We start from the raw sequence: 71,409 nt of genomic DNA, 5'->3' as shown, positions 1-71,409 counted from the left end.
GGCACAATCTTGGCTTACTCCAGCCTCCACCTCCCGGGTTTAAGTGATTCTCCTATCTCAGCCTCCCTAGTAGCTGGGATTACAGGTGCGTGTCACCATGCCCAGCTAATTTTTGTATTTTTTGTAGAGATGGGGTTTCACCATGTTGGCCAAGCTGGTCTTAAACACCTGACCTCAGGTGATCCACCCACCTTGGCCTCCCAAAGTCCTGGGATTACAGGTGTGAACCACCACGCCCGGCCTTCGGATAACTTTTAAAGATTAGTAGGAGTTAGTCATGCAGGCTGATAAGGGAGGGTAGCAAAGGCCAAGGAGGAGAGGAAGTGATCTGTGATGTGGCTGAAGGAATGCCAGAATCCATAGAATCCCTACTGATGTGGCCCCTTGTCCCACAGCCTGTGACCTGACCTGCCCAATGGGCCAGGTGAATGCTGACTGTGATGCCTGCATGTGCCAGGACTTCATGCTTCATGGGGCTGTCTCCCTTCCTGGAGGTGCCCCAGCCTCAGGGGCCACTGTCTACCTGCTGACCAAGACACCTAAGCTGCTGACCCAGACAGACAGTGATGGGAGATTCCGAATCCCTGGCTTGTGCCCTGATGGCAAAAGCATCCTGAAGATCACAAAGGTCAAGTTTGCCCCCATTTTACTCACAATGCCCAAGACAAGCCTGAAGGCAGCCACCATCAATGCAGAGTTTGTGAGGGCAGGTAACTAAATTCTCTGGGGTAGGGCTGGTGAGAAGGTCCAGATTTTTAAATAAAGGGATTATAGTGATAAAAGCTGGCTTCCCAGCTAACTCGGAGTAAAACCCTGAATCCTTACCATGATCTGCATGACCCTATATTATCTGGCCCTCCATTTCTTCTCTGCTCTCCTCTCCTGTTACTTTCTCCACACCAAATTACTCTACTCCAACTGCAGTGGGCTCCTATCTGTTCCTGAAACACACAGGCACGCTCCTGCCTCAGGGCCTTTGTGCTTGCTGCATGTATTCTGTTTAGAATGTTCTTCCTGTAGATATTGGCATGGCTTGCTCCCTCAAATGTATGAAGTCTTCCCTGGCCACCTTATCTAACGGTCAATACAATATAGTGTGAGGTTTGAAGGTCACAGAGAGAAAGGCTTGGGAAGTTCAGAAATGGTGCCGGATGGCCAGAAAATTCTGCCAGGGGCAGCAGAACATGAATATTGCACTATTCAAAATGGTCAGTTCTGTCCCAATGGTAGTGCTTAGGAATCTTGGCTGACACAAGGTCCCCTTGTTTCTCCACTGACCCACCCAGATGCTGCTTGACAGGCCATGGGAGAGGTTCCAGGATGGGGTGTGTGGAAGGATAGACTCCACTGTGAACCAATTCCCTTAGGACCAATGGAGATGGGCTGGGGGTAGGGGTGAAGCCATACAATTTTCACACCACCAAAGACCCTGAGGGAGCAAGGCTCAGTAGAACCTGTCACACACACACAAACCCAAAATGCTATTTCTCATCTTCTGTCCCAGAGATTCCATACATGGTGATGAACCCTGAGACAAAAGCACGGAGAGCTGGGCAGAGCGTGTCCCTGTGCTGCAAGGCCAAAGGGAAGCCCAGTCCGGACAAGTATTTTTGGTGCGTATTCTGCTAGCTACCCTGCCCAATTCTCCTCTTGGAAACCAGAACTTCTTGCATTGGGTCTGGACTTATTAATAAGAACAATAACCAACAGAATAAAGTTACAAGTAAGGCAGTGGTACAGAGCCCGGATGTTGGGACTTACAAATGGGAGCCATGGGGTTGGGAGCCAGACAACCAGCAAGCTCTCTCATTGTACCCTCAAAGCTAGGAGAACCCTTTGGCCGGGCACAGAGGCTCATGCCTGTAATCCCAGCACTTTGGGAAGCTGTGGCAGGTGGATTGCTTGAGCCCAGGAGCTCAAGACCAGCCTGGACAACATAGTAAAGCCCTGTCTCTATAAAAATTTTTAAAAATTAGCCAGGTGTGCAGGCTTGTGTTTCTAGTACCAGCTACTTGGGAGGATGAGGTAGGAGGATCACTTGAGTCCAGGAGGCAGAGGTTGCAGTGAGCTGTGATCATGCCATTGCTCTCCAGCCTGGAGACAGAGCAAGACTCCATGTTTAAAAAAAAAAAAAAAAAAAAAAAAAGCAAACAAGAGCAGGATCCCTTATGGCTGTGAGTCCTTTATCCTTCACAAACATTTTATAGTCACTCTCTTATTTGACCCATCCAACAATCCTGTGAAGTCAGCTGGAAGTCATTGCTGACATTATATAGACCAGAAGGCTGAAGCACAGATTGGTGAGATGGGGCGGGGGAGGTTGTCCAAGCATCCCCAGCCAGGTATGTGGTAGGGCTGGGGCTTAGAACCAAACTCCTTGTTTCCCAGGCCAATTAGTACTCTTGGATGAGCCAAGTCAAAGGTGATATTGACATTAGTGGGAACCCATTCACCATCTGTCTCCTTGGCTGCCTGCTCCTGGCACTTTTCCAGGAATGCCTGCCCTCCCACTGCCCATTCAGGGTCCACCTCTCCATCCCTTGCAGGTATCATAATGACACATTGCTGGATCCTTCCCACTACAAGCATGAGAGCAAGCTGGTGCTGAGGAACCTGCAGCAGGACCAGGCGGGGGAGTACTTTTGCAAGGCCCAGAGTGATGCTGGGGCTGTGAAGTCCAAGGTTGCCCAGCTGATTGTCATAGGTAAGCCTGTCTGGGTCCCCGGGGCCCCTGGGTCTGCAACAGGGCTGGCTGAGCACGCTGGTGCGCATAACTATGCAGTAAAAGCTAAGGCTTTTTCTTTTTTCTTTTCTTTTCTTTTTTTTTGAGATGGAGTCTCGCTCTGTCACCCAGGCTGGAGTGCAGTGGCACCATCTCAGCTCACTGCAACCTCTACCTCCTGGGTTCAAGTGATTCTCCTGCCTTAGCCTCCTGAATAGCTAGGATTACAGGCGTGTACCACCACACCTGGCTAATTTTTGTATTTTTAGTAGAGACGGTGTTTCGCCATGTTGGCCAGGCTGGTCTCAAACTCCTGACCTCCAGTGATCCACCTGTTTCGGCCTCCCGAAGTGCTGGGATTACATGCGTGAACCACCGTGCCTGGCCAAGCTCAGGCTTTTCTGTACTGTGCACAGTGCCAGGACCTCTAGGACACAACGATGGTACAGATCTGAATCCTACCACCATGGAGCCATCATTTGAGGGGGAGTGAAGACATGTAAATAAGAGACAAACAAGATAGAAAAATGCAGCTAAGTCCGGGTGCAGTGGCTCACACCTGTAATCCCAGCACTTTGGGAGGCCAAAGTGGATGGATCACCTGAGGTTAGGAATTCGAGACCAGCCTGGACAACATGGTGAAACCCTGTGTCTACTAAAAATACAAAAATTAGCCAGGCGTGGTGGCGTGCACCTGTAATCCCAGCTACTCAGGAGGCTGAGGTAGTAGAATAGCTTGAACCCAGGAGGGAGAAGTTGCAGTGAGCCAACTTCATGCCACTGCACTCCAGCCTGGGAAACAGAGCAAGACTCTGTCTCCAAAAAAAGAAGAAAAGAAACATGCAGCTAAAATAGGAGATAAGGGGCTGTGGACTCTAATAGATGGTAGATACCTCCCAGGTGGGAGTGACCATGGATGGCTACTTGAGGGAGCAGCTTTCCAGCGGGGGCTTAAATAATGGTTCTCAGCTTTGGCTGCCCATTGGTATGACCTGATTGGGTTTTAAAAAATACTGATGCCTCAGTCTTACCTCCAGAGAGTCTGACTTAATTGGTCTGAGATATGGCCTGGGCATACATAGTTTAAAACCTCCCCATGTGATTCCAATTTTCAACCAAGGTTAGAACCCCTGGTCTTAAAGAATGGGCAGGGATTGTGTATGTGGAGGTGAGGATGTTACAGATTGAGGGGCCCGCATGGGTAAAGATACAGAAGTGGGAACTGAGGGGGCTTTATAAGAAAGGGTGATCTAGAGCTGGCTTCAAGAAGAGAACTGGATGGGGAGAGGTTAGAGGCCAAAGACCAATAAGGGGCCTGTCTTTGGAAAATGAGTAGGAAGGAAGATAGCTTAGTAATTGGTCTAAACAAAACAAAAGGCAAAGAAGGACAGAATGTATTGGAAGGATCCTGGACTACTTCAGACTCTTAAAAAGTTGAGCAACAGGCCGGGTGCGGTGGCTCACGCCTGTAATCCCAGCACTTTGGGAGGCCAAGGAGGGCAGATCACGAGGTGAGGAGATCGAGACCATCCTGGCTAACACGGTGAAACCCCGTCTCTACTAAATATACAAAAAATTAGCTGGGCGAGGTGGTGGGCACCTGTAGTCCCAGCTACTTGGGAGGCTGACCCAGGAGAATGGCGTGAACCTGGGAGGCAGAGCTTGCAGTGAGCCGAGATCGTGCCACTGCACTCCAGCCTGGGCGACAGAGCAAGACTCCATCTCAAAAAAACAAAACACCACCAACAACAACAAATGTTGAGCAACAGACCTCAGGGCAGACACGACACAGGGTACTCTGGATGTTGGCAGAGATGTGGAGCCCTCAGCAGTGGTCCCAACCCATCACACCAAGTTTCCCTGTTTGCTACAGTAATTCTTAATACTACTTTATTATTCTGAAGTTAAATTTATAGATAACTACATATAATTTCCAAATGTATATATGCACGGTCCTAACTATACAACAAAGGATAAATTTTTAAAATTTTAATACAAAATAGTGTGTATTCCCATATCTAAATGCTTTGGCACATTGACACGAGAAGACAAATCAAGAAGTTAGCCACTAGCACTTAAATCCAAGGTCACCATAAACACAACCGCTACAAATGCCGATGGGTACAGAGGTATCATTCTGGCATTCACAGTCCTTAGGTAATGGTGTTGTAGAAACTTAATTTTCCTGAGATGAGGAACAATCCTTGGTATTGTTCTGAGCTAAACAAAGTACAATCTTAGCTCAATTTATATGGTAGTTGCATTCTTGAAAAATTCAGTATATGGTTAAAGCCATGTAAAAGATACTAGGCTCTGACCTTTTGTTTTAGACAGGGTCTTGCTCTGTCGCCCAGGCTGGAGGGTAGTGGCACTCTCACAGCTAACTGCAGCGTTGACCTCCCAGGCTCAAGCAATCCTCCCACCTCAGCCTCCCGAGTAGCTGGGACTACAGGCGTGTGCCACCACGTCCAGCTGGTTTTTGTATTTTTTGTGGAGACAGGGTTTCATCATATTGCCCTGGCTGGTCTCGAACTCCTGGGCTCAAGCAATCCACCCACCTTGGCCTTCCAAAGTGTTGGGATAACAGCTGTGAACCACTGCATCCGTTCAAAGCTTTGATCACTTTAAACAGGTTTTCTACCTACATGAGTGTCTGGTGGAATATGTGAAAGTCGTTCAGAACACAGAAAGATTCTTTATGCAGAATGGTACTATGCATTGCAGGACATAGAACCTCAATGGCCCCTACCCACAATATGCCAGTAACATCCCCAATTTTGGTGATAACCCAAAACACCTTCACAAATTTTCAAGACCCCTCCATTGAGACAAACTGCCACTATAGTGGTCTCATCAACCAACTCTGTTTCCCCACATATAAAACGGGATCAGTAATAGCTGTTCCATCTCCCTCCAGAGAGTTCTGTGAGAATGAGAGTCATGGATACACAAGTCCTTTGAAAACCACAGAACACTGTAGAGAGGTGAGGTTGAGGTACTCTTTGTGTAGGATGTAAACTTACATCTTAATTTCCACAACATTTCCCTCCACAGCACCTGATGAGACTCCTTGCAACCCAGTTCCTGAGAGCTATCTTATCCGGCTGCCCCATGATTGCTTTCAGAATGCCACCAACTCCTTCTACTATGACGTGGGACGCTGCCCTGTCAAGACTTGTGCAGGGCAGCAGGATAATGGGATCAGGTGTCGTGATGCTGTGCAGAACTGCTGTGGCATCTCCAAAACAGAGGAGAGGGAGATCCAGTGCAGTGGCTACACGCTACCCACAAAGGTGGCCAAGGAGTGCAGCTGCCAGCGGTGTACAGAAACTCGGAGCATCGTGCGGGGCCGTGTCAGTGCTGCTGACAATGGGGAGCCCATGCGCTTTGGCCATGTGTACATGGGGAACAGCCGTGTAAGCATGACTGGCTACAAGGGTACTTTCACCCTCCATGTCCCCCAGGACACCGAGAGGCTGGTGCTCACATTTGTGGACAGGCTGCAGAAGTTCGTCAACACCACCAAAGTGCTACCTTTCAACAAGAAGGGGAGTGCCGTGTTCCATGAAATTAAGATGCTTCGTCGAAAAGAGCCCATCACTTTGGAAGCCATGGAGACCAACATCATTCCTCTGGGGGAAATGGTTGGTGAAGACCCCATGGCTGAACTGGAGATTCCATCCAAGAGTTTCTACAGGCAGAATGGGGAGCCCTACACAGGAAAAGTGAAGGCCAGTGTGACCTTCCTGGATCCCCGGAATATTTCCACAGCCACAGCTGCCCAGAGTGACCTGAACTTCATCAATGACGAAGGAGACACTTTCCCCCTTCGGACATATGGCATGTTCTCTGTGGACTTCAGAGATGAGGTCACCTCAGAGCCACTTAATGCTGGCAAAGTGAAGGTCCACCTGGACTCGACCCAGGTCAAGATGCCAGAGCACATATCCACAGTGAAACTCTGGTCACTCAATCCAGACACAGGGCTGTGGGAGGAGGAAAGTGATTTCAAATTTGAAAATCAAAGGAGGAACAAAAGGGAAGACAGAACCTTCCTGGTGGGCAACATGGAGATCCGTGAGAGAAGGCTCTTTAACCTGGATGTTCCTGAAAGCAGGCGGTGTTTTGTTAAGGTGAGGGCCTACCGGAGTGAGAGGTTCTTGCCTAGTGAGCAGATCCAGGGGGTTGTGATCTCCGTGATTAATCTGGAGCCTAGAACTGGCTTCTCGTCCAACCCTAGGGCCTGGGGCCGCTTTGACAGTGTCATCACAGGCCCCAATGGGGCCTGTGTGCCTGCCTTCTGTGATGACCAGTCCCCTGATGCCTATTCTGCCTATGTCTTGGCAAGCCTGGCTGGGGAGGAACTGCAAGCAGTGGAGTCTTTTCCTAAATTCAACCCAAATGCAATTGGCGTCCCTCAGCCCTATCTCAACAAGCTCAATTACCGTCGGACGGACCATGAGGATCCACGGGTTAAAAAGACAGCCTTCCAGATTAGCATGGCCAAGCCAAGGCCCAACTCAGCTGAGGAGAGCAACGGGCCCATCTATGCCTTTGAGAACCTCCGGGCATGTGAAGAGGCACCACCCAGTGCAGCCCACTTCCGGTTCTACCAGATTGAGGGGGATCGATATGACTACAATACAGTCCCCTTCAATGAAGATGATCCTATGAGCTGGACTGAAGACTATCTGGCATGGTGGCCAAAGCCGATGGAATTCAGGGCCTGCTATATCAAGGTGAAGATTGTGGGGCCACTGGAAGTCAATGTGCGATCCCGCAACATGGGGGGCACTCATCGGCGGACAGTGGGGAAGCTGTATGGAATCCGAGATGTGAGGAGCACTCGGGACAGGGACCAGCCCAATGTCTCAGCTGCCTGTCTGGAGTTCAAGTGCAGTGGGATGCTCTATGACCAGGACCGTGTGGACCGCACCCTGGTGAAGGTCATTCCCCAGGGCAGCTGCCGTCGAGCCAGTGTGAACCCCATGTTGCATGAGTACCTGGTCAACCACTTGCCACTTGCAGTCAACAACGACACCAGTGAGTACACCATGCTGGCACCCTTGGACCCACTAGGCCACAACTATGGCATCTACACTGTCACTGACCAGGACCCTCGAACAGCCAAGGAGATTGCGCTTGGCCGGTGCTTTGATGGCACATCCGATGGCTCCTCCAGAATCATGAAGAGCAATGTGGGAGTAGCCCTCACCTTCAACTGCGTAGAGAGGCAGGTAGGCCGCCAGAGTGCCTTCCAATACCTCCAAAGCACCCCAGCCCGGTCTCCTGCTGCAGGCACTGTCCAAGGAAGAGTGCCCTTAAGGAGGCAGCAGCGAGCGAGCAGGAGTGGCCAGCGCCAGCGGGGAGTGGTGGCCTCTCTGAGATTTCCTAGAGTTGCTCAACAGCCCCTGATCAACTGAGTTTTGTGGTACTTCACCCTCTTCTCCCCTCATTTCATGTGATAGCCATTGTGAGACTGATGCACAAACTGTCACTTGGTTAATTTAAGCACATCTGTTTTGGTGCAATTTGCTTGTTTCTTCATGCCTTTACTTACTTTGTCCCATGATACTGATTGGCATGTGGCCCCCAAAATGGCACAATAAAGCCCCTTTGTGAAACTGTTCTTTAAAAGAAACACAAGAAATTGGCCACTGGTAAAACTCTGCAGCTTCAACTGTTCTTCATTTAATGCCATTAATGCAAATATACTTCCTCTTCTTTTTGCATGGTTTTGCCCACCTCTGCAATAGTGATAATCTGATGCTGAAGATCAAATAACCAATAAAAAACATATTTCTTGGCCTTGCTCCACAGGATATAAGCAAGCCTTGATCATAGTTCATACATATAAATGGTGGTGAAATAAAGAAATAAAATGCAATATTTTTACTTGAAATGTAAATAACTTATTTATTTCTTTGCTAAATTTGGAATTCTAGTGCACATTCAAAGTTAAGCTATTAAATATAGGGTAATCATAGTTCCTCTACTAAGTCTGGAAAGAACATCTCCTGGTATCCACAATTACACCAGGTTGCTAATTGTATTTGTACATTTCCCTTTGCATTTGCTTTTGTTCTTGCTAGAAACCCAGTGTAGCCCAGGGCAGATGTCAATAAATGCATATTCTGTATTTTGATTCTGAGGCCACTGTCCTGTCTTTTAACTATTAAAGTGAGCCAGCTGCTCAGAGGGGTACAGCGGACTCTGGAAAGCAGTCACAGGTGGTGTAGGTCCTGGCCCCCTAAGTTACAGGGCAGGGCAACATAGGCACACACTCCAGCAGTCAAGTTTGTTCTCATGGATCACATTTTCCGTTTGCAGAAAAGAGCAGATTCCTGGAGTTGTGAGCATGTTCTGGGCTCCTGAGCAAAACTAAAAATATGTCCTGATTTTTTTTCTTTCCTTCTTTCCAATACTTTGGAGCTTATACAATGGCTTGGCCCAGGGTCTGACAAGCTGGCCAAGTGGTCCTTTGGCTCCCCCAAAAGCCTGTTGCCTTCTCCAGCTGGCCTGGCCAGCCTCACTCAGAAATGATGGGCTTTTTCTTTTTTCTTTACGCTCTTCTAAAGATGTTCAGCTTTTCCAGACACCAGATCTCTGTTGTGTGTTACAGACCCTGTCCCTGGAGCAAAACAACTGGTCCAAATGGGCACAGTTTTGGTTTTGGAAAAGGTATTTGGTTTACAATAGTAAATCAGAGGCCCGCAGGTGGTGCCAGAGCAATCTCAGTGGCATTACAGTCAGAGTAGTGTGGTGTGGGGTTGGCTAGGATGCACTCACTGCCCCTATCCCAACCCCTCCAGAATCTGTCAGGCTAGAGGCCAAAGGGTTTGGGAGAAGACAGGGCACTGTTTACAATCAGGACAAAAAGCTTTCCCTGATGCCCCGGTCAGCCTAGGGCAGCTCCTTTACCTATCTCTGGCCTGGGCTGGATTTGCACTCTTGGATCAAACCAAGCTCCTGGGAATTCAGTTTGTAATCAATTAGAAATTTCTCTAGCTGAGCACATCCCAATAACCACAGAAAAAGCAAGCATCTGCAGGAGTGAGGACTAGTGGCCTTGTGATTGCAACTTGACCCACTTCCAGACTCCACATCTGTCCCACTGCTCCCAGGAAGCAGCTCTCACTGACTGCTTGGGGAGGCTTGACTGCCCTTGTTGAGGGGTCAGTGTATAGCTATCTGCAGCACCGTCGCCCCAGCCACTTCAGGAGCCAGAGTGCATGCTGCTTCAACCTGACCACCAGTTCCTTTCAAACTCACAGGGAGGAGGTGCTGGGGAAGGTGAGCTGACTGGTTCCTCACTCTAGGGCACTTTCCTTGCTGTTCTCAATTGACGGCCTAAATAAATGGACTCCAGCACACAGCATCTGATGCCTGACTCCTTCACTCACCAAACATTTATTGAGTGCCAAACCACGTATGCAAGTAGACAAGCTTTTATGAGATAGTACTAAATATACTACATGTCGTGGCATCAGACTTTGAGGAAGTGGTGGTCTTCTTAGAAAAGGCGACATCTAATTTGAGGTCTGAATGATAGCTAGGAGCTGGCCTGATGATGGTGTGGCTGTCAGGAACAAGAGGCACAAGCAGAAACAGATGTGGGGTTGGCAGGTAGATACCTCTCTTTCAGACAAGGAAACACTTCTTCTTTTTTTTTTTGAGACGCAGTTTTGCTCTTTCGCCTAGGCTGGAGTGAAGTGGTAAGATCTTGGCTCACTGCAACCTCCGCTCCCGGGATTCAAGCGATTCTCCTGCCTCAGCCTCCCGAGTAACTGGGATTACAGGTGCCTACCACCATGCCCAGCTAATTTTTGTATTTTTAGTAGAGACAGGGTTTCACCATGTTGGCCAGGCTGGTCTCAAACCCCTGGCCTCAGGTGATCCACCCACCTCAGCCTCCCAAAGTGCTGGGATTACAGGTGTGAACCACTGTGCCCGGCCTAGCAAACATTCTTGAGTTGAACTCATGATACTTAATTCCTAAGAGTCTTGCCTCCAAAATCAAATGTGCTCCTTGCTAGCTGTGTGAATTTCCCCTGGACCTCAATTTACTCGCCTATAAATGAAGGATTTCTAAAGCCTTTTTCATGATTTTCAGTGAGGCTAATAGCACCATTCCCAGCATGCTTTCAGTTCATCAAACCACTGCTGATTCATTGGTTTTTCCCCTGTGGAGACTGCACACTGGATAGACAAAACGCTCATCTCAGAAAAGCCCTAGCGTTTCAGTCGCAGCCTACTGAAAACTCAGTTACTGAGTGCGAATTCTATGAAGGTGGGTACCGTATGGCAAGGAGGAGGGGAACAGGCAGGTAGACGGGCAGATCAGGTTGTTTCTGCTTACAAACAAGGGAGTTTTCAAACAATGTTCTCTCAAGTTCAAAGAGTTCTAGCAGGTGGGGGGATAACAGAAAAATGTCACCAAGATGATGGGACAAGAACAGAGTCTGGAAGGATTGAGAGGATTTACGCAAAATTAGAGGTAGTGCAGGGAGGGTGGGGTTTCAGGTAAAGGTGTTGGCTAGAGCCAAAGAATAGAGGTGGGACTGTACACTGAGAGTCTTTTGATTACAAGTAACAGGTGTGCCAGGTAACCCTGGGAAGGACTGGAACCAAGAATTGCAGAGCCATCAGAATCCAAGTAATCACTCTCTCTGGTTTCCATTCTCTTATTTTGTCTCATGCTTAGTGGTTTTTGCTCTCTCAATTTCTAATTCAATCTTGGGTTACATGCTCTGTTTTTCAAACTGTCTCTGAATTTTTTTTTTTTTTTTTTTTTTTTTTTTGAGACGGAGTTGTGCTCTTGTTGCCCAGGCTGGAGTACAATGGCGCGATCTCGGCTCACTGCAACCTCTGCCCCTTGGGTTCAAGCAATTCACCCGCCTCAGCCTCCCGAGTAGCTGAGATTAAAGGCGCCCGCCACCATGGGAGGCTAATTTTTTTTGTTTTGTTTTTTGTTTTTTTGAGACGGAGTCTCGCTCTGTTGCCCAGGCTGGAGTGCAGTGGCGTGATCTCGGCTCACTGCAAGCTCCGCCTTCCGAGTTCAACCGATTCTCCTGCCTCAGCCTCCCAAGAAGCTGGGATTACAGGCAGGTGCCACCACGCCCGGCTAATTTTTTGTATTTTTAGTAGAGACGGGGTTTCACCGTGTTAGCCCGGATGGTCTCCATCTCCTGACCTCGTGACCCGCCCGCTTCGGCCTCCCAAAGTGCTGGGATTAAAATCAGGCGTGAGCCACCGCGCCCGGCCAATTTCTCTCTCTTCTTAGTCTCTCTCTCTGTTCAGTCTACCTTGCAGTCTCTCCCTCTCACTGCCTGGTCTTTCCTTTCTGCAGGAACCCTTGATTCCGCTTGCAGATATGCTTTCTCTTTTCCTCTGGGCTCACAGAAGAAGCTGGCCACCCTATTTACATCTCAAGTCAATGAAGAGCCCTCTCTTGAAGACCGAATTTGATTGGCCCAGTTTGAATTGGGGCTCCACCTCTAGTCCAATCAACCATGGCAGGGGTGGGAAATAGAGGGAAATCTTGCTATCCAATCAAATTCCTTGGAGAGGCAATCTGCTTGGCCCAGTTGGAGTTTGCCTCTAGTCCAATCAACTGTGGCCATCGTGGGGGTGCGGCATAAAGGGCAGTCCTAAGGCCGGGCACCATGGCTCTTGCCTACAATTCCAGCACTTTGGGAGGTGGAGGCTAGCAGATCACCTGAGGTCAGGAGTTCAAGACCTGCCTGGCCAACATGGCTAAAAATACAAAAATTAGCCAGGCGTGGTGGCACGGGCCTGTAATCCCAACTACTTGGGAGGCTGAGGCAGGAGAATCGATTGAACCTGTGAGGCGGAGGTTGCAGTGAGCCGAAATCGTGCCACACTGCACTCCAGCTTGGGTGACAGAGCGAGACTCCGTCTCAAAAAAGAAAAGAGAAAAGTGTCTATTCTTTAATCGTGGGGATGCAATGCTCTATATAAGGCCATTAACTCAAGCTTCATTGTTATGTTCAGTAAATATACAGTTTGTTGAAATCTTCTACTCGGCAATTTTTCCCTATGAGTCTTCAGTTTGGTTTTATACATTTAGAGATTATTGTAATGGGTGCATATTTATTATTGAATTTTCACACCTTCTTGTGAGTTGAATCGACATTATATAGTTATGTTCTTTGTTCCTATAATGCTTTGTCTGACAGCCTATTTGTCTAATTACATAGCTTCCAACTTTTAGTATTTGCTCAGTACACCTTTTTACTTTTCATCTTGTGTCTGTTTAAAGATCTGTTTCTTGTAAATAGCATTATGGCTAGATTTTAGTTTATTTTATCCAACCTGACAATTTTAACTACTGAAGCTAGTAAATTCATATGGTGATTACAGATATATTTGGACTTGTTTTTACCATCTTAATTGGTGTTTTCTATTTTTATCACTTTTTTTTTTTTTTTTTTTTTGAGACTGAGTCTCACTCTGTTGCCCAGGCTGGAGTGCAGTGGCACAATCTCGGCTCACTGCAACCTCTGCCTCCCAAGTACAAGTGATTCTCATGCCTCAGCCTCCTGAGTAGCTGGGAATACAGGCGTGCACCACCACACCCAGCTAATTTTTGTATTTTTAGTAGAGATGGGGTTTTATCATGTTGACCAGGCTGGTCTTGAATTCTTGACTTCAGGTGATCCATCCGCCTTGGCCTCCCAAAGTGCTGGCATTATCAGCATGAGTCACTGCACCTGGCCACTTTTTCTCTTTTCCTGTCAGCTTTTGGATTAATACTTTTCTTATTCCAGTTTTCCTCGGTCTATCAACTTAAAAGTTTTACATTATTTCTATTATTTTAGTGCTTTATCTTGACTTATTATACATAACAGCATTTTTAACTCCAAACACTATTTTAAGTTTTTTCACTCTTCAAAGTAAATTTATTATTATTTTATACAATATTTCTTTAGATTTTATGTTTATCATCTCAGATCTTGCTTTGAAGGTCATTTTTCTTCTCCCCTCAGAATATCTTTTTTTTTTTTTTTTTGGCGGAGTCTCCTCTGTCACCCAGGCTAGAGTGCAGTGGCACGATCTCAGCTCACTGCACCCTCCATCTCCCGGGTTGAAGTGATTCTCCTGCCTCAGCCTCCCAAGTAGCTGGGACTACAGGTGTGTGCCACTACGCCGGGCTAATTTTTCTGTATTTTTTTTTTTTTTTTTTTTAGTAGAGAAGGGGATTCACCATGTTAGCCAGGCTGGTCTTGAACTCTTGACCTCAAGCAATCCGCCTGCCTCGGCCTCCCAAAGTACTGAGATTACAGGCGTGAGCCTCCATGCCCGTACCCCTCAGAATATAATTTAGAAATTACTTTAGTGAAAGTCTGTTGTTAGTAGAACCATCGGGTTTTTTAAACTGAGATATAATTCACATCACATAATACTCACAATTTATTTACTTATTATATATATTTATAGGTGGGGACTCGCTCTGTCATGCAGGATGGAGTGCAGTGGCACCTTGTAGCTCACTTGCAGCCTCGAACTCCTGGGCTTAAGCTATTCTCCCACCTCAGCTCAGCCTCCTGAGTAGCTAGGACTATAGGTGTGTACCACAGTAACTGCCAAAGGGGTTCACCTTGTCTGCTGCCTAGACAGAGCCAATTCATCAAGACAGGAGAATTGCAACAGAGAAAGAGTAATTCACACAAAGCCAGCTGTGAGTGGGGAGACTAGAGTTTTATTATTACTCAAATCAGTCTCCCCAAGCATTCAGAGATCAGAGTTTTTAAGGACAACTTGGTGGGTGGGGGGAAGCCAGTAAGCCAGGAGGGCTGACTGGTCAGGGATGAAATCATAGGGAGTCGAAGCTGTCTGCTTGCACTGAGTCAGTTCCTGGGTGGGGGGGGTCACAAGATCAGATGAGCCAGTTAATTGATCTGGCTGGTGCCAGTTGATCCCTCAAGTGCAGGGTCTGCAAAATACCTCAAGTACTGATCTTAGGGGCAGTTTAGGGAGGGTCAGAATCTTGCAGCCTCCAGCTGCATGACTCCTAAACCATCATTTCTAATCTTGTGGCTAATGTCAGTCCTACAGAGGCAATCTAGCCCCCAGGCAAGAAGGAGGTCTGCTTTGGGAAAGCAGTTAGATCTCTTTCACTGTCTCAGTCATAATTTTACAAAAGTGGTTTCACCACTACACTTTTTTTTTTTTTTTTTTTTTTTTTTAAGAGATGGCATCTTGCTATGTTGCCCAGGCTGGTCTTGAACTCCTGGCCTCAAGCGATCTTCCAACCCTGGCCTCCCAAAGTGCTGGGATTACAGGTGTGAGTCACTGCACTCAGCCAAAATTCACCATTTTAAAATGTACAGTTCAGTAGTTTTTAGTATATTCACAAGGTTGTGCAACCATCATCACTTTCTAATTCCAGATATTTTAATCCCAGAAAGAAACCAGGTACCCATTAGCAGTCACTCCCTATCCCTCGTGCCCCCAGCCCCTGCCAGCTACTTTCTTTTTTTTTTTTTTTGAGACGGAGTCGCCCAGGCTGGAGTGCAGTGGCACTATCTCGGCTCACTGCAAACTCCGCCTCCCGGGTTTACGCCATTCTCCTGCCTCAGCCTCCCGAGTAGCTGGGACTACAGGCGCCCGCCACCTCGCCCGGCTAATTTTTTTGTATTTTTAGTAGAGACGGGGTTTCATTGTGTTAGCCAGGATGGTCTCGATCTCCTGACCTCGTGATCCGCCCGTCTCGGCCTCCCAAAGTGCTGGGATTACAGGCTTGAGCCACCGCGCCCGGCCCAAGCTACTTTCTTTATAGACTTGCCTATTCTGAATATTTCATATAAATGGAATCATATAATATGTAGTCTTTTATGTTTGGCTTCTTTCACTTAGCATGTTTTCAAGGTTCATTCATGTTGGAGTATGTATTACTACTCCTTTTCTTTTTTTTTTTTTTTTTTTTGAGGCGGAGTCTCGCTCTGTCGCCCAGGCTGGAGTGCAGTGGCGCAATCTTGGCTCACTGCAAGCTCTGCCTCCCTGGTTCACACCATTCTCCTGCCTCAGCCTCCTGAGTAGCTGGGAGACGCCCACCACCACGCCTGGCTAATTTTTTTTGTATTTTTAGTAGAGATGGGGTTTCACCATGTTTGCCAGGATGGTCTCGATCTCCTGACCTCGTGATCCACCCACCTCAGCCTCCCAAAGTGCTGGGATTGCAGGCATGAGCCACCGCACCCGGCCTACTCCATTCCTTTTTTATGGCTGAATAATATTCCAGAGTATGACCATTCCACATTTAATCTACTAACTAGTTGAACATGTGAGTTGTATTCACCTTTTGCTTATTACGAATAATGCTGGTATGAACATTCATGCACACATTTTTGTTTGAACGTATGTTTTCAATTATCTTAGGTATATATGCAGGAGTGGAATTCCTGGGTCACACAGTAATTCTGTTTAACTTCTGAGGAACTGCCAAATTGTTTTCTACAGCAGCTGCACCATTTTATGTTCCTGGCAGCAATGTAAGAGGGTTCTAATTTCTCCACATACTTGCCAACATTTGGTAACTTCTGCTTTTTAAAAAAGTATAGCTATCCTAATGATTGTGGTGTCTCATTGTGGTTTTGATTTGCATTTCCCTAATGGTTAGTGACCTTAAGCACCTTTTCTTTTTCTTTTTTCTTTTTTTTTGAGACAGAGTCTCGCTCTGTCGCCCAGGCTGGAGTGCAATGGCACGATCTTGGTTCACTGTGACCTCCGCTTCCCAGGCTCAAGAGATTCTCCTGCCTCAGCCTCCCAAGTAGCTGGGATTACAGGTGCCCACCACCATGCCTGGCTAATTCTTTTCCTTTTTTTGTATTTTTAGTAGAAACAGGGTTTCACCATGTTGGCCAGGCTGGTCTTGAACTCCTGACCTCAGGTAAACCGCCCACCTCGGCTTCCCAAGGTGCTGGGATTACAGGCATGACCAACCGTGCCTGGCCTCGAGCACTTTTGCATATGCTCATTGATCATGTGTAAATCTTCTTTGGAGAAATGTGTATTCAAATCCTTTGCCCATTTGAAAAATTGGGTTGTCTTTTTATTGTTGAGTTGTAAGAGTTCTCCATACATTTTGAATACTAGGACTTTATCAGTACATGATTTGCAGAGTTCCCCCCCATTCTGCGGTTGCCTTTTAACTTTCTTGATAGATTTATTTGAAGCACAAAAATTTCTAAATTTGATGAAGTCTAATATATTTTTTCTTTGGTTGCTTATACTTCTAGTGTCTAAGAAACTTGTTGCTTAATCTAAGATCATGAAGATTTAGCCCTATATTTTCTTCTAAGAGTTTTAGCTCTTACATTTATTCTTTGATCCATTTTGAGTTAATTTTTGTATATGGTATGAGGTAAGGATCCAGCTTCATTCTTTTGCATATGGATACCCAGTTGACCTGCCACGGTTTAGTAAAAAGCCTCTTCTTTTCCCATTGAATAATCTTGGAACTTCTGATAAAAAGCAATTGACTGTAAACGTGAGGGCTTATTTCTGGACTCTCAATTATTTTCTCTTGCTCTATATGTCTATTCTTATGAAGTACCACTCTGTTTTGATTATTGTAGCTCTGTAATAAGTTGAAATTAGGACATGTGAGTCCTCCAACTTTGTTCTGTTTTTAGTTATCTGAAAATGTCCTTTATTTTGTCCTCATGCTTGGAAATAGTTTTGCCACTACACAGCTCTAGGTTGACAGTTATCTTCTAGTTTCCACTGTTAGTGTTAAGTAACATTACATCCACTTTGCTGTCCATTTGCCATTTCCTTGTTAAGTGACCTCTTTTATTCTTTTGACAGTTTTTAAAGATATTTTGTCTTTGGTATTGTGAAATCAATCTGAGTATATTTATTTCATTTTAATTATTTTGCTTAGTAAACATTGCACTTTCTGTATTATGAATTCACATATTACAAGTAGGTATATGTCTTTCATCAGTTCTGGAAAATTCTTAGACTCTTTAAATATTGCCTGTTCTCTTACTTTCTCTGCTCTTCTCTCAGAAACTATAATTAGACATGTCTTAGACCTTTTCATTCTATTCTCCACATCTCTTATCATTACATATACTCCATCTTGTTTCTGGATATGTCTTTAGATCTGTTGTTTAATCCATGAACTCTCTTTTCAGCTGGGTAAAATACTAATTCAATGTATCCATGTAATTTTAACAGTTAGGTTATTCATTTTCAAGAGTTTTTTTTTAGGTGGGGAAGATGATTATTTTTCAAAATCATCTTGTCACTTTTTTTTTTTTTTTTGAGGCAGAATCTTGCTCTGACACCCACGCTGGAATGCAGTGGCGTGATCACAGCTTACTGCAGCCTCAACCTCTTGGGCTCAAGCAATCCTTCTACCTCAGCCTTTCAAATAGCTGGGACCACAGGCATGCACCACCATACTTGGCAAACTTTTTTTGTGTGTGTGTGACAGGGTCTCACTATATTGCTTAGGTTGGTCTCAAGCAATCGGCCTGCCTTGGCCTCCCAAAGTGCTGGGATCACACTTGTGAGCCACCACACCCAGCCTATCTGGTCACTTTTGATAGTTTCCAATTGTTTAATCGCTTGCTCATGTAAAACCACTTCCTGCTGGGTGTGGTGGCTCACGCCTGTAATCCTAGCACTTTGGGAGGCCAAGGCCAGCGGATCACAAGGTCAGGAGATTGAGATCATCCTGGCTAACACGGTGAAACCCCGTCTCCACTAAAAAAAAATACAAAAAATTAGCCAGGCATGGTGGCGGGGGGCTGTTGTACCAGCTACTCGGGAGGCTGAGGCAGGAGAATGGCATGAACCCGGGAGGCGGAGCTTGCAGTGAGCGGAGATGCACCACTGCACTCCAGCCTGGGCAACAGAGCGAGACTCCGTCTCAAAAAAAAAAAAAAAAAAATTAACTGGGCATGATGGCACATGCCTGTAGTCCCAGCTACTTGGGAGGCTGAGGCAAGAGAATTGGTTGAACCTGGGAGGCAGAGGCTGCAGTGAGCCGAGATCAGGCCACTGCACTCCAGCCTGGGCGACAGAGCAAGACTCCATATCAAAAAACAAAAAGCAGACAGACAAAAAAACTCAAAAAACAAAAAACAAACAAACAAAAAGAATAACAAAACAAAAAAAATTCCAGGGGCCGGGCAAAGTGACCGTAATCCTAGCACTTTGGGAGGCCAAGACAGGTGGATCACCTGAGGTCAGGAGTTCAAGACCAGCCTGGCCAACATGGCGTAACCCCGTCTCTACTAAAAATACAAAGATTAGTCAGGTGTGATGGTGCATGCCTGTAATTCCAGCTACTCAGGAGGCTGAGGCAGGAGAATAGCTTAAACCAGGGAGGTAGAGGTTGCAATGAACCAAGATCATGCCACTGTACTCCAGCTTGGGTGACAGAGCAAGACTCCATCTCAGGAAACAACAACAACAAACCTCAATTCCTGAGTTTACTTTTGACTGCTTAAAACACTTATACAATAAATGTTAATTCCATGTAGTAACGTAAGAGTTTGCATGCATGTTCTTAGAGAATTTTATTACTTTTTGTGGGCCCAACAATGCAATAAAAAGTGTGTTTCATCCAGGAGGATCAAATAGTGAGTCCTACAGAGCATAGTGCAGTAGTTAAACGCATGACTCTAGAACCACACTACCTGGTTCTTTTATCTACTGACAGTGAAATACTGGATAAGTTATTTAACTTTTATACGCTTTTGTTTCCTCAACTATATAGACTTAAAATGTACCTCATGAGGCTGTTGTGAGGATCAATTGAACATATCTATGAGTATAGTATATATTAGTCACTGGTACATAGTAACCATGACATAAGAATGTGTTGACTGGGGCTGGGCACGGTGGCTCACGCCTGTAATTCCAGCACTTTGGGAGGCGAAGGCAGGCGGATCATGAGGTCAGGAGATCAAGACCATCCTGGTTAACACGGTGAAACCCCGTCTCTACTAAAAATACAAAAAATTAGCCAGGCGTGGTGGCAGACACCTGTAGTCCCAGCTACTCAGGAGGCTGAGGCAGGAGAATGGCGCGAACCCAGGAGGTGGAGGTTGCAGTGAGGCAAGACTGTGCCACTGTATCCCAGCCTGGGCGATGGAGTGAGACTCTGTCTCAAAAAAAAAAAAAAAAAAAAAAAAATTTGCTGGCTAGGTGTGGCGGCTCACGCCTGTAATCCCAGCACTTTAGGAGGCTGAGGTAGGTGGATCACTTGAGCCCAAGAGTTCGAGACCATCCTGGGCAACATGGTGACACCCTATCTCTAAAAAAATACAAAAATTAGCCAGGCATGGTGGCACATACCTGTAGTCCCAGCTACTTGGGAGGCTGAGGTGGGAGGAGCGCTTGATCCTGCGAGGTAGAGGCGACAGTGAGCTGTGATTATGCTATCGTATTCCATTCTGGGCAACAGAATGAGACCCTGTCCCCTTATTAAAAAAAAAAAAAGAATTTGCTGTATACTGCACTGCTAGAAATGGAAGAGATTTAAAATTGTGTAGATTTAACAAGGTGATGTTTCATTTCTGTAGCACAAGAGGAAACTGAGTTATTTTACAGAAGCAGTTTTCCAGAAAATTCAAACTTTTCCTCTTTATTTAAGCCATTTTTTTTTTTTTTTTTTGAGACAGTGTTTTTGTTGCTCAGGCTGGAGTGCGATGGCACTATCACAGCTCACTGCAGCCTTGACCTCCCAGGTTCAAGCAATCCTCCCACCTTGGCCTCCCAAGGAGCTAGGACTACAGGCATGAGTCGCCATACCAGGCTAAATTTTATTTTTTGTACAGACTGAGTCTCACTATGTTGCCCAGGGTGGTTTCAAACTCCTGGACTCAAGTGATACTTCTGCCCTGGCCTCTCAAAGTGCTGGGATTACAAAAATGAGCTACTGCACCAGGCCTCTAAAACTTTTTAACTTTTGATTGTTTTGGGATAGAAATATAAAAGTATATAGTCTACTTTTATAAAAACAGAGACAACATAATTCAGTCTTTTCTTGATGTATTATGAATACCATTATTGTGGAAGTATAATATTAATAAAATAGCAACCAGGGCTGATACGATATATAAAAAATTTTATCTAATCCCAAATGACGCCAGACTATATACCCTTCTTGTTGAGTTCACACATCTGTTTTTGTATTTCCTTTTTTGTCAGGCTATTAGACAATCCTTTGGCTATGGTTCTAGCACCTATTCCCCCTTTCTAATTTACTCACTCATGCAATGGGGATCCATATGACCAAATTAGTATTTAAAATGAGTAAAGAGACTTACAGAATGAATTCTGAAGGCCTAGGTATGAGTAAAGTACATGAACTTTGATATGCCAACTTTGTAATATCTACTTTGATGGCTCAGAAGCCTTTTCTCTTCATAACCTTGTTATCGATTAATTTACCCATGAGTACTACTTTACATACATAGCCAGTAGGTGCTTCTGTATATTTAACAATTGCTTACAGGTAATACATGATTATAATTGTTAATCACTTGTATTATCTAATGTTATGGTTAATGCACATGAATTGGAAATTGGAAAGGACTTATAAACCAAGAGTTCATATTCTCTCTTTCATCTCTTTTTAAGTGTTTTTTTTTAAATCAAGCAAGTTCCTCACAATGCTAAAGTATTGTGAATAGGGTAAGATCCTCAACTAACTGGCTAAAAAGCGTGACCAAAAAAGGAATTTTTTATTTTTATTTTTTTGATTTTTTATTTATTTTGTGTGAAACTCATTGTTTACTTTTATTTTTGATTTTTTATTTAAAGGAATTTTTAAAGGCATAACAGGAAAGCCATAATTCACAACATTGCACAGGAAAATATCTTTATTACTTAGTAGGCACCTACTCACTATAACAAGTGCCAAGGGGTCATTTATTCCTCACACTGAATTCTAGGAGGTCAAGAGCACCCCAATTTATAGTTGAAAAAACAGGCTTATGGAATTAACTTACCAGAGGTCACGTGGCTGGTAAGGGATTCAGCTGGGATTCACACATCAGTCCTTCTACTCCTGACATCTGTGCCCTTTAGTAAATACAAACAAGAATTCCCTAGCACTCTCTTCAAGATTTGATACACTGCAAGTTCCACTGGATTAGTTTTAAGAATGCCCCCACAGGATTCAAAGAGGGAAGGGTGGAAAGTTAGCACCATCTGCTGACCATCTCCCTGAACATCAGGATGAGACAAGAGGGAGTCTAATTGAAGACAAGGGGGACCTCATGCTATCTAAGGTTACCTCCAGCCCCCAAGGACAGGCCCAGGAAGATGATGAGCGCGTTGCTATAGTCATCTTGGTCACCCCACAATACCAAGGTTAGGTAGTGACTCCCTGAGGAAGGAAGTAGTAGAATTTGGAGGGAGCCTAAAAGACCTTGAGAAAAAAAGGCCCAGACTTCTATCAGCACAGTGGAAACATACCATTTCTGCAAATAAATCTTAGCATCTCCTGATTCTAGCATTCCAGCAATAAAAATAGATTCCTGAGCCCTCCCCCAGACTATTTTATCAAAACCTTTAGGAGAGGGGCCTAATGTATTTTAACAAACAATCAAAGTAATTCTTTTTTTTTTTTTGAGCCAGAGTCTCACTTTGTCACCCAGGCTGGAGTGCAGTGGCTTGATCTCGGCTCACTGCAACCTCTGCTTCCCAGGTTCAAGCGATTCTCCTGCCTCAGCTTTCTGAAGAGTAGCTGGGACTACAGGCATGCATCACTGCGCCCAGCAAATTTTTGTATTTTTAGAGATGGGGTTCACCAGGTTGGCCAGGCTGGTCTTGAACTCCTGACCTCGTGATCCACAAGCCTCAGCCTCCAAAGTGCTGGGGTTACAGGCCTGAGCCACCGCACCCGGCCACAACCAAAGTAATTCTTAAGAAAAGGAAGGATGGTGGGTCACTTCCTTAATAGAAGGCCAGATTTTTATTCCTTGACGTGAGATGTTCCTGGATAGGGGGTAGAGATTCTGAAGACCCCTAAAATCTCATCAGCTTTTGGAAGAAGATATAGAGAAGTAATGGAAACCCATATGGTGATTTGGATTTAAGTCTTGGTTCTGCTGTGACCGTTGGCAAGTCACTTAAACCCTCTGTGTCTTGATTTTCTCAGCTGCAAAACTGGAATGCTGATAATAACTATCTCATTTGGTTGTTGTGACAATCAAATGAGGAAGTGGATGTGAAAACCCTTTGTAAGTTATAAAGTTCAATACAATATGTTAATATTACCTTGAGCTTGCACCACCTACAGAGGCAGGTCCTTATCTTTTAAAATATTGAGTTCCTCAATATTTATATTTCTATCCTTCCAGGGACAATCAATATCTGCTGATATGAAGGAGCAGTGTCTGGCCATGAAAAAAAAAATGTTTTTATTCAGAGGATACAAAGATTCCCAAAAGAATGATGACTCTCTGAGAGGATATGCCAGAATTTCTGGTGGAGGAGAGAAGTGAGGTTTTTTTGTTTGTTTGTTTTGTTTTTGGGGATGGAGACTCGCTCTGTCACCCAGGCTGGAGTTCACGGTTGCAATCTCAGCTCACTGCAACCTCTGCCTCCCAGGTTCCAGCGATTCTCCTGCCTCAGCCTCCCGAGTAGCTGGGATCACAGGGGTGCACCACCACATCCGGCTAATTTTTGTATTTTCAGTAGAGACAGGGTTTCACCATGTTGGCCAGGCTGGTCTCGAACTCCTGACCTCAGGTGATCCACCTGCCTTGGCCTCCCAAAGTGCTGGGATTACAGGCGTGAGCCACTGTGCCTGGTCGAGAAGTGAGATTTTTATATTTATCAAAAGAAGTCTTGGTTTAAAAAAGAAAAGCCTGAGAAACATAGTTTTAAAACCAGAAGACTCCAGATTCTCTCTTTCACTTGTTATGTGACCCTGGTCAAGTCTCTGCCTTTTTAATAGGCCTGTTTCCTCATCTAAAAAATTCAGGGCTAATATTGAGTGAGTTAGACTCACAGACTCTAATTTGTTAAAATATTTCTTGTAGCAACTCATAATGCTGGGAGGTAAAATCAAGTATAAAAGAAAAAGGGGGGCAGGCATGGTGGCTCATGCCTGTAATCCCAGCACTTTGGGAGGCCAAAGCGGGCAGATCATGAGGTCAATAGATCGAGACCATCCTGGCCAACATGATGAAACCCCGTCTCTACTAAAAAGACAAAAATTAGCTAGACGTGGTGGCGCACGCTTGTAGTCCCAGCTACTCAGGAGGCTGAGGCAGGAGAATCGCTTAAACCAAGGAGGCAGAGGTTGCAGTGAGGTAGGATCACACCACTGCACTCCAGCCTGACCACAGAGTGAGACTCCATCTCAAAAAAAAAAAAAAAAAAAAAAAAGAAAAGAAAAAAAAAAGAAAAAACAAAAGAAAAAGAGTTGTACATAAAATGAAGACATAAAAAGTTATGTGCCTGACTGGGCGCAATGGCTCACGCCTGTAATCCCAGCACTTTGGGAGGCCGAGGCAGGCAGATCACTTGAGGTTAGGGGTTTGAAACTAGCCCGGCCAACATGGTGAAACCCCGCCTCCACTAAAAATACAAAAATTAACCAGGCATGGTGCCACTGCACTTCAGCCTGGGTGACAGAGGGAGACTCTCTCTCAAAAAAAAAAAAAAAAAACTTATGTGCCTTCAGCTATGTAGTTCACGAAAAGTAAATAACTCAAGGAGTTAACTCCTCCAGTGAAAACTATTTGAGCTGGAAAACTGCACTTGACTTTCTTTTTAAAGCATCATTAACCTGTCAGAAAACAGCTGAAAGTAGGTGTGATGTGGAAGGGCTGAGGTGACCACAAGTATTTGCCATCACTTTCCTGGTGAAGGATCCATTTTCTCACAGGTATAATCTCAGATGGCTCTGGGTTTTTTGTTTGTTTGTTTTTGAGATGGAGTCTTGCTCTGTTGCCCAGGCTGGAGTGCAATGGCGTGATATCGGCTCACTGCAACCTCCACCTCCTGGGTTCAAGCAATTCTCCCACCTCAGCCTCCTGAGTAGCTGGGATTACAGGAGTACGCCACCACGCCCAGCTAATTTTTGTATTTTTAGTAGAGATGGGGTTTCACCATGTTGGTCAGGCTGGTCTCAAACTCCTGACCTTGTGATCCACCCACCTTGGCCTCCCAAAGTGCTGGGATTACAGGTGTGAGCCACCGCGCCCAGCCGACTCTGTGCTTTTGAACTCATAACTTGAGAGGATGGCCTGATAGGAACCTGACCAGAGGGTATCTATGCAGTGCCAAGTGAGAGAGAAGTCCATTGAGCTTCTGGAGCCCCAGCACTGTTTGCTCAGACCCCAAGTTCTGCTCCATCTCATAGCTAGTCTGCCACACCATGCAGCAAGGACACTGTTCCAACTTGTGAAATTCAGGTCAGAGAACATACACTTGTAAAACAGAACATGCTCCTTTGCCACACAGCCAAGTGGTTCCTAAAGAATGATCTTTGCCGGGCGCGGTGGCTCAAGCCTGTAATCCCAGCACTTTGGGAGGCCGAGACGGGCGGATCACGAGGTCAGGAGATCGAGACCATCCTGGCTAACACGGTGAAACCCCGTCTCTACTTAAAAAAATACAAAAAACTAGCCGGGCGAGGCGGCAGGCGCCTGTAGTCCCAGCTACTTGGGAGGCTGAGGCAGGAGAATGGCGTGAACCCAGGAGGCGGAGCTTGCAGTGAGCCCAGATCGTGCCACAGCACTCCAGCCTGGGTGACAGAGCGAGACTGTCTCAAAAAAAAAAAAAAAAAAAAAAAGAATGATCTTTAACATCTGAACCATTTCTAACATGGATGTTATTTTATTTAAACTTGACCCCCCCCATGCTCAAATACCACTTGGGAAGTCTTGGTTTATCTCCATGGTACAAGTTCTCTGGTCTAAATACCACTACAAGATTTACAACATCAAAGAGCCTAGCACAAAGTTAGTGTCATGCTTATTGGGTGCTGATCCCAATATTTTATCGGTAAATTCTGACCTGCAGAGCATAGTTTTAGAGGAATGCATTGAAACTACCAAATTTCTGCTGCCTGTGTGATAAAACCATCACCAGCCTCATACCAAAGCTACATAACCTTTGTTCACATTGCTGAGGAAAAGTTAAACTAAGTTGTGTACAGCTCCCTCTGTTTTGTACTTTCTAGGGCAAAGTCTATACTCTGCTCATCAGGCAACCTCTGGGAATTCTTTTTGGGACACTCAAAAAGTTGAATTAATCATTGTTTACATTTGTAGAACTTATGTCTATTAACAATCACTTCTTTGTCCATTGTAATTTGCTTGCTTATGTATTGGATTTTATTTTATTTATTTTTTGAGACAAGAGTCTCACTTTGTCACCCAGGCTGGAGTACAGTGGTGTAATCTCGACTCACTGCAACCTCCGCCTCCTGGGTTCAAGCGATTCTCCTGCCTTAGCCTCCCAAGTAGCTGGGATTACAGGCACACACCACCATGCTCTGCTAATTTTTGTATTTTTAGTAGAGACAGGGTTTCACCATGTTGGCCAGGCTGGTGGGCCAACTCCTGACCTTAGATTACTTGCCCACCTCAGCCTCCGAAAGTGCTGGGATTACAGACGTGAGCCACCACACCCGGCCATGTGTTGTATTTCATGAAGACACCATCCCATGATTCTGCTAAGCAAACGTATTGCTGGAAGATAAGTACTTAATCAAGTATTTACTGAATTTCTACTATGGATTCTGCCCGTGTGTGTGTGTGTGTGTGTGTGTGTGTGTGTGTGTGTATTGTTTTATTTATTATTTTTTTTGGAGACAGAGTCTCCCTTTGTCGCCCAGGCTGGAGTGCAGTGGCGCAATCTCGGATCACTGCAACCTCCGCCTCCCGGGTTCAAGTGATTCTCCTGCCTCAACCTCCTGAGTAGCTGGGATTACAGGCACCCACCGCCACGCCCAGCTAATTTTTGTATTTTTAGTAGAGGCAAGCTGGTCTCAAACTGCCTGACCTCAAGTGATCTACCCACTTCGGCCTCCCAAAGTGCTAGGATTACAGGCGTGAGCCACTGTGCCTGGCCCCAAGTATGTAATTAAGTACCTGCGTCAAAGAGCTCATAGTCCAATTGGGAATACAAGGCTAAACACACATCAACCTGTAAATAAAATTAAATATTCAATGATTCTGGAAATAACATAAGGATATGCTACACAACAACATAAGGATATTCCCATGTCATCATACTACCAGTATATTTTACTTACTATCTTATCTTTCTCCACTAGAATGGAAGCTCCACGAGAGGAGGAAAATTTTTTTTTTTTTTGAGACGGAGTCTCGCTCTGTCCCCCAGGCTGGAGTGCAGTAGCCGGATCTCAGCTCACTGCAAGCTCCGCCTCCCAGGTTTACGCCATTCTCCTGCCTCAGCCTCCTGAGTAGCTGGGACTACAGGCACCCGCCACTTCGCCCGGCTAGTTTTTTGTATTTTTTAGTAGAGACGGGGTTTCACCAGATTAGGCAGGATGGTCTCGATCTCCTGACCTCGTGATCCACCCGTCTCAGCCTCCCAAAGTGCTAGGATTACAGGCTTGAGCCACCGCGCCCGGCCCCCAAATTCATTTCTTTGCATATGAATATCCAGTTGTCTCAGCACCATTTGTTAAAAAGACTATTCTTTCTCTACTGAATTGTCTTGGCACCCTTGTCAAAAACCAATTGACTATAAATTTGAGAGTTTATTTCTGGACTCTTGGTGCTATTTTATTGATATATATGTTTACCCAGATGTCAGTACTACACTTTTTAATTATTGTAGCTTTGTAGTAAACCAAGAAAGTATGAGTCCTCCAACTTTGTTCTTTGTTTTCAAGATTGTTGGAACAGGATGGTCTCGATCTTCTGACCTTGTGATCCACCCGTCTCGGCCTCCCAAAGTGCTGGGATTACAGGCTTGAGCCACCGCGCCGGCCTGAGGAGGAAAATTTTTTAAACTTCAGTACTATTTCCCCAGGGTCTGGCATGTAACTAGTAGTTAATAAATATTTGTTGACTGAATGAATGCGAAGTCAATTATCTAGAATAGATTGGGAAAAGGAAGTCTTACTGGAGTGGTTCCCCTAGCCTGAGCCTTGATTTAGCAACACTCTTACTCAGCTTGCTTATAGCAATCTATAGGTTTTGGCGAACAATCTCTTCATTTTTATAATGAGAAGAAAATGCGACACAATTGAAAAAGAAGGTAGGGGCGGGATGAAAAGAATTTAAATTGGGTGTCAGAGGCCCTCAGTTCATTTATAAAAGGAAAGGTTTGTCCTTGACTCAATGAATTTCATACATTGTCTTAATGCAGAACTGTTTTCAAAAAAACCCCCAGTAATTAAATAGTTCAAGGCAGAGCTGCTCTGGTTGATTTTGGGGTGGCATGGTGGAGTTGGCAGGGAAGGTCCATCTACTTGGTTCCTTCACCTCTACTACAAAGCTATAGCTTCTGAGAAATTTTGCGAATATAGTTTGAAACACTGGATTGAGGGAATACTGGAGACTCTCCTCTCTCGGAATTCTATTAATGGACTCAGGGGAGGAAGACCAAAGTCTTGGTGAGGGAAGACGTGGGCTCTCTTCTAGTCTCTGCAACTATGGTGGCTCAAGACCATAGTGGTACTCCCTCACTATGCTGAGGGAGTACCAGGAGTCACCTATCCAAAGAGAGAGAAAAAATTGTGGCCTGGGCCAAGGCCAATGACCCTTCTCACAGCTAGACACAGGGACCTAGAAGCCACATTTCTCTGGACTGGATGGAGATTGATGAGGGCTCACTGACTTGTGTGACCTGGTCTTGCCTCTCCCTTTGCTGCCTCCCCATCCCCACCCGCAAAGCTCAGCAATAAAGGCACCTAAGCTCACTTGGCAATTTCTCTGGGGTTCAGAGTTAATAAGAATCTCATACACAATGTAAATACTCAGTCTGGCACCAACCCAGATGGGACAAGGGCGTGACTCACTTGTCACCAACCTCCATCCTGTGCAGCTGGTCCATCTGTTTAGCTGTGCAGAAGCAAGCCCTGCAAGAGGGCTCCAACAAAGTGTTGGGGTCCGCGTGTTTCCTAAACAAAGGAACCAAGACACAAGACAAGACAAACATGGCGGCCGCCTCGAATGGCGCACTCTGCTTTATTTTATACAGTCGTTTGTGGAATGTTGCCAAGTTACAAGACACATTGTTGTTTTTCTGACCTTTCCCAGACTTTCTGGATTTTCAAGATGTTTACACATAAACAAGCCCCCAGGGTCTGCTGTTTGCAGCTGGCTCCTTTGTCCTCCCTGTTTACAGGGAAGGAACGCCCTGCTTCATTTGCAAGAGCAGGACTTAGCAGGAACACCCTGCTTCGTTTGCAAGAGCAGGACTTATTGGCAACGTCTGGTTTGCACATAGTCCCCTACACAAAGCCTAACAGAAAAGGGTTTAATGAAGGGAGTATTTACTAGCGTGTGTTCAGGTTTAAGAAAATCAGTCGGGCGTGGTGGTTTACGTCTGTAATCCCAGCACTTTGGGAGGGCAATGGGAGAGGATGACTTGAGCCCAGGAGTTCGAGACCAGCCTGGGCAACATAGGGAGACCTCATCTTTACTAAATAAGGAGGGAGGGAGGGAGGCAGGGAGGGAGACAACCCTCAAGACTGTAAAACACCCATGGACTACCAACAGCTGGAAGCTTTATCACCACGAGGCCTGAAAGAACAAGGAGAGGGAGCTGTTACCACCTAACAGTTGTTGCTTAGGTAACTAACTGACAATACCACCTCCACCTTACAAGTGATGAAACTAAGGAGAATGATAAGACGAGGAACACAGGATGTGGAATCCCGGGGGAAGAAACTTAGTCAATCTGAAGCATCTAGCGGCTACCAAGGTACTTTAGAGACTTCCCCCGTGGATGGTTAAGCTACCATCCTCACCTTGACCTTCCCTGCCGCCCACCGAAAGTGACCGGAAGAAGAGCTTGACTATGACGACTAGGGACTACAAGTCCCGGCATGCATCTCTCCGCGTCTATCTCAAAACCGTTCAACTTTAGGATAAAAGGGCTTTTGGCAACAATGCGCGTCGGGACCTGTAGTCGCCGCCGTTGGGTCTAGGCGCTTGCCGTAGGGCACTAATTGGCGCGCCCACGGTACCGCCCCCTCGCCTTCGCCTCACGTAGCTTCTCCAGCGCGCATACGCGGCGCGTACCCACGCCCTCCGCCCCCTCCCCGGGCCTACGGCGCAGGCGCGCGCAAGCTCCGCGGGCCCGGTAGGCTGGGGGTGGGGGGAGAAGGAGGGGAAGGGAAGGGGGGTTGGGTGTCTAGTCTGGTGAGTAGACGGCTGTGGGGCACAGAAGCGCGAAGGCCTGGCAGTCGGGCAGGTGAACTCTGCACGGGGTCTAGGGCCCGCGGAAGGGTTCGGAACCGAGTCAGCGCGCCTTGCGAGCAGGATTCGCGCAGCTGAGACCCGGAGGTCCTCAGGGGGCGAAGCCCCGGCCTAGGCCTCGCGGAAATGCCCAGCTGCGGTGCTTGTACTTGCGGCGCAGCTGCCGCCCGGCTCATCACGTCCTCACTCGCCTCCGCGCAGAGAGGTAACGAAATAGTGCCACTCCTGAGCTCTCAGCCAAGGGGGAGGGGGTGGACTGGCTGGTGGGTAGGGGTCCTGGGGAGGGCACGAGGCCTGCTGCACCCGGGGAGTGTGAGGGAATGGGCGGCACTTCGCCCGGCACCCACTGCTTTCCCCGTGGAATGGGGCTCTGCCGACCTCTGGAGCAGCCGTTGCTCAAATTGGAAGTAAACTCCTTCCCACGCGTCTTCTTGCGCGCTTTCAGGCCCGCTGACTTTGGGGCCGGAATGCGGCCACTTCGTAGAAACCCTGAAAGAGGCACAAAATGTTCCTCTTATTAAAAAATGCCTCCAGATCCCACTCAGCCCTGCCGGGGACCGCCGCCTGCCCCGGCCGCGGCTCTTCTTCCGCAGCCTGGCCGGGATCCCTCTCGGGCCCGTTGGGGGCTCCAGGAGGGGCTGTCCCTGCTAGGGTCCCCTAGGACTCAGGGCACCCAGCTGACCGTCCCGGACGCAAGCCGCGCGATACCAGAGATGTTACTATCACTGTGCGGCCCAGACACTGGGACATAAACAAGGTTCACAATATTTCCCGGCGTCAGGCAAGCCCCGGGGCACGCAGGACAGCGGCGGGGGAGATGGGGAGAGGTCCCGCAGGAGTTGGTTCGGAAGTCCTTGGGTGTTTCAGCAGTCCTTTGCTGGCTTTCCCAACTTGACCGGGAGGTTGTTTCCTAAGAGTGGCGCATGTTGTTTACCTTTCCTTTCTGTTTATCTGAAGCTGTGAAAGAATGGCGCCCCAGCCAAGAGAGTCTGGAAAATAAACTTTTTTTCTCTTCCTCAAATCTATGGATGTCAGATCACGAGGCTAGATCCTGTTATAATCACTGACTTCTAGACAAATTCTTTTTATTTGGACTTACCGGTTCATGACCCTTGGATGGATTTTTAAAAAGGTCCCTTTTATCTAACTTTTAAACCAATTATAAAATCCCTATTGTTTACTAAATGTATCTTCTAGTTTCTTTACTACACAAGGAGGGATTGAATGAGGTAATGTGGGCAGAAGCATTTTGTAAAATGATACATAAATGTAAGAGAGTGAATTTAATCCTAAATCATTGTTAAGCCTCAACCAGTAGATGTCCCAATTCCAGGAATTCGATTTGCAAACACTTTAAAGTGTTTTTTTAATCCATTTATGTGACATACATTAATATTTGTCGAGGGCCCACTATGTGCCAGGTCTTTTAGTGCTGGAGGTAAGAGTGGAGAATAAGTCCTCACCCTCATGTTTAAATCTAGTGGAGTAGACAATAATACAGTTTACAGTGGTTGGATGAAGTATGTGTGTGTTCTCTTTGGGCAGGGACGGCTTCTTTGAAAGTGTTCTTGATCTGTTCTAGCCAAGAGTCCGTGAACACTTTTGAATCATAGGAGATAAGCAGTTATTTTTTTTTATTTTCAAAACGACTGGTTTCTTTCTTTTCTTCTTTTCTTTTCCTTCCCTCCTTCCTGTCTTTCTTTCCTTTCTTTTCGTCTTCTTTTTTTTTTTTTTTTTGAGACAGAGTCTCGCTCTGTCGCCCAGGCTGGAGTGCAGTGGCGCAATCTTGGCTCACTGCAAGCTCCACCTCCCGGGTTCACGCCATTCTCCTGCCTCAGCCTCCCGAGTAGCTGGGACTACAGGCGCCGGCCACCACGTCCGGCTAATTTTTTGTATTTTTAGTAGAGACGGGGTTTCACCGTGTTAGCCAGGATGGTCTCGATCTCCTGACCTTGTGATCTGCCCGCCTCTGCCTCCCAAAGTGCTGGGATTACAGGCGTGAGCCACCGCCCCTGGCCTCTGTCTGTCTTGATGGAATCTGCTCTGTTACCCAGGCTGGAGTGCAGTAGCGTGATCTGGGCTCACTACAACCCTCGCCTCCTGGGTTCAAGTGGTTCTCCTGCCTCAGCCTCCCGAGTAAGCTGGGATTACAGGCGTGCACTACCACGCCCAACTAATTTTTATATTTTTAGTAGAGACGGGGTTTTGCCATGTTTGTCAGGCTGATCTCCAACTCCTGGACCGCAGGTGATCCACCTGCCTCGGCCTCCCAAAGTGCTGGGATTACAGGCGTGAGCCACTGCACCTGGACTAGTATTTCTTTTTAAAAACAGTTGTTCTGAAATTTAGAAAGCTTTGTCTGTATGATAAAGTTCTGTAAACAGTGAAACTTAAATTGTGTTTTCTGGTTGCTGCCAGGTAATCTGGTGAAATATACTTTACAGAAATACTTCTCTTTTTTGGCTTTCAGAGCTTCTTCACCTGAGGTTTACAGGCCCCCAAAGGGTCTTTGCATAGAATTCAGAGGTTCTGTGAACTTTATTTTCACTAAGCTCTAGCTGAAACATAAGATTTCCTTGGCCTATTAATGTTCACAACACATCCACAGTAGTCTTAGAAGTGTCTGTGGATTTGTCATCAATCAAAATCAGAAATATTTTCATATCACATTATAGTTGTTGATATTTCAGAATATTGTTCATACTTTTTGCTACTTTGAAATCATAGTAATTATTTTAAAAACTGTTAGATCTTATTTAATTTTGCTTGTTAATAAAGAGGAATATTTTTTAAATTTTTTTGATAACTACTTCTTTATAATTTGTTTTCTTTGTTATGTATTTTTTTTATACATTTAAAAATATTCTGAGAAGAGATCTATTCGGAGGCTTCACCAGACTGCTCAAGGGGTTCATGTCACAAAAAGTGTTGGAAACCCCAATTAGTTTGCTACAGAGCTTTATCATTTTTATGAGAATTTTATGATTGGTCAATGGTCATTTTGATTGCATCTGTCACTCTCCGTCAATTTTTTTTTTTTTTTTTTTTGAGACGGAGTCTCACGCTGTTGCTCAGGCTGGAGTGCAGTGGTGCCATCTCTGCTTGCTGCAACCTCCGCTTCCTGGGTTCAAGCGATTCTCCTGCTTCAGCCTCTCGGGTAGCTGGGACTACAGGCGCGTGCCACCATGCCCAGCTAATTTTTTGTATTTTTAGTAGAGATGAGATTTCACCATATTAGCCAGGATGGTCTCGATCTCCTGACCTCGTGATCCTCCCGCCTTGGCCTCCCAAAGTGCTGGGATTACAGGCATGAGCCACTGCACCTGGCCCCCTCAATTACTTTTTCTAAGCCAACTTTTGAGATTGATACTTTATTTATTTATTTATTTATTTATTTTGAGACGGAGCCTTGCTCTGTTGCCCAGGCTGGCGTACGGTGGCACAATCTCCGCTCACTGCAACCTCTGTCTCGTTCAAGCGATTCTCCTGCCTCAGCTTCCCGAATAGCTGGGATTACACGTGCCTGTCACCACGCCTGGCTACTTTTTGCATTTTTACTAGAAACGGGGTTTCACCATGTTGACCAGGCTGGTCTTAAACTCCTGACCTCAAGTGATCCACCCACCTCAACCTCCCAAAGTGCTGGGTGGGATTACAGGTGTGAAGCACTGCACCTGGCTCCTTCAGTTTTTTTTATTGTGGCAAGATACATGTAAGATTTACACGACTTAACTATTTTTAGTGTATAGTTCGGTAGTATTAGGTACATTGATATTGTGCAACCATTGCCATCACCTTGTAAAACTAAAGCTCTGTACCCATTAAAACAATAACTCTCCATTTTCCCCAACGCCCAGGAACCGCCATTCTACTCACTGTCTCTATGATTTTGCCTTCTAAGTACCACATATAAGTGGAATAACACAATTTTTTTTTTTTTTTTTTTTTTTTTTTTTTGAGACGGAGTCTCACGCTGTTGCCCAGGCTGGAGTGCAGTGGCGCGATCTCGGCTCACTGCAAGCTCTGCCTCCCGGGTTCCCGCCATTCTCCTGCCTCAGCCTCCTGAGTAGCTGGGACTACAGGCGCCCGCCACCGCGCCCGGCTAATTTTTTGTATTTTTAGTAGAGACGGGGTTTCACTGTGGTCTCGATCTCCTGACCTTGTGATCCGCCCGTCTCGGCCTCCCAAAGTGCTGGGATTACAGGCTTGAGCCACCGCGCCCGGTGAATAACACAATTTTTAAATAACTTTTTTTTTTTTTGAGACGGAGTCTTCCTTTGTTGCCCAGGCTGGAGTGCAGTGGCACGATCTTGGCTCACTGCAACCTCCACCTCCTGGGTTCAAGCAATTCGCCTGCCTCAGCCTCCTGAGTAGGTGGAATTACAGACACCTGCCAGCACACCCAGCTAATTTTTGTGTTTTTAGTAGACAGGGTTTCACCATGTTGGCTAGCCAGGCTGGTCTCGAACTCTGGGATTATAGGCATGAGCCACCGCACCTTGCCTTAAAGAACATTTGAAGTTTGTTTCCACTGTTATAGATGTTTTTTTTTTTTTTTGAGATGGAGTCTTGCTCTGTCACCTAGGCTGGAGTGTGGTGGCACAACCTCAGTTTGCTGCAACCTTTGCCTCCTGGGTTCAAGCGATTCTCCTGCCTCAACCTCCGGAGTAGCTGGGATTACAGGAACCTACCACCACGCCTGGCTAATTTTTTTTTTTATTTTTAGTAGAGATGGGGTTTCACCATGTTGGCCAGGCTGGTTTTGAACTCCTGACCTCAAGTGATCCGCACACCTCGGCCTCCCAAAATGCCAGGATTACAGCGGTGAGCCACCACACCTGGCCCAGATAGTATTCTTATATAATAACAGACGAGTTGCTGTCAGATGTTTATTCTCATTGGTAGAAATAATAAGAATATAGGGCATAAATGACCTTTTAAAAAATCTTACAGGTGAGGCAGGTGTTGAACTCCCTTCAAACTTTGAAAAAGCCACATATTGTTATGATGTGGTTGATCTTACCTTACTTCTAAAGGACACATACTGAAAGAAACAACTTTATTTATCTAGAATCTTTCAGAGGCTCAGACCTGGCCTGTTTTCGAAAGGACTTTGCCTCTGTTGGTGTCATTATTTTCTCTCAGTTTATACTACTGCTGTGAAAATGATAGCTTTTTCTCAACCTCCTTTATGCTCAAGGAATTTTTGTTTCCAGGGGATTTATTGAGGCATATCTATATTTGATGTAGATTTCCTTTTATTTTCAGGTATTTCTGGTGGTCGCGTTCATATATCAGTTTTAGGAAGGCTTGGGACATTTGAAACTCAGATTCTGCGAAGAGCTCCTCTTAGATCCTTTACAGAAACGCCAGCATACTTTGCTTCAAAAGATGGGATAAGTAAAGATGGTTCTGGAGATGGAAATAAGGTAATTATTTTATCTTATTGGCACCTGTACACATTGTGAGTTCCTTCCTTTAAAAAAATATAATAGTACTGTCTGTTACTGGCTTATGTTTTCTGTAGGCAATATGAGATAGCTAAAATGATCTGAAGAATTTTATGTAATTAGATGTTTCATTTTGAACCTTAAAATACTTCTATAAGCATTGCACATAGTAAGCAGTAATTAAAATTTCTAACACCCCAAAGTAGTAAAGAAGTGTCATTAAATGACTGTTGGTCAGTAGGATTGAATTAGGAATAGCCATCATTTCCTGCTTTCATATAACTCTTACAACTTGTGACAGTATAAACCTCACTTTATCCTCTACCTAAAAATTTCAGATTCGTGGTATAACTTAATGTTGGGCTACTCTGGTAGCCTAAAAATTTCAGATTTCTGGTACAACTTTATGTTGTAGCTAGCAAGTAGATGATTGGTAGTTGTATTGAGTGAGTCAGTGACTTACCAGTTTTTTTCATGATGTGAATTTGACTAACACTTGAGTTAATCTTATATGTTAGACAAAATGTGAGGCACTTACATATCCATACTTAATCTTAACAGTGACTCTCTGATGTGGGTAAAATTATTCCCATTTTAGAGATGAGAAAAGTTAGATCTAAGAATAATCAGAGTCACTACCTACCATGATAATAACTCCTGATTCAATTTCATTGAAATGTAGTTTTTTTTCCCTTAGTAAATTTCTAGTGCCTGAGTCATTGAATGAAAACTCTTTATTATATATGTTGGCACATGTTGTATAAAAGAAGACTACAGATATACATGCATTTACTAGAACTGATTTGATTTTTGAAGTAAATAGATCTTCTGACATCAGAAATAGTAGAATTATATTAATAATTTCATCCTAGAAATTTAGAAAATTATAAAATTAATTACAAACAGTATTGTTTATATTTAAGTTGGTTGCCTGAAACTAATAATTGACACTTTTTCTTTTTTCTCCTTCATAAACATTAGAAATCAGCAAGTGAGGGAAGTAGTAAGAAATCAGGCTCTGGGAATTCTGGGAAAGGTGGAAATCAGCTGCGCTGTCCTAAATGTGGCGACTTGTGCACACATGTAGAGACCTTTGTGTGTAAGTATTACATCTTCTTCTGCTCTTTTTTCCCTACATTTTCTATGAATTATTAAATGTATAAAAATATGTAAATTATGTAAAATTTATAAATACAGGCCAGGCACAAATGGCTCATGCCTGTAATCCCAGCACTTTGGAAGGTGGAGATGGGAGGATCCCTTGAGCCTAGGAGTTCGAGACCTGCCTGGGCAACATGTTGAGACACCTGTCTTTACAAGAAAAAAAAAAAAGGCCAGATATCTGGTGGTGCATACCTGTAGTCATAATCATGCCACTGTACCCCATCCTGGGTGACAGAGACCTTGTCTCCAAAAATATATATATATATGTATGTATATATATAAAATATATATAAATTGTATTAAATGTGTAGAAATATGGATTATATGAAATAGATAAATAAATGTGACTTTGTATGTTATATGAATTATATATAAATTGTATGAGCTCACCTGATTCTCTCTCATGTTCACCGTATACTAGAAAATTCTCAGGACTGGTAATACTTTGCACTGTTGTGTAAGAGATAATTTAAGAAAAATATTTGCTTCTTTATTTTGCTTAATTGTGTTTATTTCAGATTGGATTTTGTGAATTTCTGGGTGTGATCATTAGGCTATAGGAGAACCAGGACTTATTTATTCTGTATTTATTACTACATTCTTCAAATACATATTGAGTATCACATGGCTGGGAAGGCTAGTCATTCATATATTAAGGTAAATTCCCTTAGTACTTACTAAAGGAGGTAAGCCCTCAATTCTGGGAAGCATCTGATAATTATTAATGATTCAGACACTCGGAGAAGGAAGAAATCAGGGCTGGGCACTGTGACTCACACCTGTAATCCCAGCACTTTTGGAGTCTGAGGTAGGCAGATTGCTTGAGCCCAGAAGTTCAAAACCAGCCTGAGCAACATGGCAAAACTCCATATGTATTAAAAAAAATTAAAAAATTAGCCAGGCCTGGTGGTGCATGGCTATAGTTCCAGCTACTTAGGGACTGAGATAATGAAGATCGCTTGAGTCCAGGAGGTGAGGCTGCAGCAAGCCAGCCATTGAACTCCAGCTTGGTGACAAAGCAAGACCCTGTCTCAAAAAAAGAAAAAAAGAAGAAGGGAAAAAATCAACTGCCCTACTTTTGCTGTTAGCGTCAGTAACTCTCTGAAATGCAAAGATTCTCCTACAGATATTTTCATCAATGAATCAAATAATCAAAAAACTCATTACTTACATGACTTAGAGTTAGTGGTAATGAATTGTACCACCATGTCAGCCTTCCTCTACAATCCAATTGAAGAAAACTTCAAGATTATAAGACTTCAGTGTCTGATGGTTGGCTAGAGGGTATTCTCTATCTCCTAATCCTAATATTGAGACTTTGGTTACAATTTCACACTTACCATTAACAGTAATTGGCCACCATATGAAAAGGTACTAGATGTAGTATGTTTTTATGTACTGGAAAGACTTAAAGTAGCTCCATCCCATAGCTGGAATATTAGGGGTTCTGAACAAAATTTAATTTGGATCACAACGTAAAATGAAAGTGGGCTGGGCACAGTGACTCACACCAGTAATCACAGGACTTTGGGAGTCCGAAGCAGGCTGCTCACTTGAGGTCAGGAGTTTGAGACCAGCCTGCTCAACATGGTGAAACCCCATCTCTACTAAAAATACAAAAATTAACCGGGCATAGTGGCGTGCATCTGAAGTCCCAGCTGTTTGGGAGGCTGAGACCGGAGAATCGCTTGAACCTGGGAGGTGGAGGTCCTGGTGAGCCAAAATCACACCACTGCACTCCTCCAGCCTGGGCAACAGAGCAAAACTCCATCTCAAAAAAAAAAAAAAAAATGGTAGAACTGGATGATAAAACCTTCTAAACAAATTTGATGTGATATAATAAAATTATACAGAGGCTGAAAATTGCTTAATTTATGAGGTCAGTGTCTCCTATTTTAACCAAGAAATTTTCCTCCTTTTTTTTCTTCAAAGAAACATTTCAACGTTTACAGACCTAAAGAATACTTTCTTGCCAGGCGTGGTGGCTTACGCCTGTAATCCTAGCACTTTGGGAGCCTGAGGTAGGCAGATCACCTGAGGTCAGGCGTTGGAGACCAGCCTGGCCAATGTGGTGAAACCCCATCTCTACTAAAAATACAAAATTAGCTGGGCGTGGTGGTGGGCACCTATAATCCCAGCTACTTGGGAAGCTGAGGCATGAGAATTGCTTGAACCCAGGAGGCAGAGGCTACAGTGAGCCGAGATCACACCACTGTACTCTAGCCTGGGAAACGAGTGAAACTCTGTCTCTAAAAAAGAAAAAAGAATAATTTCTTAGAGTAGAAAAGGAAAGAAACTAGTATTTAATAAATGCCAACATATATAGTTTTGTTCTTGGAACCTTAATTTTGCCAGAACAAAGAGTATTCTCCTTTTTATAAATGAAGAAACTGAGATTTAGCAAGTTTAAGTAACTCATTCAAGGTCACATAGCAGTGAAGATTTGCTATTCAGAAATTCCTATATCATACATTTCTACCATCTGGAGATTCTTTAGGGGTAAACTAGCTCCTCTTGGGATTAAATTTATTTTTCTTCTATGCATTCTTTCCAAAACTTGCCAGGTTGTATTAGTCACTAAAGGTGACTGTTAAACTTAGAGATTTCCAAACTCCTTCCCTAGAGATTAAGATTCTGTAGATGTGGGATGGGGTCCTAGAATCTGTATATTAGTAGTATCTGTGTATTATTAGTTAGACCAAGTGTGGAAATACTATAGTGTAATCAGTTCAATGCTGAGGCCTGTTTGCTTTGAGAATTCTAATTGGGGGTGGTGATATGGGAGTAGAAAACGTGGAAGGGAAGAAAAAAAAAGCACACACTTAAACTTACAAAATTAATAAGCAAATGTGTTGATTCAGACATCGCTAGGCTCAGAAAATATGCAGATGATCATGACACCGTCCCTGTCCTCTGTAACTATTTGTAGGCCCTAGCAGTGCAGTAAGCCCCTCCTCCCTTAGTTTTGCATACCCATATTAAAAGTCTTTTCAGAATGCATCCTTTTGAATCCTTCTGTGTCTGATCATTAAAAGTTGGGTCTTCACAGTACTAAAGAGAGTTTTATTTGATCTCAGGTTACTAACAGGTTGAGCTTCCATAGTCTGAAAATCTGGAGTTCAAAATGCTCCAAAATCCTAAACTTGTGAGTGCATCATGATGCTTAAAGGAAATGCTCCATTGGAGCATTTCAGATTTCAGATTTCATGTAGGGGTGCTTAACCAGTGTATTTCTGCAAATATTCCAAAACTTGAAAACATTTGAACTCTGAAACACTTCTGGTCCTATGCATTTTGGTTAAGGGATACTCAGCCTGCTTTTTTGTTTGTTTTTTGTTTTTATTATTTTTTTGAGACAGTTTTGCTGTTCTCACCCAGGCTGGAGTGCAGTGGCACGATCTCGGCTCACTGCAACTTCTGCCACCTGGATTCAAGTGCCAGCCCCAGGTGCCTCAGCCTCAGCCTCCCAAGTAGCTGGGATTACAGGTGCCCACCACCATGCCAGGCTAATTTTTGTGTTTTTGGTAGAGATAGGGTTTCACCTTGTTGACCAGGCTGGTCTGGAATTCCTGACCTCAGGTGATTCAGCCGCCTAAGCCTCCCAAAGTGCTGGCATTACAGGTATGAGCCACCATGCCCGGCCTGCATTTTGTTTAAGTCTGCATTTATTTGGATACTAGTTCGTAAACATCTTTTTATATGCTTTTTGGTCACTTGTGATTCTTTCGTGAATGGCCTGTTTAGGTAATTGTCTAGTTTTTTATAATTTTTTTTTTTTTTTTTTGAGACGGAGTCTCGCTCTGTCTCCCAGGCTGGAGTGCAGTGGCGCCATCTCGGCTCACTGCAAGCTCCGCCTTCCAGGTTTACGCCATTCTCCTGCCTCAGCCTCCCCATTCTCCTGCCTCAGCCTCCCGAGTAGCTGGGACTACAGGTGCCTGCCACCTCGCCCGGCTAGTTTTGTTTTGTTTTGTTTTGTTTTGTTTGTATTTTTTAGTAGAGATGGGGTTTCACCATGTTAGCCAGGATGGTCTCGATCTCCTGACCTCGTGATCCGCCCGTCTCAGCCTCCCAAAGTGCTGGGATTACAGGCTTGAGCCACCGTGCCCGGCCTACTTTTTTGTATTTTTAATTACTTGAGGAATGCATATATCCGTCCTTCTTTATGAGAAAAGAATAGACCCTTATAGATGGAGGTAAAGTTCTATAACATATCTTCATTGAACATGTGATTTTTTTTAAAAGTATAAATAACATATTCATATTTTCGCAAATTGCTTGTTTTCACTACGCAATGTTTTGAGAGCTGTGTATGTTAATGCAGTTGACTCTTGAACAGTGGGTTTGAATTGCTCGGGCCCACTTATACCTAGCTTTTTTTTGGCCAGACACATATGGCCAGCATATATGAGGAGCTAACTTCATATATGTGGGTTCCACAGGGCCAACTGCAGGACCTGAGTATGCATGGATTTGGTTATATGTGGGTGGTCCTAGAACTAGTCTCCTACGTGTGCCATGGGACAGCTGTACATGTGGGCCTAGTCCTTTCCTTTTAAAAATTTGTTTGAGATATCATCATTCATATACCATGCAATTCATCTTCAGTGGTTTTAAAATATTTACCAAGTTGTGGCCCGGCATGGTGGCTCACACCTGTAATCCCAGCACTTTGAGAGGCCGAGGCGGGCAGATCACGAGGTCAGGAGTTCGAGACCAGCCTGACCAACATAGTGAAACCCCACCTCTACTAAAAATACAAAAATTAGCCGGACTTGGTAGCAACCACTTGTAATCCCAGCTGCTTCGGAGGCTGAGACAGGAGAATTGCTTGAACCCGGGAGGCAGAGGTTGCAGTGAACCTAGATCATGCCACTGCACTCCAGCCTGGGTGACAGAGCAAGACTCTGTCTCAAAAAAAAAAAAAAAGGCCAGGAGCAGTGGCTCATGTCTGTAATCCCAGCACTTTGGGAGGCCAAGGTGGGCGGATGACAAGGTGTGAAGATCGAGACCATCCTGGCTAACACCATGTCTACTAAAAGCACAAAAAATTAGCCTGGCCTGGTGGCGCACGCCTGTAGTCCCAACTACTCAGGAGGCTGAGGCAGGAGAATCTCTTGAACCCAGGAGGCGGAGGCTGCAGTGAGCCGAGATCACAGCACTGCACTCCAGCCTGGGTGACAGAGAAAGACTTCGTCTTGTCTCAAAAAGAAAAAAAAGGTATTTACCAGGTTGAATGATCATCTCCACTATCTAATTCCAGAACATTTTTCATCATCCCAGAAAGAAACTCCATAGCCCTTAGTCACTCTCCACCCTTCTCCCCTCCTAGCCCTGTTAACTATTAACTACTTTCTCTATCAATGGATTTGTCTACTCCGTATATCTCATACAATATAATTATATGCTATGTGGCATTTCATATCAGCCTTCTTTTCTTTAGCTTAATGTTTTCAAAGTTTATCCAGGTTGCAGCATATATCAGTATTTCATTGCTTTTTATGGCTGAATAATAATTCATTGTTTAGACATTCATCAGGTGATGGACATTTAGATTGTTTCTACTTGTTGGCTGTTCTGAATAATGCTCCTGTGAACATCTGTGTACCAGTTTTTGTGTGGACATATGTTTCTAATTCTCTTGGGTATATGTTTAGGAGTGGAATTGCTGGGTCATGTGTTAACTGTTTAGTTTCTACAGAATTGCCAAACTGTTTTCCATAGCAGCTGTACCATTCTACAATCCGACCAGCAATATGAGGGTTCCAGTTTCTCCACATCCTTTTTACCACTTGTCTTTCTTTTTTTTGTTTGTTTTTTTTGAGACAGAATCTCGCTCTGTCACCAGGTTGGAGTACAGTGGCATGATCTCAGCTCACTGCACCCTCCACCTCCCAGGTTCAAGCAATTCTCCTGTCTCAGCCTCCCAAGTAGCTGGGATTATAGGTGCCCACCACCACACGCAGCTAATTTTTGTATTTTTAGTAGAGAAGGGGTTTCACCGTATTGGTCAGGCTGATCTCGAACTCCTGACCTCAGGTGATCTTCCTGCCTCAGACTCCCAGAATGCTGAGATTACAGGCATGAGCCACTGCGCCCAGCCTGTCTTTCTTTATTCATAGTGGACATGAAGTGGTATCTCATCATGGGCTTCTTTTGATTTTATTTTGTTTTTAGAAACAGGGTCTTGCTCTGTCGCCCAGGCTACAATGCAGTGGCGCAGTCATAGCTCATAGTAGCCTCACCTTCTCTGTTCAAGTTGTCCTCCCACGTCAGCATCTTGAATAGCTGGGACTACAGGCACATGCCACCGCAGAGACAGGGTCTCATTTATGTTGCCCAGGCTGGTCGCGAACTCCTGGGCTGAAGTAATTCTCCTGCCTTGGCTTCCCAAAGTGCTGGGATTTTGTGCTACCTCCGGGGATTCACTGTAGTTTTGATTTGCATTTCCCTAATGACTAATGATGTTAATCTTTTCTTATGTTTTTTGGTCATTTGTCTGTCTTCTTTGGAGAAGTGTCTATTTAAATCCTTTGTCTTTCTTCCTCCCCGCCCCCAACCCCAGGCGGAATTTCGCTTATTGCCCAGGCTGGAGTGCAGTGGCACGATCTTGGCTCACTGCAATTTCCACCTCCTGGGTTCAAGCAGTTCTCTGCCTCAGACTCCTGAGTAGCTGGGATTACAGGCGCCCACCACCACGCCTGGCTAATTTTTTGTATTTTTAGTAGAGATGGGGTTTCACCATCTTGGCCAGACTGGTCTTGAACACCTGTGACCTTGTGATCCGCCCACCTCAGCTTCCCAAACCAACAAAATTTTACATAAAGCAATATAGGATACTTGTTGTAGCTGTTTAAAGGAAAGAATTTGTCTCCTGGTAACTTAATAAAATTAGATTTTTGCCCTTGTTTTTGGAGTGAAAATGCACGGTGAAAATTGGCCAGGCACGGTGGGGGCTCATGCCTGTAATCCCAGCAGTTTGGAAGGCCGAGGAGGGTGGATCACCTGAGGTCAGGAGTTCGAGACCAGCCTGACCAACATGGAGAAACCCCGTCTCTACTGAAAATACAAAATTAGCTAGACGTGGTGGTGCATGCCTGTAATCCCAGCTACTTCGGAGACTAAAGGAGGAGAATCACTTGAACCCAGGAGGCGGAGGTTGCGGTGAGCTGAGATCGTGCCATTGCACTCCAACCTGGGCAACAAGAGCGAAACCCCGTCTCAAAAAAAAAGTGCATTGCAATGCTTGTATTTTTTCCCCCAAAATAGCATTTTGATAAATAACATCGAATCCTTGAATTTTAGGGATATGTTGAAAACATGTCAATGTAAAATTGTATTGCAAATATTCAAGTCAAATTTAAGCAACCTTTCAACAATAAGCAAAGAGGAATGTGATTTGTTGGTATTTAATCCTTTTCCTTTTGACCTAATTTCCTTAGAGAAATATTTTGAACTTGTGCTCTCAGGCCAGATTTTCCTGTCACACTGCCTGAACTAGATCAGAGGCTTCTCTGCCCTTTAATCCTTGCCCTGTTTACCATCAGTAACAATTGTAAACTAGTTCCTCATCATTATCAAGGCAGTGACTATCTTTCCCATTGATGAGAAGTGGTGATTATTTACTTAGGCTTGTGTTAGTCACAGATGCTTCAAATAGCTTGATCTTTTTCTTTAGGTAAGCATTTACACGGGATCAGTAAATAGGAAACATGGATGAAACCTCTCCTTAAAATTTGCTATTAGAATTTATCCAAAAAAAAATTTTTTTTTGAGACCGAGTTTCGCTCTGTTGCCCAGACTGAAGTGCAGTGGTGTGATCCCAGCTCACTACAACCTCTGCCTCCCAGGTTCAAGCAATTCTTGTGCCTCAACCTCCCCAGTTGCTAGGATTACAGGCACGAGCCAACATGCCCGGCTAATTTGTGTATATTTAGTAACAACAGGGTTTCACTATGTTGGCCAGGCTGGTCTTGAACTCCTTACCTCAAGTGATCCACCTGCCTCCGCCTCCCAGAGTGCTAGGATTATAGATGTGAGCCACCTCCGGCCCAGAATGTGTTTTTAATTAGTCTTGTGTTTAAGAACAGAAATATGGCCAGGCGTGGTGGCTCATGCCTGTAATCCCAGCACTTTGGGAGGCTAAGGCGGGCAGATCACGACGTCAGAATATCAAGACCATCCTGGCCAACGTGGTGAAACTCCGTCTCTACTAAAAGTACAAAAATTAGCTGGGTGTAGTGGCGTGCACCCAGCTACTGAGGCCGAGGCAGGAGAATTGCTTGGACCCAGGAGGCAGAATTTGCAGTGAGCCCAGATCGCACCACTGCATTCCAGCCTGGGCAACAGAGTGAGACTCCGTCTCAAAAAAAAAAAAAAAAAAAAACAGAAACACAAGAATTGATTGAATTGATAATGAAGTGGTTTTGTTTGTTTTTTGAGACAGAGTCTCACTCTGTTGCCTAGGCTGGAGAATAGTGACCTGGTCTCAGCTCACTGCAACCTGTGTGTCCCGGGTAACCCTCAAGTGATTCTCCTGCCTCAGCCTCCTGGGTGGCTGGGATTACAGGCACCTGCCACCACACCCGGCTGATTTTTGTATTTTTAGTAGAAACGGGGTTTTGCCATGTTGGCCAGGGTGGTCTCGAACTCCTGACCTCAGGTGATCCACCTGCCTCGGCCTCCCACTATGCTGGGATTACAGGCCTGAGCCACCACACCCGGCCTAAAGTTTTTTTAATGTGGAATTGTCTGCTTCTTTCATTTAGTTTGTAAGGACATAGGTGTGCTTGCTAGTGCAGTTTTTCCTATGATCTGTGGATAGATATAAATTTATATTTAAAATTTTCCCAAAGGAAAAAAAATTCCATGAAATTTTTCTCTGCAGTTCTCTCTTTCTAGTTGGATTACACAAAAATGTATTACTTAGACATACTAGCTTTGTATTTGCCACTTGTATCTATAAGAGATTCTCTACCAAATTGCTTTCTGAGGTCCCTGGTTACCATTAGTAGGGTTAGGCTGAGTTAAGCATGTATATCCAAACCCAGCTACCTGGGAGGTGGGAGGATCCCTTGAGAACAGAAGTTTGAGGCCATCCTGGACAACACAGCAAGACGCCAGCTCTTAAAAAAAAAAAGAGTGGCTGGGTGTGGTGGCTCACGCCTGTAACCCCAGCACTTTGGGAAGCTGAGGCAGGCAGATCACCTGAGATCAGGAGTTCGAGACCAGCCTGACCAATATGGTCAAACCCCACCTCTACTAAAAAATATAAAATTAGCCGGGCGTGGTGGCACATGCCTGTAGTCCCAGCTACTAGGGAGGCTGAGGCAAGAGAATTGCTTGAACCCGGGAGGCGAAGGTTGCAGTGAGCTGAGATTGTGCCATTGCGCTCCAGCCTGGGCAACAAGAGCAAAACTCTGTCTCAAAAAAAAAAAAGTGTATATCCATATGTCTACATCCTGTAACCGTATGTTGTTTATTTTTATTTTGTTTATTATAAGAGGGTACGATGGGCACTATCTTGGCTCACTGCAACCTCTGCCTCCCAGGTTCAAGCAGTTCTCCTGCTTCAGCCTGCTGAGTAGCGGGGTTTATAGGCACTTACCATGCCCAGCTAGTTTTTGTATTTTTAGTAGAGACAGGGTTTCACCATGTTGGCCAGGCTGGTCTTGAACTCCTGAGCTTAAGTGATCCACCCGTCTTGGCTCCTCAAAGTGCTGAGATTACAGGCGTGAACCACTAGGCCCCACCAACATCCTATAACCATGTTTTGAAAAGAAAGAGTAGGCTGGCCTCAGTGGGTCACGCCTGTAATCCCAAGCACTTTGGGAGGCCAAGGTGGGAGGGTTACTTGAGTCCAGGAGTTTGAGACCCCCCTGGGCAACATCATGAGACCCGCCTGGGCAACATCATGAGACCCTGTCTCTACAGAAGATTTTAGAAAGTAGACAGGCATCGGCTGGGCGCAGTGGCTCACGCCTGTAATCCCAGCACTTTGGGAGGCCAAGGAGGGCGGATCGACGTCAGGAGATTGAGAGGCGCCTATAGTCCCAGCTACTTGGGAGTCTGAGGCAGGAGAATGGCGTGAACCTGGGAGGCGGAGCTTGCAGTGAGCCACTGTCGCGCCACTGCACTCCAGTCTAGGCAACAGAGAGAGACTTCATCTCAAAAAAAAAAAAAAAAAAAAAAAAGGCAGGTGTGGTGGCGCGTGCCTGTAGTCCTGGATACTCAAGGAGGCTGAGGTGGGAGGATTGCTTGAGCTTAGGAGGTCAAGACCAGTGAGCAGTGATCACGCCACTGCATTTCAACCTGGGCAACAGAGCAAAACCCTGTCTCAAAAAAAAAAAAAAAGAAAAAGAAATCACCTTTAACACAGGATATTCTGTAGCTGATCCATTGGAATTGAGAAATCCTTATAAATGTATTCATCTACTGTGTATCCACAAATTTTTTTTTATGCTTTAAGTTTCATGGTATATGTGCACAACCTGCAGGTTTGTTACATATGTATACATGTGCCATGTTAGTGTGCTACACCTGTTAACTTGTCATTTACATTAGGTATATCTCCTAATGCTATCCCTCCCCTCTCCTGCAATTCCATCACAGTCCCCGGTGTGTGATGTTCCCCTTCCTGTGTCCAAGTGTTCTCATTGCTCAGTTCCCACCTATGAGTGAGAACATGTGGTGTTTGGTTTTCTGTCCTTGCGATAGCTTGCTCAGAATGACGGTTTCTAGCTTCATCCGTGTCCCTACAAAGGACATGAACTCATCACTGTGTATCCACATATTATTTTTTTTTTTTTTGAGACGGAGTCTCACTCTATCGCCGAGACTGTAGTGCAGTGGTGTGATCTCAGCTCACTGCAAACTCCGCCTCCTGGGTTCACACCATTCTCCTGCCTCAGCCTCCTGAGTAGCTGGGACTACAGGCATGTGCCACCACGCCTGGCTAATTTTTTGTATTTTTAGTAGAGACGAGATTTCACTGTGTTAGCCGGGATGGTCTCGATCTCCTGACCTCGTGATCCGCCAGCCTTGGCCTCCCAAAGTTGTGGGATTATAGGCGTGAGCCACTGCACCCAGCCAAAAATTTTTTAAAGAAAAAAGAGAAACTCTTTTTATCCTCACTTTAAACTGCCTTTGTATTGCTTTCAAAGGCTGCTTGATTATCTTTAAATCAAATCCGTATGACTGAGAAAGCAGTATTTTATTAGTTTCTTAGTGATTTTTTTGATCAGAGAAATAGGAACTAGTGGAGTAAAGATAAAATAAATATATGAAATAAATTTTATATATATATGTATATATTTGTTTTTTTTGAGATGGAGTGTTGCTCTGTCTCCCAGGCTGGAGTGCAATGGCACAATCTCAGCTCACTGCAACCTCCATCTCCTGGGTTCAAGCGATTCTCCTGGCTCAGCCTCCTGAGTAGCTGGGATTACAGGTGTCTGCCACCACGCCCAGCTAATTTTTGTATTTTTAGTAGAGACAAATACAAAATTTAGGGTTTCACCATGTTGGCCAGGCTGGTCTCGAACTCCTGACCTCGTGATCCTCCTGCCTCAGTCTCCCAAAGTGCTGGGATTACAGGCATGAGCCACCATGCCCCAAAAACGCTAATGGGTTTAAAAGAACGTAAAGAATATACATTTTTTACATTTTTAGGAGTTAAAATAGATTTCTCTTTCAACTTTTGTGTATGTTTGAAACTTACAATGTTGGAAAAATATATGAATCTTGTATTTTACTTTTAGTTTGTTCATTCAAGTATTTCAATAAAATAGATGATTACTCCATATTCTCAAAGAGGTTTTAAAATCTTTTTTAGTGGGCCAGGCGTGGTGGCTCACGCCTGTAATCCTAACACTTTGGGAGGCCGAGGCAGGCAGATAACAAGGTCAAGATACCGAGACTATCCTGCTCAATATGGTGAAATCCTGTCTTTTCTAAAAATACAAAAATTAGCTGGGGGTGATGGTGCACCCCTGTAATCTCAGCTACTCGGGAGGCTGAGGCAGGAGAATCGCTTGAACTCGGGAGGCAGAGGTTGCAGTGAGCCGAGATCGCACCGCTGCACTCCAGCCTGGCGACAGAGCGAGACTCCATCTCCAAAAGAAAAAAAATCTTTTTTAGTGAATGGAAGGTTGGAAAAATTTCACCCAATCTTTTAATGAAGTGTATCACAAAGTGAAAGAACCTAATAAAAATGAACAAAAGGTAGTTGACTGAACTCATCTATCTTTGTAGGATACTTCATATATAAATGAGGCTTTTTGTGTGGCAAGTAGATGGAATAGTGAGTCTACTTTTTGTCAGGTGCATAGCTTTCATTTACAGTGGAGTCTTTAAGGCTAAACACTATTGGAATTATTTTTTATTTCATTCTACTTACCTCTGTTTTCTTTTACAGCATCCACCCGTTTTGTCAAGTGTGAAAAATGTCATCATTTTTTTGTTGTGCTATCTGAAGCAGACTCTAAGAAAAGCATAATTAAAGAACCTGAATCAGCAGCAGAAGCTGTAAAATTGGCATTCCAACAGAAACCACCACCTCCCCCTAAGAAGGTATAAGTCTTAAGCTCAGTCTTACAAGTATTTTATCTTGAAAACATTCCATTGCTTCCCTTTCCCAAGTTTATATTGAATCCTAATACTAGTATCTGAACAAGTATTACAGGTTCATAATATGGACCATATGTGGCTAAATTGTTATTGCCTTTTGGAATTTAAATATGGGGTCCGTTGCTTTTTCCCATGTTATGATTACTGTATTTAGTAGCAGTGAAATGTAGCTAGATAATTATTAAAATGTTAACTTGTTAATACCAAGTCAATCTGAAATAATATCTTTACCATAGAGCAAGCAACTTTTGATTTATTTTTGTTCGTTTGGACCCTTGTTCGTTTGGACCCTTAAATAACACCAGCCTAGGCTGGTCCACTTGACTAGCCTTAAAAAAAAAAAAAAAAAAAAAAAAACCCTATAATTATCTCCCTTAAATTGGTCTATTTTATGGTAAAACAGCCTTCAGTCTAATAATATAAGCAAGTAGTTTTTTCATAGCCAGTGTGCCAGGGCTGCTCTGTATAGCACTGTGGCTTTGGTAGTGTGGACTCTTTTTAGAAGCCTCAGGCCGAGTATGATTTGGTCCTGTGAAATGTAACAGAATGTACCACCAGCTCCATTGGGTACTTGGTGTGTGCTTTTTGAGAACTGGGAACCCTTGTACCCTGGCTGTGTGCCTTCTGTTCTGGCTGTGTCTCAGATGTTTGCACACTTAGATTATTTCTCATTGCCTCAGTGTATCTTTCTTCTACTGTGTTTAGATAGCAGTGCATTTGTCTCTACTTCCAAATGTGCTGTGACAGGTTTAATGTCATTGGTATAATTTGTAAGGAATAAAGATGTTTAAAACTATAAAAAAATGTATATGGTCAACTAAATAATTTGTCATTTAAAAAATGGAAAATATATTGGGCTTTATATTCTATATGAATTTGTGTAGACTTCAGACATCTGAGTTAAAATTCCAGGCAGTTTATTTTCAGGAGTTATACTGCTGAAAATAATATAAATAATATATAAATATTGAATTATTTATTTTTTAATCAGGGTTTCACTCTGTTGCCCAGGCTGGAGTGCAATGGCACACTCATGGTTCACTGCAGCCTTAACCTCCCTGGGCTCAAGTGATCCTCCCACTTCAGCCTCCACGGTAGCTGGGTGCAGGTGTGTGCCACCATGCCCAGCTAATTTCTGTAGAGACAGGGTTTCGTTGTTGTCCAGGCTGGTCTGCACCTCTTGGGCTCAAGTGATCCACCCACCTCAGCCTCCCAAAGTACAGGGATTCCAGGCGTGAGCCACCATGCCCGGCAGGAGTTGTTGAATATTAATTCACCAACCATTTCATTTCTATTCACTTTTTAGTGAATAAAAAATTTACCCCAGGTTCCAAGCTGTTGGCAATAACCAACTGTAGAACAGAGCTTTAGCTACTATTAAGAGTAAAGTTTTTAGAGTTGAGCCTGGTGGCTCATGCCTGTAATCCCAGCACTTTGGGAAGCCAAGGTAGGAGGATCGCTTGAACCCCAGGAGTTCAAGACCAGCCTGGGCAACACAGTGAGACCCTGTCTCAAAAAAAGAAAAAAGTGTATTTTTAGAAAATTTAAAAAAATAATAAGAATACAATTTTTAGGGTCTCATTTAGATAAATGAGTAGCTTTAAAGTTAATATCTGAGAAAAAACTAAATGTATTAAAACACATGGATACTGATGGTATAATGGCTTTTGATTATATAATGCCTGTTTCTGAAAAGGGTAGTTTTATAATATGTTATCTTTGTGAAGAATATTATTCATTTGATTGAGAGGTATAGATTTATTTTAATGATTTACATTAATGTTGATACTTTTAGACCCATGGTGGCATGTGTATGTATTCTAAGTTACTTTAAATTTAATTGTTTATTAAAAAATAAAGGTTGATAGCATTGTTTATAGAATAGAAATTAGCATAACACAGTGATACTTTGTTAAACTAGAGAACAAATGAATTGTGTTTTTGTTCATTTAATGTTTAGGGCCTCTGAATCATTGCTATATAATGTATTGTCATTTTGTTTTTAATGAGAGTCTTTGTCAGATTTAAAACTGTAAGCAAGTATGCTTAGTATATAACTTTTTAATGTGTGTGCTCTTATAGCTCATATTAAATTATTCATACCTAATCATTTTTCAGATTTATAACTACCTCGACAAGTATGTTGTTGGCCAGTCATTTGCTAAGAAGGTGCTTTCAGTTGCTGTGTACAATCATTATAAGAGAATATATAATAATATCCCAGCTAATCTGAGACAGCAAGCAGAGGTTGAGAAGCAGACATCATTAACACCAAGAGGTAGCGTTTTTGATAATTGACCTAAATAGAGATTGCTATGCTTAAAAGTAATCTTTATTTGTAACTCCTCACGTTCTTCTTAAAATGTTTTTTATATAGTGGAGCATTTTTCAAAGTGCAGGTTACTCCCCATTAGTGGGTCATGAAATCATTTTGGTAGGTTGCCAACAGCATTTTTTAAAAATTTGATAGATATGAATAGAAAATATCAGAATACATTAACTTATAGTTAAGGTAAATATTATTTCTTAGGCCTGGCATGGTGACTTATCCTGGTAATCCCACACGTTTGGAGGCTGAGGTGGGGGGATCACTTGAGGTCAGGAGTTCGAGACCTGCCTGGCCAGCATGGTGAAACCCCGTCTCTACTAAAAATACAAAAATTAGCTGGGTGGGGTGGCATATGCCTGTAGTCCCAGCTACTTGAGAGGCTGAGGCAGGAGAATTGCTTGAACCTGGGAGGCAGAGGTTGTGGTGAGCTGAGGTCACGCCACTGCACTCCAGCCTGGGCAACAAGACTCCATCTCAAAAAAAAAAAAAGGAAAAAAAAAACAACTTACGTTTTCAGTTATATGTGCATAGGTTCTGAGTCACAAAGAAAATTATACTACTTATTGAGGGTCTTAGTAAAAAATGTTTGAAAGCCACTGGGGTAGAGATTGAGACATCATTTTCACCACAACTAGTTCCCCATGAATGGATCTTAGCAATGCTCTGTACAACTCAGTTCTCTTGGGTTCAGGATACAGAATTTCATTTGCCTGTGTCAGAGATATGTGGAGATGATGACTGTTAATATATCCAGCACTCGTTTTTCTTTGGGCCCTAGCTACAGAGTGTATAAGGTTAAGGGCAAATCTGTGAGTGATTCAAAGTACAATTTCTCTTAAGGGTAGATTCTAATATACCAGTACTGTATAATCTCAATTTACTATGGACAATAATGAGATATACTATAGACAGTTTACTGAGAATATACTGTGTAATCTCAATTTACTATGGACAATAATGTATATTAATAGAATGATTTTATTTAAAACAATTATGAATAGAGTAAATATAAATATTTAATTTTTTGTTTTGTTGGCCAGACAGCCCTGATTTCTGATTTAGGCCTACATTCCATCATTTTAGATTCTTTTAATTATCACTGTACAGTGTGAAGGAGTTCTGCTAAGTACTTAAATTTATAAATCTACATTATCTTTGATAGCCTTTAGTAGCAACTAAATGTATAATTTATTTAAATGAAGACACTTGTTCACTTGTTGAATTTACATCATATAACTGCAAAATAGTTACGTGATGGTATCAGTTATTTTTAGAAAGTATAAGTCATAACTAATGGAAGACTCAGAACCTTTTTTCTTTTTTTTTCAAGACAAGGTCTCGCTCTGTCACCCAGGCTAGATTGCAACTCACTGCAGCCTCAACTTCCCAGGCTCCAGTGACCCTCCCACCTCAACCTCCCAAGCAATCCACCTGCCTCAGCCTCCCAATGTGCTGGGATTAATAGGCTTGAACTCCTGCGCCTGGCCTGAAATCTTCATTTTTATAAGGTCCAAATAGCACTGATAGTTATGTGGCAAAACTTTTTTGTTTTCTTCAGTCAATAAATAAATATTTAAGCTATTCTAAGTGCTGGAGGAGCAAATGGTTATAATATGTATAGCATGAGGGGCTTAAACTCTTATATAAAGACTTATACCCTTACAGTGGATATCAATTATATATTTGACAAATATGAATATTAGCAACTGGACAGCCATCTTTATGCATGGTTTTGTTTTAATATAGAAAAGATATAGCGTATAGATTCTTAATATGAAAAGCTGAAAAATGTTAGTGAACACATCCTTTAAATATATTTGAAAGAGGACAGGAGGTGGGATACTCATTGTTTGTTCCCCCAAGGTAAACAAATATGTAATATTTTCATCCTCTTTCTTAGAGTTAGAAATAAGAAGACGGGAGGATGAGTACAGATTTACAAGTAAGTGACTTCAGGTCCTCCTCTGTAATCATTCTTCCTTTTGACATTTATTTCAGTGAAGTGTTTTAGCAGTAACAGTGATAGACATGTATGTATTTGCTTGTGTATTACCAAGAAAGATACATATTATCTAAATGTGTTTATCATACATGGTATAAATAACTTTGGAATAGTTTTTCATAGCTAATTTTAATTTCTATATGTTTGGTTATTTCTTATTTTTTCTATCAAACTACAATTAGAGTTGGCCTGCTTCTTGTGGGTCACAGGAATTTGGGGGAGGCAGATTATTTTCTAGCTACTCTTTGCCAGAAACCACACTGTTTCTTTTTTGGTATTTATGAAACTTAGTCTTACAAATTATGAGTAAGCCTTAATTCACTGTTTCTAGCCCTGGATTGCCCCTAAAAGCATCAGATGGTCCGATGGAGGGTGTGGAAGGACTTGATAGACCAAAGAGACTGGCCCTTCTGATGTCTTCCACCTATTCCTTTGGAGGTGGATGTAGTTAGTTGCTGCATTGAGGGTAGAGGTTCCAGGGGTGTCATAGAAAGATTCACATGGCCTTTTGTTTTAGTAATTGAAATAAAGAAAATTAGCTAAGTTTGATACTTTTACATTTGCCTTTGAACCAAGTAGTAGTATATATCCACTATTTGAAGTGTACTGTATATAGGATGAGCCATGAGAATATAACTTGTGTACCAACTTGGGCATGACATTTATCACATGTAATAACATTACATTATCCCCAGTTACTTTTAAATTTGTGGAAATACTGATTATACCATGCATGGTAAAATTAAGAAATACAGTAAGTGCAATAGAATTAGATTATATATAAGAATGTAAGATCTAAATAATAACCTTTAGGTATATATATAATTTATATTTCGTAATGAAAAAATATATTCTGATATGCAGTCAATACCATACTCATAAATTGTGTTGATGGCTAGTGAAACTATACTAAATTAGTAAAGAAAGTCTGTAGTCCATATTTTGAAAGACATGTCATGTAATATATGTAGTGATTTAATGTTATTTAAATGTTAACAAGTAACAGTATTTAAGAACTTATGTAAAAGATTGACTGACTTAGAAACAAATACTTCAAAAGCTTAAATTTATTGTCATGTGCAGTTTTGTTGTGTTTTATGTGGGATTTTAAGTTCTAAAGTTAGGTTGTTAGCTAACACCAGCTGGGGGTGTTAGACCCTAACACTGATCTAGGGTTTTAGACCAAAATCATGTACAATAAGATTAATTCTTGTAAGTCCCTTTGGAAGTAAAATTTTAGAGACCAACATACAGCTTTTAGGAGGACTGACACAATTGGCTTTTTTTCTCCATCTTTGGAATATAATGATGTTTAAGTTGAGCACCAGATGAAATACTTCGTTTGCGTTTAAGGACTATGTTGTGTGAATAATTAAACACTAGGGAAATGGTAATAATAATAGAAGATTCTTCTGTAACACTTATAAAACTATCTGCCAGGTATTGTTCTTAAGTGTTTTGCATATATTCATTTAATCTCTCCTAAACCCATGAGACAGAAACTATTATTTTTATCTCCATTTTTGAAATAAGGAAACTGAAACACATAAATTTTAAGTAATTTATCCATGGCCACACAGCTGGTGAGCTCTGTGCAGCTAACTACTACACTAGCCTGCTTGCTCGTGGTCCTCATTTTAGAGAGCTATGCTTACAAAGTGAGAGATGCACAAACAGGTACTAACTGAAAGAATTGGAGAGTTATCTCAAGTTTACTGTAAGGCATATACTCATAAAATGGGATGATAGACATCATTTAAATTATTTTTTTTTAACTTAAATCATTAAGTTAAATACATAGATTACATGGTTCCACTGTAATTAATATGCCTCTTGCAATTTTGTTCAGTTATTCGTCTAAACCGTGTGTGTGTGTGTGAGAGAGAGAGAGGGAGGGAGGGAGATAGAGAATGAGTGAATGATAAGCACCTGCTGGCCTCGCTTATCCGAAGCTACATCTAAATCATTTTTCCCCTTTGGGCAGAGCTAAACTTAACCCAAGCTCCTTCCTATGTTATCATAATCGCTAACCAGATTTTGCTGAAATTTTTAAAAGTACTTTGCTAGTGACAATTTAACTAACCCCATACAGCAGACTGGGTTTTCTTGGCTGATGTGGATTATAATGAGGCACAACATTGTGAATTATTCCCTAATTATTAACCCTCAAAGGTAGCACAGTTTAATCCAGATGTTTATGGAATGCTTATTGATTTTGATGAATAATGCTTTACCTTAAGTGTGAAGATAGTTTGAAAGTGACAGCCAGATGGAATAGGACCATGATAATAGATACGTCTACTGAACTGTTATTCTGTCAGTTTAATTAAAATAATAATGCATTGGAAAGTCTTGATTTTCTTAATCAATTTCTTAGAAAATAAAATTTAGGCCAGGTACGGTGACTCATGCTTGTAATCTCAGCACTTGGAGAGGCCGAGGCAGGTGGATCACCTGAAGTCAGCAGTTCGAGATCAGCCTGGGCAACATGGCAAAACCCCATCCCTACTAATAATATAAAAATTAGCCAGGTGTGGTGGCATGTACCTGTAATCCCAACTACTCAGGAGGCTGAGGCAGGAGAATCACTTGAACCCAGGAGGCGGAGGTTGCAGTGAGCTGAGATTGCACCACTGTACTCCAACCTGGACAACAGAGAGAGACTCTGTCTCAAAAAAAAAAAAGTAAAAATGAATTCAGAAAATATAAACAAGTATGTTATGATGACAGGTACTCAAATGCTAAGAACCAAGAACAATCTGAATATTTACAAATATGGATAATCTTTCCTTTAGCCAAGAGAAAGTAAGAATAAAGATTTATTTATTTATTTATTTTTATTTTTATTTTTTTTTTTTTTTGAGACGGAGTCTCGCTCTGTCGCCCAGGCTGGAGTGCAGTGGCGCGATCTCGGCTCACTGCAAGCTCCGCCTCCTGGGTTCACGCCATTCTCCTGCCTCAGCCTCCCGAGTAGCTGGGACTACAGGCGCCCACAACCGCGCCCGGCTAATTTTTTGTATTTTTAGTAGAGACGGGGTTTCACCGTGGTCTCGATCTCCTGACCTTGTGATCCGCCCGCCTCGGCCTCCCAAAGTGCTGGGATTACAGGCGTGAGCCACCGCGCCCGGCCTTTATTTATTTTGTTTTGTTTTATTTTTATTTTATTTTTTTGAGATAGCATCTTACTCTGTTGCCCAGGCTGGAGTGCAATGGCATGATCTTGGCTCACTGCAACCCCCGCCTCCCGGGTTCAAGCTATTCTCCTGCCTCGACTTCCCAAGTAGCTGGGACTATAGGCGTGTACCAGTACATCTGGTTAATTTTTGTATTTTTAGTAGGGATGAGGTTTCACTGTGTTGGCCAGGCTGTTCTTGAACTCCTGACCTCAGGTAATCCACCAGCCTTGCCTCCCAAAGTGCTGGGATTGCAGGCTGAACCACCATGCCCCACCCTAAAGATTTATTTTTGTAGGAACCTGGCTGATCAAATGATACTTCACTAGCAGTGTCAGTCCCATGTAGTCATTAGCAATGTCAGTCACATTTAGTTAAGAGTTATGTCTCTAATAAAGGAACTAGAAAGATCCAGTACAGGTCCAATAAAATTAGAGATTTAGATAGGACCAGAGATAGTGAGGTCTACCATATTTGGTTTCTCTAGTAGATTTTATTGATTAAGAAACAGGAACATAAAATTTATATGACTTGCCCTTGATCATATGGCTTCTACTTAGAGACAAACGAAGGTCCAGAGCTAAAGCTTTCTAACTCCTGGCTCTGCTCTTCCATTGCATTGCCTTCCCTTGGGTAAAGGAGTATTCTTACATATTTATGTAAATAAAGACAGGGAAAAAAATCAATTTCCTTTGCTTGAGGTTCTTTATATAATCATTGTGTGCTATATGTTTGTCATTAGGTAATTTGAGATTTTTCTCCTTTGTAGGTAAGACAGAATGTCAAAATACTTAAATTTTCTGTGTAGATGTTCAGTTTTAGATAAAAGTTTTTATGGGACATTTTCCTCAAGTAAATTCAAATGAATCTCAAGTACTTCCTTTGGCATTTTTTTCAGAATTGCTTCAGATTGCTGGAATTAGCCCACATGGTAATGCTTTAGGAGCATCAATGCAGCAACAGGTAAATCAACAAATACCTCAGGAAAAACGAGGAGGTGAAGTATTGGATTCTTCTCATGATGACATAAAACTTGAAAAAAGTAATATTTTGCTGCTTGGACCAACTGGGTCAGGTAAATAACTTGCTGAGAAAATTTATTACTCATTTTAAAGATCAGAATATAAATGATTCTATAACCTGTATCTTGTGATTGAAGTATTATGACTCTTGAGAAGAAAATCTAAGGCCAGTTGCCTAGATACACTATCAGTATTCCTGCATAGAATACAAACTGAGGCCGGGCGTGGTGGCTCAAACCTGTAATCCCAGCACTTTGGGAGGCCGAGATGGGCGGATCACGAGGTCAGGAGATCGAGACCATCCTGGCTAACACGGTGAAACCCCGTCTCTACTAAAAATACAAAAAACTAGCTGGGCGAGGTGGCGGGCGCCTGTAGTCCCAGCTACTCGGGAGGCTGAGGCAGGAGAATGGCGTAAACCCGGGAGGTGGAGCCTGCAGTGAGCTGAGATCCGGCCACTGCACTCCAGCCTGGGCGACAGAGCAAGACTCTGTCTCACAAAAAAAAAAAAAAAAAAAAAAAAAAAAAAGAATACAAACTGAATTTGAGGCATTGGTGTTCCCCTTCAGACCAGTCCCTAACATCTTAACAGGAATAATAAAATAAAAAACAGCTATATCTAAAAAATAATAGACTAGATGTGGTGGCTCACACCTGTAATCCCAGCATTTTGGGAGACAAAGGTAGGAGGATCACTTGAGACCAGGAGTTTGAGACCAGCCTAGGCAACATAGCAAGACTCTATCTCTATAAAAAAATAAAGTAGCTGGGCGTGGTGGCTCACGCCTGTAATCGCAGCACTTTGGGAGGCCGAGGCGGGCAGATCATGAGGTCAGGAGATCGAGACCATCCTGGCTAACACGGTGAAACCCCGTCTCTACTAAAAAATACAAAAAACTAGCCGGGCGTGGTGGCGGGCACCTGTAGTCCCAGCTACTCGGGAGGCTGAGGCAGAAGAATGGCATGAACCCGGGAGGCGGAGCTTGCAGTGAGCCAAGATCGTGCCACTGCACTCCAGCCTGGGCCACAGAGCCAGACTCCCGTCTCAAAATAAATAAATAAGTAAATAAATAAAGTATTAGCTGGGTGTGGTAGCATGTGCCTGTACTCCCAGGACTTGGGAGGCTGAGGCAGGAGGATCACCTAAGCCCAGGAGATTGAGGCTGGGGTGAGCCATGATCACAGGCTGCACTCCAGCCTGGGTGAGAGAGCAAGACCCTGTCTCTAAAAAAAATAATAGCAGAAGAAAATGTAGCAATTGACAACTTTTTATTATATACTACTAAAATTTATTTTGCATTTTTATTGAAAAATTGTGTGCCAATATATGTTTAGTAAACTTTTAGTTAATGTTTCTATTTGTAGGTAAAACTCTGCTGGCACAAACCCTAGCTAAATGCCTTGATGTCCCTTTTGCTATCTGTGACTGTACAACTTTGACTCAGGCTGGATATGTAGGCGAGGATATTGAATCTGTGATTGCCAAACTACTCCAAGATGCCAATTACAATGTGGAGAAAGCACAACAAGGTATGTTTTCAGCATGGTCTGTCCCCAGATTTAGTATATTGGGGAATCAGTCTAATATTAAGAGACAATACAATTCTTGTTTTGAGTCAAGGATTAAAATTCTGTAATTATGTAAAAGTACCTTTGTTACATAATTTCTAGCATACTGATTAAGGGCCACATAGTTTGCTTTGCCTTATTGTCACTAAGCTGGCTGGTAGGGTTAAAAACAAGCCAAATTACTATCCCATTAGATCCTTAATACTATCATTGCTTTTCTTAACTCCCCTCAAGACTTCTAATACTTAGATTAAGATAGGACAGGGCAGGGGCAAGGGAGGACGGTACCAGATGACTCTAGAAACAGTTTAGCCTGTTGACCTACAGGATGTCATGGATGCTGCGTTGCTCCTTCATCTGTCATCTGTTCTTGTTTACATGAAGAGCATGACAGCTTCCTTTTCAAATTTCTTTAAGACAAGAATATAGGTGGGAAAGAGTAGGCTAAAGTTTTACTAATACTAGCACTGCAGATACCTCCCGCTTCCATACTATAAAGAATTCGTATACATTAGTGGGGCAAATCACTGTTATCAAGGAGATTTTGTTACCATACATAAATGTTATTCCGTAGAGCAGATTACAAAGCAGTTGTACAAAATGATGGATGGGAGAAATAAAAGTGCATTTTTATAATGTCAAGCTATTGCATATGTTAAGTATGAAAGCTCAAGTAACTTTGCTGTCTAGCTACCTAAGTCTTTTAAAGCTGAGGCTATCTTGTGTATATCTTTTCTATATTATAAATAGAATCCTCCTTAAATTATAGGAATTGTCTTTCTGGATGAAGTAGATAAGATTGGCAGTGTGCCAGGCATTCATCAGTTACGGGATGTAGGTGGAGAAGGCGTTCAGCAAGTAAGCAGTTGAATATTTTGTTCAAGCCCACTAAAAGGAAGGGAATACATCAACCTCCCAAATATTGTACGTTTGGTTTCACATTCAATTAGATTCTGTTTTGTTTATTTCTTCCACCCCCAAACTCCGCATATCATTTTGAAATAGTTTAGATCCTAAAAGAAAGTTGTTGACAATTTGAAATAGCAAATTACCTTGTTAGGAAATTTAAAATATTTTGAAGAACAGAAAAAATGAAATTTAATCTTTGTGTTTTTTTTTTAATTCCTCAAAGGCCCAGTTAAATATTTCTAGAAGACTCTTGAAGAAAGTTATGATTCTAACTAGACATGAATGAACTATGTACATGCTTCTTATTCCTTCCACTTAGTTAGAAGATAGGTATAAAATAATGTTTAATTCCTTGCAGAGCCATAATTGAAGTCACAATGATCTGTTGGCCAACTTGACCTTTTAATGGTAACTAATTATGACATAAACTATTAAAGAGTGAGGAAGATTGTTTCACTTTTTGACAGAGACATAGAAAGGTATAATCACACTTAGGTGCTGGAAATTTTTTTTTATAAAAGCATCTCCAAATATAGGTAGTCTCAAAGTTTAATACTATAAGTGGAATAGAATTATAATTTATGTGAAAGACATCTTCAACTATTTTCTAATTTTGAATGTTCCCACCGTGTTTGAACACCATTTTATACAGTCATAATTCTGTGTTTATGTCAGAATTACGTCTTTACTATCAAAAAAAACCTGTTAGGTTGACTGTTTTCCTGAATTGCATCAAGTTCTATAACCATTTCAAATAAATGTATTAATTATTAATGTGATAAATGCATTAGATTTTCTTGTTATAGAAATGTGGGAGGTTCATTAGTTATGTTCATTGACCATAATCACACATTGTTTTCCCCATTGAATCCCATTGTCTAAAGTATAATAAATAATGCACTTGATATGGTGATGCTATAAATCATTTGTTTTTTATTTAGGGCTTATTAAAACTACTAGAAGGCACAATAGTCAATGTTCCAGAAAAGAATTCCCGAAAGCTCCGTGGAGAAACAGTACAAGTTGATACAACAAACATCCTGTTTGTTGCATCTGGTGCTTTCAATGGTTTAGACAGAATTATCAGCAGGAGGAAAAATGAAAAGGTAAGTTTTTCTGAGGGGTTACTAGAAGGATAGAGAGCATTTAAAGGATGTAAACTCAGTTTCCATTCTCATATCTGCAGGCTACCCGTCATAGTTTTAATTATAAGAGTTGAGTTTTCTTAGAGCATATCAGAAATATACAGGGAAGGGTGCAGTGACTCACACCTGTAATCCCAGTTCTTTGGGAGGCCAAGGCGGGCAGATTGCCTGAGCTTAGGAGTTCAAGACCAGCCCGACCAACATGAAACCCTGTCTCTACTAAAGATACAAAAAATTAGCCTGTAGTGGGCACCTGTAATCCCAGCTACTCAGGAGGCTGAGGCAGGAGAATCACTTGAACCTGGGAGGTGGAGGTTGCAGTGAGCTGAGATCACGCCACTGCACTCCAGCCTGGGTGATAGAGGGAGACTCCATCTCAAAAAAAAAAAAAAGAAGTGTACAGTAAGTCCTCACTTAACGTCATCCCATAGGTTCTTGGAAACTGCAACTTTAAGCGAAATGACATGTAACAGACTAATCTTTCCTCATCAATTTAATAAGGAAATTATGTTGAACAAAATGACATTATTGGAGGACATGTTGTATGTTTCGTTTAAAGTTGCAGTTTCCAAGAACCTATCAACGATGTTAAGTGAGGACTTAGTGTATTTCTAGTTTTTAAAACTTCAGAGTAGGCTGGGCGCGGTGGCTCACGCCTATCATCCTAGCACTTTGGGAGGCCGAGGTGGGTAGATCATGAGGTCAGAAGATCGAGACCATCCTGGCTAATATGGTGAAACCCTGTCTCCACTAAAAATACAAATATTAGCTGGGCATGGTGGCAGGCGCCTGTAATCCCAGCTACTCGGGAGGCTGAGGCAGGGGAGTCACTTAAAACCCAGGAGGCAGAGGTTGCAGTGAGCCGCGATTGTGCCACTAAGCCACTGCACTCCAGCCTGGGTGACAGAGCAAGACTCTGTTTCAAAAATTTAAAAAAAAAAAAATAACTTCAGAGTAGTAAATGGAAAAATTTCTAACTAAATATCATCTATATATGGACTTTGCTTTTTTTTTGGAGACGGAATCTCGCTTGTCACCAGGTTGGAGAGCAGTGGTGCGATCTCGGCTCACTGCAACCTCCGTCTCCTGGGTTCAAGCGATTCTTGTGTCTCTGCTTCGTACGTAGCTGGGATTACAGGCACACGCCACCACACCCAGCCAATTTTTGTATTTTTATTTATTTTATTTTATTTTATTTTATTTTTTGACACAGAGTCTCGCTCTGTCCCCCAGGCTGGAGTGCAGTGGCACGATCTCGGCTCACTGCAAGCTCCGTCTCCTGGGTTCAGGCCATTCTCCTGCCTCAGCCTCCCGAGTAGCTGGGACTATAGGCGCCTGCCACCGCACCTGGCTAATTTTTTGTATTTTTAGTAGAGACGGGGTTTCACCGTGGTCTCGATCTCCTGACCTTGTGATCCACCCGCCTCGGCCTCCCAAAGTGCTGTGATTACAGGCGTGAGCCACCACGCCCGGCCATATTTTTAGTAGAGACGAAGTTTCACCATGTTGGCAAGGATGGTGTTGATCTCCTGACCTCATGATCCACCCACCTCGGCCTCCCAAAATTCTAGGATTACAGGCATGAGCCACCACACCCAGCCTGTATGGTCATTTTAAAAGTGTAACTTGATGAGTTCAACTTAATATTTTATCTGGGGAGTTCATTATTGAAGGTAGTTACTGTATCAGTACAATTTCTATTCATTCCCCCTGCCCAATTCACTGGTGCCCAGTAAAGTTTATCTCCGTTGCCCTTGCTCATAGAGTTTACCATAGATCACTGCTGACGTTCACCAGTGGAGGGGAGCATTTTGGCAGATACAGGAAGGATTATGATCCCACCTAGTGTTATAGGTGTTTCTTCTTATAACCCCTGCTTTTAATTGGGACTGGGACTTGTTTCTTCATATCCTCATAGTACATGCCCAGTACTTATTTTTTGATTGAGTACAACAAAATGTAATGTCAGCATAGTGGCAGGAAGCCCAGAAAACACCTGTATTTTCCATGGTTTTGTAGTTTGCATAATAGCACAAGTGATCGCATTTATATTACATAACATTCTATTTGAAATCTTCATGTCATAGATCAGCTGTGTGCTATATTGCTTGATGTAAGTCTTCTTGGCCTTGAATGTACTAGTTTAAGTAATAGGTTAGTAGTAGTAAAAAACAATAATCATAATGCTGCTAATGGTACGGTTGTCCATGGTAGTTCCTTTGCCTAGCCTAGGTGAGGAAACACTTTTAAAAATACTAACCGTGCCACGTAATTACTGTTATTCCTCAGTACCAGGCCTTTTTCAGCATGGATATGGTTAGATTTTTGTTTTTCTACTAATTTATGCAAAATTTCAATAGCAGCCAAAACATAATATGAAAATTTGTTTTTTTGTGTCATTGAAATACTGCATAAATTAGCCTAACAAATTAGAAAGAAGAAATTATTTCTTTGGGTGTGTGTGTGTGAGAGCGATAACCCTGTATTTGAAACTCTGTAACTAAAAGCAAAGACCATGTTCTGATGTTTATTTATAATTAATATTTCATACTTCCAAAAAGGATTTGAAGCTAGAAACATGTAGGACAGAAGGTTTGAAAGTAATGTCAGAAAAAGAATCAGAAGTACACAGAAGGAAGGTTTAAGTTGTAATTCTGATTTGTTGAGAATTAGGTCACTCCATTTAGCTGTGAACTTTATTAATGAAAATTAGGGGAGCAGTCATAGGCTCTAATTCTTATTACTTTGACTGAAGCAAGCTCTATATGCCTTCCATATGCTCTAGTTCTTATTACCTGGCCCCACCTCCTAATAATACACAGGATTTCAACATACAAATTTGGGGACACTTAAATATTCAGTCCATTGCAGACAGAGTTTTTGAGACAGAGTCTTGCTCTGTCGCCCAGGCTGGAGTGCAGTGGCATGATCTCAGCTCATTGCAACCTCCACGACTCTGAGGTTCAAGCAATCCTTCTACCTCGGCCTCCCGAGCAGCCGGGATTATAGGTGAACACCACCACGCCCAGCTACTTTTTGTATTTTTAATAGAGACACGGTTTCACCATGTTGGCCAGGCTGGTCTCAAGCTCCTGACCTCAACTGATTAGCCTGCCTCAGCCTCCCAAAGTGCTGAGATTACAGGCATGAACCACCGTGTCCAGCCTGCAAACAGATTTTTAGCTTAGGCTATGTTTGCACATATCACGTACTTCTCTTGTTCTTTTGACAAAAGCTATATGACATGACAAAATTAAGCTTTCTGAGAATTGCCTGGAGTACAGTTCGTTTATGTTGACTGAAATGAGATCCATATGCCTTTATATACCCAACCTTGTTCAGCAAAGTTAGCGTTCATTTTATTTTTTATGTTTTTGAGGACTCTAGCTTTGCAAAATTTAGCATTCTTGTTTGATGTCATTCTTACATTTTTTTGTAACATCTAAATTATTCTAACTATGTATGCAGACCAAATCATAATTTTAGAAGAATCATGATTTAGCAGTGACTTAAGACACTTACAGATAATTTTCTCATTAGGCTGCTTGTACCTCCATATTTATAGTTTTTATACCTTTTGGAAAAACCACACTCATCTAGAAGTCTTGAATAAACCCTGCAACCTTATTATCTGAGTTCTAAGGGACTCCCTTTGTAGTTATTATATGCTTTTATTAGAATTCATTCTTTGAGGGTTGGTTATTACATAGCGGTTACGTTCTCAATTCTGAAGGCAGACAGGGCAGACCTGAGTTCAAATTCTGGCTTTGCCACTTACAGCAATAAGATTTTGGTCAAGATATTTAACCTCTCAGCCTGTTTTTTTCCTTTGTAAAATGTAAATGATAATAAAATCTTCTTCATAGAGTTGTTACAAAGATCATATGAAATATGTATGAAGAGTACTTAATACACTATCATTTGATTCTACTATTTATAATATGCATCATTTCTTTGGCAGTATCTTGGATTTGGAACACCATCTAATCTAGGAAAAGGCAGAAGGGCTGCAGCTGCTGCAGACCTTGCTAATCGAAGTGGGGAATCAAATACTCACCAAGACATTGAAGAAAAAGATCGGTTATTGCGTCATGTGGAAGCCAGAGATCTGATTGAGTTTGGCATGATTCCTGAGTTTGTGGGACGGTTGCCTGTGGTGGTTCCATTGCATAGCCTAGATGAGAAAACACTTGTACAAATACTAACTGAGCCAAGAAATGCTGTTATTCCTCAGTACCAGGCCTTATTCAGCATGGATAAGGTTAGATTTTTATTTTTTGTACTTAGTTATTTTTTATTTTCTTGCTATTGAAATTCTACATAAATTAACCTAACAACAAAAACAAATTCTGCTCATCTAGAATACCAGCCTATTCCTTACTAAATATGGATCTAGGAATCAAGGAAGGCATATTGTATTATGTTAGAATTTAGGAGTTGTTTTTATTTCTTCTGAATTAAAACCATCATTATAGCCTAAAGCCCAAGAAAAATAATGCCATTAGCCTACCTCAACACCTCCAAGCCAGACATACAGGATTGTCCTTTCAGTCTTGATATTCTAAATGCTTTTGTTGTGACATACTGTGTGTATTTTTATATTCTTTTGCCAAAATAGAGTTTTATTAATCCCACATATACGTCTCTGTAGCAAACACCTAGCCCACATACCCAATTAGATAACAAATGGTTTGGGTTTTGTGAACTTTGTGTCTCTAAATATCAGTCTCCTCTTCTCTATTGCCACTGCCACAAGTCAAGCCCGTTTGTTATTATTCACCTTGACTCATGCATTTAATTCCTAATTGGTCTGCCTGTCTCATGTCTGTCTGTGACTACCACCACCAAAATATCATTATCTTCCTCTTTACTTCTAGAATGGATCATTGAGCACAGTGCCCAACAAATAGATATTAAGTTCTTAAATATTTATTGAATAATTAAAGACAAGGCTAATGTTTTTACTCCCTTGCTTAAAATCCTCCAGTGGTTCCCTAGTCTTATTTAGATGCCCCCCCCTTTGCGGCTCCCTTAGCTCCATGTGCATACACTGGACTATAAGTGCTAGTTTGCTAATCTGTCATCTGTCATCACACAATAGACTGTAAGTTGCTTGGCAAAGATGATGTTTATTCATCATTAAATCCCTAGTATGTAACACACAGAGGTTTGGTAAATGTTGAAAAAAATCCTAGGGAGTCTGTGTTAATCTAGAAAACATCTTCAGAACAAACTTGCAATTCATAATACTGATACTGTCATGGGTTAATTGATAGAAACAAGTGCTTCTTGAAGGCAGGGTTCCAAAACACCATGAATTGTGCCCTCACCTAATGGTACATTTTCTGGAGGTAGAAATTAACAATAAAAGTTATAATTTATTTTTAATGTATTTGTAGTGTGAACTGAATGTTACTGAGGATGCTTTGAAAGCTATAGCCAGATTGGCACTAGAACGAAAAACAGGTGCACGAGGCCTTCGGTCCATAATGGTGAGTTGGCATTATTTTCTAAAAACAATTATTTCTTGGTCTAAGTTTTGAGTATATTAAGCTTCCTTGTTTTTCTTTTGGAAAACAGATACATTTTCTTTTGGAAAATCTATCTATCTATCTATCTATCTATCTATCTATCGAGAGAGACAGACACAGACAGACAGACAGAGTCTCAAAGGAGTGCAGTGGTACGATCTTGGCTCGCTGCAATCTCTACCTCTCAGGCTGAGGCTCAAGCAGTCTTCCCACCTTAGCCTCCCAAGTAGCTGGGACTATAGGCAAGAACCACCACACCTGGCTAATTTTTGTATTTTTAGTGGAGATGGGGTTTCACCATGTTGGCCATTCTGGTCTCGAACTCCTGATCTCAGGTGATCTGCCTGCCTCAGCCTCCCAAAGTGCTGGGATTACAGGCATGAGCCACCACGCCTGGACTGAAATGTTTTTTTTTTTTTTTTTTTAATCACAGTAGATTATATTTTGCTTTTTCTCAAAAAGGAACTTCAAGGTGTTTGCAACAAAGGACATGGAAATAATATTAATGAAACAGAAAATCAGGATTGGGCCTGGTAACTCACATCTATAAATCCCAACACTTTGGGAGGCCGAGGCAGGAGGATTGCTTGAGCCCAGGAGTTTGAGACCAGCCTGGCAACATAGACCTTCATCTCTCAAAAAAAAATTAAAAAAAAAAACAAGAGGCCGGGCATGGTGGGTCATGCCCATAATCCTAGCACTTTGGGAGGCTGAGTCGGGCGGATTGCCTGAGCTCAGGTGTTCAAGACCAGCCTGGGCAACATGGCGAAACCCCATCTCTACTAAAAATACAAAAAAGCCAGATGTGGTGGCTTATGCCTGTAATCCCAGCTATAATCCCAAATATATATAAACATATATGTTTATATATATTTGTTTTGTTTCTTTTTCCTTGAGTGAATGGATTCCAATTTGTGATATATAGAATAAAAGCGGCCGGGCGCGGTGGCTCAAGCCTGTAATCCCAGCACTTTGGGAGGCCGAGACGGGCGGATCACGAGGTCAGGAGATAGAGACCATCCTGGCTAACACGGTGAAACCCCGTCTCTACTAAAAAATACAAAAAATTAGCCGGGCGAGGTGGCGGGCGCCTGTAGTCCCAGCTACTCGGGAGGCTGAGGCAGGAGAATGGCGTAAACCCGGGAGGCGGAGCTTGCAGTGAGCTGAGATCCGGCCACTGCACTCCAGCCCGGGCGACAGAGCCAGACTGTCTCAAAAAAAAAAAAGAATAAAAGCACTTGTGTGTAATCAGTTTTCAATGTGATTCATTACTTTTTATTTCTTTAGGAAAAGCTGTTACTAGAACCAATGTTTGAAGTCCCTAATTCTGATATCGTATGTGTGGAGGTTGACAAAGAAGTAGTAGAAGGAAAAAAGGAACCAGGATACATCCGGTAAAGTGCATTTTCAAGCCAGAACAGATATAAAATTTAAGATCAGCTCCTCATTGCTATGTTGATTGGTTTGTCATTTTAAAATTACATAAAAATTGTTATATCGTGTATTTGTAAGGGAAGCAGTAATCTCAGGATTTCTGTAGAAAAATCTAATTTGGGTATTTTAAAAAAATAGTATTTTGTGAGTCTTTGAAAGTTGATCTTCAGGCCAGGTGTGGTGGCTCACGCCTGTAATCCCAGCACTTCGGGAGGTGGAGGCGGGCGGATCATGAGGTCAAGAAATAGAGACCATCCTGGCCAACATGGTGAAACTCTGTTTCTACTGAAAATACAAAAATTAGCTGGGTGTGGTGGTGCGTGTCTGTAGTCCCAGCTACTTGGGAGGCTGAGGCAGGAGAATCACTTGAACCTGGGAGGCAGAGGTTGCAATGAGCCAAAATCACACCACTGCACTCCAGCCTGGGCGACAGAGTGAGACTCGGTCTCAAAAAATATATTAAAAAAGGCAATGGGCTGGATTTGGCTAGCAAGCTACAGTTTCCTAACCCCTGATTTATTCAATAAATGTTTACTATACAATGTTTGACATTAATGTTACCTACACAAAAACTAGGTTTCTGTTAAACTCAATCATAAGGTATGTTATGTTTTATGTTTGCTTATGTTCCAGGATAACTTTAGAGGCAGTTGATTTGTTTTGAACAACCTTAGTTATCCAGAGAGATATAATCTCTTATTTTTATTGTTTAATGATGTTGACATGTGGCTTTTAAAGGAATTGTGGTGATCTGAATTATCATTTTTACTAGTTTGAGACAAGATGGATTTGGTCAGAAGTAGCTTCTTTACCATATACATATGCTAAATACAAGCATTTGAGTTGAAATAACAGATGATGCTTTCTTGGAGAAAAGGATTTTTTAAGCCTTCACAATTGAAGCCATGTTGTCCTTTTTTTTTCAGTAATTAATTTGTCAGGGAAAATGTTGGGAAGTTTATTTACTTGGTTGTATAGTCTGTTTCCCATATTACTAAGCAATCTTTTTATTTATTTTTTTTTTTTTGAGACGAAGTCTCGCTTTGTCACCCAGGCTGGAGTGCAGTGGTGTGATTTCGGCTCACTGCAACCTCCACCTCCTGGGTTCAAGTGATTCCCCTGCCTCAGCCTCCTGAGTAGCTGGGACTACAGGCATGCATCACCACACCCGGCTAATTTTTGTATTTTTAGTAGAGATGGGGTTTCACCATGTTGGCTAGGCAGGTCTTGAACTCCTATCTCAAGTGATCAGCCCTGCTTGGCCTCCCAAAGTGCTGGGATTACAGGTGTGAGCCACTGTGTCTGGTCTAAGCAATCTTAATATTAAAAGTGCTCCTAGTATTTTCTATTATCGTGGCTTTCTTAGCTAGGGGAGGTTACTTTGCTGTTTTGATTTTAAAGATCACGTTTGCCTCCATTTTTTATTTAAAAAAACAAACAAACATGGCTTTTCATTGTAGGGCTCCAACAAAAGAATCTTCTGAAGAGGAGTATGACTCTGGAGTCGAAGAAGAAGGATGGCCCCGCCAAGCAGATGCTGCAAACAGCTAAACTGTCATATTGCTGTCCTGTATATACAGCTTTTCCTTCTTTTGTTTAGGATCATAACTGTCTCTACAGTCTGATATTAAAGGCATTGGATCTATCTTGGATATCATACATGGTCAGAGAAGCCTTTAGGATAAGAATCAGATCATGTATATTATTGTAACATCACATTGATTTTACAGAGGACGTTATGTGGACTTTAATGACACAGTGTTTAGAGATAAAATGTACATTATTTTGGTTCAGTTTTTTAAAAACTATGCTTTAACAAAATTCTTAGGAATTCTTTTAAGCAATGCAGGTATTTCAATAACTGTAGATGTTACAATAATGTTACTCTACAAATGGGAAAATAAATTCTTTAAAATTGAATATTGCGATACCATTCTTTAGTGTTACTTTTTTACCCACATGTGTTTCTGAAAATATTGGAATTATATTCATCTTGAAAATTGGACCAGGTAGGCCAGGCACGGTGGCTCATGCCTGTAATCCCAGCACTTTGGGAGGCCAAGGCAGGTGGATCACAAGGTCAGGAGTTCAAGACCAGCTGGCCAAGATGGTGAAACCCCATCTCTACTAAAAATACAAAAAGTTAGCCGGGTGCGGTGGCAGGCGCCTGTAATCCCAGCTACTCGGGAGGCTGAGGCAGGGGAATCGCTTGAACTCGGAAGGGAGAGGTTACAGTGAGCTGAGATCGCGCCACTTCTCTCCAGCCTGGGCGACAGAGTGAGACTCCGTCTCCGGGGAAAAAAAAAAAAAACTGGACCAGGTAGTTAAAAATTTCATTGAAAAATACCCTGAAGAACTATATTTTGATAATTGGTTTAGCTGTATTCCTAGTCTTATCTGCTAATGCATGATAGCATGACACTAACTTCCCAATTGGTTCTGTAAAAAAGGCGATTTTCTTACCAAGTTATCTGATTTACCATCTTTTTTTTTTTTTCTTTTTTTTTTTAAAAAAAACAGACTCTCGCTCTGTCCCAAGCTGGAGTGCAGTGGTGCGAGCTTGGCTCACTGCAACCTCCGCCTCCCAGGTTCAAGCAATTTTCCTGCCTCAGCCTTCCGAGTAGCTAGGATTATAGGTGCACACCACCATACCCGGCTAATTTTTGTATTTTTAGTAGAGACAGGGTTTCACCATGTTGGCCAGGCTAGTCTCTAACTCCTGACCTTGTGATCTGCTGGCCTCGGCCTCAGATCACAGGCATGAGCCACCGCACCCAGCCTTAATTACCATCTTTAATCCATTTTAGTACTATGGGGTGAGTAAATGGAATTGAAGTCTGGCTTAAATCTTCAGAAAGTTATATATTTATATTATTTTATTTTATTTTATTGAGACAGAGTCTCGCTGTGTCACCCAGGCTGGAGTGCAGT

At 42.8% G+C, this 71,409-nt stretch overlaps 2 protein-coding genes and 1 long non-coding RNA gene across 6 annotated transcripts in view; 2 read left to right on the top strand and 1 right to left on the bottom strand.

The window, feature by feature from the left end:
- The window catches only part of CILP (cartilage intermediate layer protein), a 15,661-nt gene extending 6,794 nt beyond the window's left edge, over positions 1-8,867 (top strand). Inside the window, exons 6-9 of the mRNA XM_015142477.3 lie at positions 396-710; positions 1,505-1,613; positions 2,547-2,704; positions 5,777-8,867. Of these exons, the coding sequence (XP_014997963.2) occupies positions 396-710; positions 1,505-1,613; positions 2,547-2,704; positions 5,777-8,145 (2,951 nt within the window). The 3' untranslated portion in view covers positions 8,146-8,867. The remainder of the gene's footprint in view (positions 1-395; positions 711-1,504; positions 1,614-2,546; positions 2,705-5,776) is intronic.
- Positions 8,868-27,551: 18,684 nt separating this feature from the next.
- LOC106999218 (uncharacterized) lies at positions 27,552-29,814 on the bottom strand. Its single transcript, XR_001445945.3, has 3 exons — positions 29,676-29,814; positions 28,722-28,823; positions 27,552-27,688 (listed from the first exon to the last, which is right to left on the bottom strand). It is a non-coding gene; the product is annotated as an uncharacterized LOC106999218 (long non-coding RNA).
- Positions 29,815-30,063: 249 nt separating this feature from the next.
- CLPX (caseinolytic mitochondrial matrix peptidase chaperone subunit X) lies at positions 30,064-70,398 on the top strand. 4 transcript variants are annotated; one of them, NM_001260887.1, is made up of 14 exons: positions 30,187-30,331; positions 35,395-35,555; positions 36,558-36,675; positions 49,153-49,307; positions 51,483-51,642; positions 53,594-53,635; positions 57,767-57,943; positions 59,256-59,420; positions 60,229-60,317; positions 61,310-61,474; positions 65,475-65,774; positions 66,913-67,005; positions 68,332-68,438; positions 69,939-70,242. In NM_001260887.1, the coding sequence occupies exons 1-14, from the start codon at positions 30,253-30,255 to the stop codon at positions 70,027-70,029; spliced, it is 1,902 nt and encodes a 633-aa protein (NP_001247816.1). In that variant the 5' UTR covers positions 30,187-30,252; the 3' UTR covers positions 70,030-70,242. The 4 variants fall into 4 exon arrangements, with proteins under 4 accessions (XP_077794356.1, XP_077794357.1, XP_077794358.1 ...); XM_077938230.1 differs by lacking the exon at positions 53,594-53,635 and having other exon boundaries at positions 30,064-30,331; positions 69,939-70,398; XM_077938231.1 differs by lacking the exon at positions 68,332-68,438 and having other exon boundaries at positions 30,064-30,331; positions 69,939-70,398.
- Positions 70,399-71,409: the final 1,011 nt, after the last annotated feature.

Source organism: Macaca mulatta, chromosome 7 (genome assembly GCF_049350105.2).
Source record: "Macaca mulatta isolate MMU2019108-1 chromosome 7, T2T-MMU8v2.0, whole genome shotgun sequence".
Taxonomy (NCBI): domain Eukaryota; kingdom Metazoa; phylum Chordata; class Mammalia; order Primates; family Cercopithecidae; genus Macaca; species Macaca mulatta.
This window is presented reverse-complemented; position numbering and strand designations above follow the sequence as displayed.

Bases quoted from the DNA above. Each gene is read 5' to 3' on its own strand.
- CLPX (NM_001260887.1), top strand. From the start codon at position 30,253: ATGCCCAGCTGCGGTGCTTGTACTTGCGGCGCAGCTGCCGCCCGGCTC. The intron at 51,643-53,593 runs GTAGCGTTTTTG...CCTCTTTCTTAG, and splicing joins GACATCATTAACACCAAGAG to AGTTAGAAATAAGAAGACGG. The intron at 57,944-59,255 runs GTAAATAACTTG...TTCTATTTGTAG, and splicing joins GCTTGGACCAACTGGGTCAG to GTAAAACTCTGCTGGCACAA.